The sequence below is a fragment of the Dendropsophus ebraccatus genome, chromosome 2, assembly GCF_027789765.1.
Source record: "Dendropsophus ebraccatus isolate aDenEbr1 chromosome 2, aDenEbr1.pat, whole genome shotgun sequence".
Classification (NCBI taxonomy): Eukaryota; Metazoa; Chordata; class Amphibia; order Anura; family Hylidae; genus Dendropsophus; species Dendropsophus ebraccatus.
This window is the reverse complement of record NC_091455.1, coordinates 121,570,952-121,643,040: the sequence shown is the minus strand read 5'-3', so window position 1 is coordinate 121,643,040 and position 72,089 is coordinate 121,570,952. Positions and strand designations below refer to the sequence as shown.

Below are 72,089 nucleotides of genomic sequence, written 5' to 3'. Positions count from 1 at the left end.
AACACCTCTGGATGCATCTGGGAAAGCAGGGAACACAGTTTACATGAATCGCTATTACCGGGGTTTGCGATCCTCTGCACTATAGCCGATGTCTCTCATGGTTAATATATTGAATTAATAAAACACATTTTCTGTCTAATAAAGTCCCTTTTATTGTTCAATAATTAAATGTAAACGATTCCATCATTTTGCAATTAAATATACTGTTAAAATAAATATATATATAAATAAATGTATATTTATATATATATTTATTTTTTGACAGTATATTTAATTGCACAATGATGGATTCGTTAGAATTAAATTATTGAACAAAGAAACTGTATTTATTTCAACGAAAATGTGTTTTATTAATTAAATATTAATTAGTACAGGAAGCTCTATAAGCCGTTAATTCATATGCCGGCAATAGAGCATTCTGTACTAATCATCACTTTACTTTAATGAAAACATCAAATGTTTCTTCTAATTATGTTGTGACAATAGCATTATTAGAAGACACATTTAGAATTATATGTGCGCTCAGCTGATTGGCTGTTCGGCTGAGCGCACATATAATGAGCCGGTCCGCAGCACAGTGACTTCATTGTGCTGCGGACCAGCGAAGAGGACACATCGGGGTGAGTATAGAGCTCTCCCCACCCCCTCCCCGGCACTGCACCCCTCCCAGCAAGGAAGGGGGGTCACTTAACCCCTTCCTTGCTGGGATGGGTGCAGTCTGACATCAGTCTGGCCCCCAGAGGGTTAAGGGGGATGCAATACATCCTCCCTTAACCCCTTGGGGGTCAGACTGTAAGCAGCGATCTGTAAAGATGCTGCATACTGTAAGGATCACAACACCGCTCACAATGATGGGTGTTGTGCTCCTGTTTGTGTGTTTTTTGTGTGTTTCTCCCTTTTTGTTTTTCAGATATCGGTATCCTGGGAATTACGTTGGATTCCATGGACTACGTCGATGACCAGCGGTTGTTCTTTGAATTTTTTTAATAAAATGGTCAATGAGGGGTGTGGGGGTGTTTTTATTTGAATAAAAAATATTTTAAACTTGGGTCTTGTCTTTATTTCTTTACTTTATAGACTTAGTAGTGGAAGCCGTCTAATAGACGGAATCCATTACTAAGTTGGGGCCTAGTGTTAGCCGGTATAAAATGGCTAACACTAACCCCCTATTATTACCCCAGTACCCAATGCCACCAGGGGTACTGGGAAGAGCCGGGTGCCAGTGGTCCCGGAGCGTCAATATTGGCGCTCCTGGACCGGGCGGCAGCAGGCTGGTAAGATTTAGGCTGGGGAGGGCCTAAACCAATGGCTCTTCCCACCCTGGTGTTACCAGGCTGCTGTCGTTTGGTTTTTAACCCGGCTGGTTATAAAAATAGGGGGGACCATATGCGTTTTTTTTCAATTATTTATTTATTTAAAAAAAAAAAACGCATAGGGTCCCCCCTATTTTTATAACCAGCCGGGTTAAAAACCAAACGACAGCAGCCTGGTAACACCAGGGTGGGAAGAGCCATTGGTTTAGGCCCTCCCCAGCCTAAATCTTACCAGCCTGCTGCCGCCCGGTCCAGGAGCGCCAATTTTGACGCTCCGGGACCACTGGCACCCGGCTCTTCCCAGTACCCCTGGTGGCATTGGGTACTGGGGTAATAATAGGGGGTTAGTGTTAGCCATTTTATACCGGCTAACACTAGGCCCCAACTTAGTAATGGATTCCGTCTATTAGACGGCTTCCACTACTAAGTCTATAAAGTAAAGAAATAAAGACAAGACACAAGTTTAAAATATTTTTTTATTCAAATAAAAACACCCCCACACCCCTCATTGACCATTTTATTAAAAAAATTCAAAGAACAACCGCTGGTCATCGACGTAGTCCATGGAATCCGACGTAATCCCCAGGATACCGATATCTGAAAAACAAAAAGGGAGAAACACACAAAAAACACACAAACAGGAGCACAACACCCATCATTGTGAGCGGTGTTGTGCTCCTTACAGTATGCAGCATCTTTACAGATCGCTGCTTACAGTCTGACCCCCAAGGGGTTAAGGGAGGATGTATTGCATCCCCCTTAACCCCCTGGGGGCCAGACTGATGTCAGGCTGCACCCATCCCAGCAAGGAAGGGGTTAACTGACCCCCCTTTCCTTGCTGGGAGGGGTGCAGTGACGGGGAGGGGGTGGGGAGAGCTCTATACTCACCATCCGATGTCCCGATGTTGTCTCTTCGCTGGTCCGCAGCACAATGAAGTCACTGTGCTGCGGACGGGCTCATTATATGTGCGCTCAGCCGAACAGCCAATCAGCTGAGCGCACATATAATTCTAAATGTTTCTTCTAATAATGCTATTGTCATAACATAATTAGAAGAAACATTTGATGTTTTAATTAAAGTAAAGTGATGATTAGTACAGAATGCTCTATTGCCGGGAATATGAATTAACGGCTTATAGAGCTTCCTGTACTAATTAATATTTAATGAATAAAACACATTTTCGTGGAAATAAATTCTGTTTCGTTGGTCAATAATTTAATTCTAACGAATCCATCATTGTGCAATTCAATATACTGTCAAAAAATAAATATATAGATAAATATACATTTATTTATATATCTATTTTTTTTAACAGTATATTTAATTGCAAAATGATGGATTTGTTAGAAATAAATTATTGACCAACGAAAGTGTCTTGATTACAAAGAAAATGTGTTTTAGTAATTTAATATATTAACTATTAGAGGCATCGGCATTCGGCATCATTGCCGGCTATTTTTGAAGTACTCCGTACGGACCGCCTGTCAATCCTCGGCCGCATGTTCAGCCGCAAACAATGGTCTTGTTCATTTTTTACGGGTCCGTTTACGATAGGGCTGTAGATTCAGACATAGTGTGCACTGTGCAGCCGCATATCCTATACTTCCAAGCATACACACGAACCACCAAAAATACCGCCGCACAATTACAGCTGCAAATACAGCCGCACTGTTACAACGTGTGAACCGAGCCTAAACCTGAACAGGTCCCTAAAAATATCTGATTTTGAAATTTTACTGAAAATTTGGAAATTTGCTGCTAATGTTTCCTAAGGCTTCCTATTGTCTAAAAAAAAAAATGAAAGATTGTTTATAAATGCTGCCAACATAAAGTAGACATGTTGCTAATGCTATTTAATATATAATTTATGTGGTATAACCACTTTCTGTATAAGCAAAAAAGTTTCAAAGTTGGAAAAATGCATTTTTTCACATTTTTTCCACATTATTTGGGGGTTTTTCCATAAAGATTCGTTATGAGTATCGACTCCAATTTACCAGAAATGTAAAGTACAATATGTCACGAGAAAACAATCTCAAAATCAGCCGGATAGGTAAAAGCATCCCGAAGTTATTAATGAATAAAGTGACACTGGTCAGATTCATAAAATTTGTCTCTGTCATTAAGGCCATTTCAGGCTCTGTCCTTAAGGGGTTAAGGCCATTTTAGGCCAGGTCCTTAAGAGGTTAACTGCCCCAGTACTCTGCAGTCCATTCCCTGTACTCCCTTCACAACGTCAGTCCGTATTTGATGTTTTTCTAGAAGAGAAGTAGCTTCTTTGCTTTCCCTCTTGACACCAAGTCCATAAATCCAAGATTGGTCAGCCTTGTTATAGTAATATAAGGAATAGCTGGATGCCAACCAAACAGGCCAAACCTCTGTTTGTGTAAGATCCACATAATTCCAAGTAACGGCAGTACTCCAAAATTGTGGAAAAAAACACAAGTGTTCATTGTTCCAGATGTGTCAAGAATACGTGCAAAGTTTCAACCTATCATTAATATTGATAAAAACCTTATTGATAGGTTAAAATGTATGAATCCATGGTTAATTTAGGGACAATCTTACAAACAGCTATACCCTTGTCTGTAAAGCCATTTTAAAGCAAAACATTGATGCTTGTTTGAAGTATACATTTTTAGGACATTAATTTCCCCATTATCCCCATATTAAAGCAACCAGTCTGATAATTCGATTAGCACGAGTCAGTGATATTCAGCTGCCTTATCCACATTAGCACTTTCTTCTGAGCTAATAACAAGATCACTAAAATGATGTTAGCAGGTCATTGGAATTTTGTGATTATGTTAATTTTCATGGAAAGGAACGACTTGGCAATTTATTGCGATTCATCTCTTCACTCTTCATAACATTCTAGACTGAATGCAAATTGACACCATACAAACTGAAGTAGCAACTTTCGTGAGAAACAAAAATTGTGATAATCTCAAAATCTCCGGCAACAACTGTGTAAGACATTTGTTCACTAGATTTCTGCTTTGTAGGCTTCACCTCTAGTGGAAGGGCCTGACATACATCACGCACACATAAGACATTTGTCTACATCTGGCATATCCTTAGAAAAAGCATCAGCATGGAAAACACTATAGAACATTACTGAGCAGTGTGAGCTGTGAATCCAGGACTGGGATCTAAGATCAAATAATAAAAATGTCTGCAGATTTAGTGATTCTCTCTGTTTTCTTCTGTCTCTCTTTAGCAACCCCCCCCCACACACACACACACACACACACACCTCACATCCCTATATACTTCTACGGGCAGTTTAAATCTGATACTTAAAATGATCTATCACAAGAAGGACTTGAGAAGTTCTTTCAGAGTAAATAATAACTCTAAGGGGTTAAACAGTAAATGAGCCTAAGTGAGAAAAAAAAGCATTTTACTCTTATAAGATATGTTACAAAGTTTCTATATGCATTCGCAACATTGATGTATGTAGAGTTTGTGAGAAAAATTATACAAGCATATACTATGTCTAAGTTTTTTTTTTAATCAAATAATAGTTTGTTAACAACATGCATTGTTATACTTGGGATAAAATGATAATTGTGATTGAGAGTACTGCAGTGCTTTCATGGTTTATGGGTGTCTATTCTAAATATCTCCCTTATCTTATGTATTACATATTTCTACACTGTTGAAGTGAATAAGAAACCATATGGTCACTGTTGGGGAAATCAAGGTACCCGTAGATCGTGACAGCTGTGCCTTAAGAATAAAAAGGAATGAGGTGAACAATAATGAACCAACCGAACAAATTAAATCCTTTGTTTCAAACAGACATTGTTTTAATTAGTGTCATGTGGAACTCTGTGTACGTTAGTTACTGAGCGACAACATATGTTTGCCAACAACAAAAACTACTGTTTTCAACACAACATGCCTCAAGCCTATTAAAATGGAAGTGTTTTTAATTTCTACCCTCAATCCTCAATGCATTGTACTTATCTATTCTGTTACCTTACAAGCACTTAGAGAGGAGACAGGAAGGTTTGCGTGTATATTACTGTTTTACTATAGCTAAACGGTAATTGAGATACATGTGTTTAATACCTTGGGTATTTTACAATTTGAACTTGATAAAACAAACTGCTAGCTGCGAATCCCATTACCTCACTAATGTAGGGAGGTAATCAGCATAATAATTCTAATTTTCTCCTTAGCCGAGCTGTCAGACTTTAATGACTGTCTTCAGTAGCTGTCTGAACTGCATTATTCTTCAGCCTAAGATCACCAAATCAAAATGAAAATCAAATAAATTAAAATGTTGATCCCTGCACTCAATCTAGTCATTAGTTATCCTTTGTTGTTTCCTGCCCTGCCTTTGTGGTTTTAACAGAATGCCTATATAATTATACTTTTCTGCACATGGTTTCCTCCTCACTTCTCACATGTAAGTCATTTGGAGAGCTAGTAACAATTTGGCAAACTCATACAATTATAGCATCCAGTCTGCAGTTAATGAATGTGGTAAACAAATACAGTCATTATAATTTGGAATTTTTTGATGATAAAAAAAAAACCTAAACACATCTCTAATAAGTTTCAGAAGAGGTGTGAGAGCTACATTTTTTCTGGATTTGATGCCACCAAAAATGCGCAATTTTGCACTTTGGGATTTTTTGGCGCTTACGCCATTTACCGTGCGAGATCAGGAATGTGATTAATTGATAGTTCGGGCGATTACGCACACGGCAATACCAAACATGTTTGTTTATTTAATTATTTGTTTACTTTTATTTATAACCTGGGAAAAGGGAGGTGATTCAGACTTTTATTAGGGGAAGGGGCTTTTTATTGACAACAACACTTTTTTTTTTAACTTTTACACTTATACTAGAAGCCCCCCTGGGGGACTTCTAGTATAAGTGCACTGATCTCTCATAGAGATCTCTGCAGCATAGATTTGCTGCAGAGATCCATGAGATAGGCACTCGTTTACTTCTGGCTGCTGCAGCCGTAAGTAAATGAGTGCCGAGCCGGGGGCGGCGCCATCTTGGAGCGGTCCCCGGCCGGCAGCACACACGGAGATCGCTCCTCCGGGATAACGTCCCGGGGGAGCGATCTCCGCCACTAGACACCAGGGATAAGCTGAATCCGGTAATCGGAGGCAGCTGTCATGTTTGACAGCTGCATCTGATTACTGTATTAGCGGGCACGGCGATCGGACCGTTTCCGCTGATACCGGTGGTCCCGGGCTACAAGCGGCACCCGGGACCGCCGCGGTTCAGAGCGGGGTCGCCGCGCGGCCCCGCTCTGAACGCCCGCACCCGCGCGAGGACGTACAGTTATGTCCTCGTGCGGGAAAGGGTTAAAAAGACGTCCGTTATTGCTGCAATGAAATTGACTTCAATGCAATGCATTGAAGGCAATGGAATAACAGACGTCCAAAGAAGACAGTGTATAAAATGGAGGTCGTTGTCTGCACAGACGTCAAAATAATGATCATGACAATTATTATTGGACACCTACTGCAAACAGCAAAAGTTATTTTATAGTTGTCCACACAGTTTTTCTTTTTTCACTGTCCTTTCGCCATTTTTACTATTAAATTCAATAGCTTTTCAATTAAAGACACACCCAAAGGGTAATTAGTCCACCTAAGGGCCCTATTCCACGGTACAATTATTGTTCAGATTATCGTTAAATCGTTTGAATCTAAACGATAATCGTTCGGTTGAATAGCAGTTAACAACTAACGACCGAACGAGATATCGTTGATCGTTTAATAAGACCTGGACCTATTTTTATCGTTGCTCGTTCGCAAATCGTTCTCATTGAATAAGACTTCATTCAGTCATTCTCAGTAGTGAAGAATGCAATAACAACGACAAGACGACCACAAGAACGATCATAAGTAACAATTATCTTTCCATGTAAATGGGTGAATGATTTGAGGTCTTTCGCAATAGCGGTCGTTAAGATCGTTTATCGTTAACGATTATGCGAACGATAATCATTTCCGTGGAATAGGGACCTAATGCTACGTTTACACAGAGCGATAATTCGCCCAATCGAAAAATCTTTTGAAAATTTGTAAAAAAATCGTTCTTGCGATCGTTTTTAAGATCGCTTAAACCCATCTTTTACATAGCGTAAATTGTTGAAAGACTGTTTACACAAAGCAATCTGCGAATTTTCAGTGAACAACGAATGATGATTTAAGAACATGTTGAAAGATCAAAATTAACGATTTCTCGCTCGTCGTTTGATCGTTTGCTGTGTTTACATGGAACGATTATCGCTCAAATGCGATCGTTTATGTGAAAATTCGAACAACAATCATTCCATGTAAACGCAGCATAAACTAGAAAAATGCACCAACAGCTGTCATTGCACTGACGGGTGGCCAAACAGTGAAATGACGTCCGTCATTTTAAACTCAAAATGATGGACATCATTTAACCCCTTAGTGCTGCAGCTAGTTTGGTCCTTAATGACCAGGCTCATTTTTCAAAATCTGACCTGTCTCACTTTATGCCCTTATAGCTCAGTGATGTTTTAACATATGCTAGCGATTCTGAGATTGTTTTTTCGACACATATGGTACTTTATTTTAGTGGCAAAATTTGGTCACTATTTTGTGTGGTTTTTGTGAAAAACATCAAAATATCATGAAAAATTAGAAAAATTAAAAGTTCAGAAAATGCTAAATTCTCTGCTTCTAAAAAAAGGAAGTCATAGCACATAAATTAGTTACTAAGTCACATTACCGATATGTCTTCTTCATTCTGGCATAATTTGGGACACATATTTTACTTTTTTAGGGTGTTATGGGGCTTAGAAATTTATCAGCAAATTATCAGATTTTTGTGAAAGTTTCCAAAACTGATTTTTTTTAGGGACCAGTTCTTTTTATGAATAAATTTAGGAGGCTTGTATCCTGGAAACCCCCATAAGTGACCCCATTTTGGAAACTAGACACCTTGAAGAATTAATCTAGGGGTATAAAAAGAATTTTCACCCTACAGGGGCTGGAGGAAAGTATTCACCATTAGGCCGTAAAAAAATGGAAATTTTAAATTTTCCAATAATATATCTGTTTAGATTAAAGTCTCTCATTTTGAAAAGGAACATGAGAGAAAAAGCACCCAAAAATTTGTAAAGCAGGTTCTCCTGAGTAAAAAGGTACCCCATATGTGGGCTTAAACCACTGTATGGGCACACAGCAGGGCTCAGAAGGGAAGGAGCGCCAATTAGCTTTTTCAATGCAGATTTTGCTGAAGAAGTTTCTGAGCGCCAGGTGCGTTTACAGTGCCACTGTAGTGCCAGCGGAGTGAAATGCCCCCATAAGTCACCCCATTTTGGAAAGTACACCCCTCAAAGAACTCATCTTGGGGTGTGGTGAGCATTTTGACCCCACAGGTATTAGAGGAAAGTATTCAAAACTAGAATATAAAAATGAAAAATTCGAATTTTTCCAATAATGTGTTGGTTTAGTTTGAAAGGTCTCGATTTCACAAGGAACAGGAGAAAAAATTCACCACAAAGTCTGTAACGCAAGTTCTCCTGAGTACAACGGTACCCCATATGTGGGCATAAACCACTGTATGGGCACACAGCAGGCCTCAGAAGGGAAGGAGCACCAATTAGCAATTTCAGTGCAGATTTTGCTGAAGAAGTTTCTGAGCGCCAGGTGCGTTTGCAGCGCCCCTGTAGTGTCAGCAGAGTAAAATGCCCCCATAAGTCACCCCATTTTGGAAAGTAAACACCTCAAAGAATTCATTTTAGGGGTGTGGTGAGCATTTTGACCCCACAGGTACTGGAGGAAAGTATTCAAAATTGGCCAGTAAAAATGAAAAACTAGAATTTTTCCAATAATATGTTCTTTTAATTAGAAATTTCTTAATTTCCCGAGGAACAGGAAAGAGAAAGCACCCCAAAATCTGTAACACAGGTTCTTCCGAGTACAACGGTACCCCATATGTTGGCATAAACTACTGTATAGGCACACAGCGGGGCTCAGAAGGGAAGGAGCGCCAATTTGCTGGAGCAAAACTGCAGCTAGTAACAGTTATTAGAATAGCGCATTTACTAAAATACAATAAAATAAATGAGGATACGGGTAATGTGGGCTGGTTATGGACAGTCTGGGGTGGTTACGGGCAAACTGGGGTGGTTACGAACAACCTGAGGTGGTCACGGGCAATGTGCGGTGCTTACAGACAATCTGGGGTGGTCACAGGCAATCTGCGGTGGTTATGAACAACATGGGGTGGTTGCAGACTATCTGTGGGGGTTACGGACAGTCTGGGGTGGTTACGGATAAGTATAAGGGGTGGAATGGGGGAGTGGGGGCCACGCTATCACTTTTTATCCCCTGTCACCAATGATTTATGGTGACAGGGGATAAAAAGTGCTTCCCTGCACTGGGTACAAGCGATCAGCGGTATATAGTATATACCGCTGATCGCTTGTTCTGGGACCACACAGGATGGTCCTTAATCACTGCCCCATGCTCTCCGCTACCTCCGGTGGTGGAGAGAATGGGGCTTAGATTTTTTTTTATTTTCCATCACTGTGTACAGACATAGTCTACTCACAGTGATGGGGGCGGCCATCTTGGATGTGATGGCCACCTGGGGGAGGGGAGGGTTAGTGATTCCCTACTAGCGGGGCTGATCTGGGGTCTGAGGGACACGTTTTTCATCTCCCCTTGCCATGGATTCACGGTGGGGGGAGATGAAAGCATGCGGCGGCGTTATAACGTTAATAGCAGCGATCGCCGATACAGGGGCTGGCCGGGACGGACCCCACACACTGCCCCGACCCCTCAGCTACTTCCAGTAGCTGGGGGGACTGAGTGGGGGTCTTTCCGCCACAGCTACCTTATTCTCTGCCATTGCTGTAAAAAGCTGATGGCAGCAGAATAAGGCCCATTAGTGACCACCGTAGAAAGCCGTATCGGCGGTCACTAAGGGGTTAAAGTAAAAGGTTAATAGACGGGGTCATTACGGGTGTGTCTATGCCAAATATGTGTACTTTATTTATAGGGGATCATTTATAAAGGGGGATAGGGAACGTGTATATTTATTTATTTTAATTATTTGTTTTAATTAATTATTTATGTGTGTATTTATTTGTGTGTGTTTGTTTTTTTACTTTAACTTTTTCAGTTGTATATATAATGCATTACAGCACATGAAGTGTGCTGCAATGCATTATATAGTGAATGAGCTGTCAGCTATACAGCTGACAGCTCATTCAAACGATCGGGTCCCTGCTTCAGTGCAGAGACCTGATCGTTATATACCATAGTGACCCAGACGCCCCGGGAAGCGTCTGGGTCACTATGGTAACCCCACCCGGAGTCGCGGGATTGCTACCGCGGCTCCGGGAAGGGGGGAGCGCAGCACGGGGTGGGGGGCGGTGCACGGGGACCGATCCGGGAGGGGGCGGAGCTTGTGGAGGGGGCCGGTTCGGGGGCAAGCAGAGCACGGAGAGGGGCCGGACTATGGAGGGGGCCGGATCGGATTGGGGGGGGGGGGGGCGAGCGGAGGACGGCGAGGGGCCGGATCGGAAAGGCGGAGGAGTTGAGTACGGGGAGGGGGCCGGATCATGGAGGGGAGGGGGAGCAGAGCACAGGGAGGATAACAGCAGTGGCGGCGGGAGGAGGCAACGTGCTGCAGCCTCCTCCCAACGCCGATCAGCAGGAGACATCAGATCTTCCCATAGACGCTGCGGTCGCATCGACCGCGGCGTTTATGGGGTTAACTGTCCGGGGTGGAGCACGGCTCCCCTCCGGGCAGTGGCAGCAGGAGGAGGCTGTGTGACACAGCCTCCTCCTGCTGCCCGATCTCATCTAGGGACAGTGGGGGGAGGCAGGCAAAGCATGACGTCCAGGGACGTCATGATGCGTTCTGGCACTGCTTTTCATGACGTTCCTGGACGTCATATTGGGGGAAGGGGTTAAAATAGAGAAGGAACAACGTTGTGTGGCCAGTACCTGAATTAAAAAAGGTCAGATATATCCAGTGTTTTAGATATTCTTGATTTTAAGTTTGTTACTGACCAACTGGTCATAGCAATTAGAACACTATATCGGGTCTTATAATAGGAACATTGCTACATATGAATGATATGAAATCTTTTTTTTTTAATTAATTGATAGAATTATTAAAATTAAGTTTACTCTAGCTGCTAAAAAGTTGACTGTAAAACATTAAGCATGAGTCAATGAAAAAATGTAGTATAAATATGAGCTATTGTAATTTGTGATGGTCAAGGTATGCTGATCAAGGAGGCATTTGATATTGTCACAGCAAGGATGTGTCATAATCCATTTGGTTGATGCTGGCTATATTTCGGTACAAGGTTTAAGGGGTTGCCTGGTCCTCAGCCTTAAGCTAGTTTTTTTTTGTTTTTTTAAGGTACTGCTTTTATGTGTTAATTTGGCCAGGATGCAGTAAAAAAATGTTGCATATACAGTTCTCATCTTTCCATTTTCATGTCATGTCTAGTCAAAAAGAAACATCTGCTTTGCCAATCTCTGTTAGCAGGTGTTGTCCACCTAAGCCAGTAAAAGGCGAAATGAGTAGAGATGAGCGAACCTCAAGCATGCTCAAGTCCATCCGAACCCGATCGTTCGGAATTTGATTAACGGTGGCTGCTGAAGTTGGATAAAGCTCAAAGTTGTCTGGAAAACATGGATACAACCAATAACTATATCCATGTTTTCCACATAGCCTTAGGGCATTATTCAACTTCATCAGCCCCCGCTAATCAAATGCCGAACGCTTGGGTTTAGATGAACTCGAGCATGCGAGGTTCACTCATCTCTAGAAATGACCACTTCCTTGCTTAAAAAAAATGCTGAGTACTGTTGGAATGGCTGTGTCAGGAAATCCCTGCATGTAATATAGGCCTAGCGGCATTAGTATCAGCCATAGTTGGGATGTGCAGCCGCTCCCTACTCTACATGTCGTATTTTAACATTAAGCCCTCCTACAGCTCCTAAAGTGCCCACATGGAGGTATAGACTTTGTTGCAGAGTAATCCCCAAGTTGTGGTCCCCAGAATAGCCATGGATTGTTGGCAGCAGTTCTGATACCTTAGAAGTATAGTCCAGAATCGAGTCTGGGGTCTTAAATGGCTTATATGGTCAAAACTTTTAGGCAAAAGGATGAGACTAGAGCATAGTCAGGAATAAAACCAAATGGTGAGATCAAGGTCAAAATTGGAATAACAGGTTTCAGATGAGCAATTTCTATGATGAAGCAAAAACAATAACAAGGAACAAGGTTAACCCCTAGACGACCTTATGCAGCCCTTCCCTGGTGTCTAGTGGGGTGGATCGCTCCTCCGGGACGTCCCGGAGGAGCGATCCACACGTCCGGCTCAGGCCGGGGTCTGCGCCGTAATGGTGCTGATCCCGGCTCGGCACTGGATTGCTTCCGGCTGCAGCAGCCAGAAGCAATTCAGTGCCTATCTCATTGATCTATGCTGTATAATTGATCTTTGCTGTATAATAAAAAGCCCCCTTCCCTAATAAAAGTTTGAATCACCCCCCCTTTTCCCATGTTATAAATAAAAATAAATAAATAAAAATGTTTAGTATCGCCGTGTGCATAATCGCCCGAACTATTAATTTATCACATTCCCGATCTCACACGGTAAACAGCGTAAGCGCCAAAAAATCCCAAAGTGCAAAATTGCGCATTTCTGCATCCAGAAAAATTGTAATAAAAAGCGTTTAAAAAGTCGCATATGCGCAATCAAGGTACCGATAGAAAGTAAACATCATGGCGCAAAAAGTGACACCTCACACAGCTCCATAGACCAAAGGATAAAAGCGTTATAAGCCTGGGAATAGAGCGATTTTAAGGAACATATATTTGTTAACAATGGTTTAAATTTTGTACAAGCCATCACATAATATAAAAGTTATACATGTTACATATCGTTGTAATCGTAACAACTTGTGATACTTATATAACAAGTCAGTTTTACCCCAGGGCAAACGGTGTAAAAAAATACCCTAAAAATAAATGTTTTGTTTTTTTTTCAATTTCACCACACATTGAATTTTTTCATGCTTTTGCAGTGTACTTTGTGAAAAAACTCAGCCTGTCAATGCAAAGTACAATCAGTGGCACAAAAAATAAGGGCTCATGTGGGTTTCTAGGTGAAAAAAATGCATGTGCTATGGCCTTTTAAGCACAGGGAGGAAAAATCGAAAACGCAAAAATTGAAATTGGCCATGTCCTCTAAGGGTTAAGGTAAGGATTAAGGCCAGAACCAAAAACAATGGCGCAATGACTGAGATGCAGGACAATTTACGCTTACCTTCCAGCATTTTGATCACCAAAGCTGATAGATTTTATTGTAAGTATTTTATTGTAGTATGAGACCTTTTGGTCACTGCGCCAAAGTAGTTAAACAAATGGAATTGGATTGCATTAAAAAGTATAGACAGACACAAATAAATGTATACTTTTTATTAGTTAAATATATATTTATTTCATGTAGGTCAGTGGCAGACGTATCCAGCTATTTGGGTCTATGTTTACATACATATGTGCATACTTCTAGATCTGCCTTAACCCTGTAATGATGGAGCCAGTTTTGATTTTTGGGCTTTCGTTTTTTCCTCCTTGTGTTTAAAAGGCAAAAGCGCTTGCATATTTTCACCTACAGACACCTATTTTGCGACACCAATTATACTTTACAATTAAAGACTTCATTTTTCATTTTTTGTGGGGTTTCGTGTTTACACTGTTTGCCCTATGGTAAAACTGACATGTTAGCTATGTTCCTAAAGTCAGTACGATTACAACAATATGTAAATTGCATTACTTTTTTTTTATTTGATGGCTTTTAAAAATTTTTAACTTTTTTAAAAAGAACTAAATATCTTTAAAATTGCTCTATTCCCATCCTTATAATGCTTTGATTGTTTGGTGTCATTTTTTCCACCATGATCTGTTCTTTCTTTAGGTACCCTGTTTACATATATGTAACTTTTTGATCACTTTTTATTTAATTTCTTCTGGATTTGATGTAAACCAAAATGCGCAAATCAGCATTTTGGTGGGTTTTTGTGTTTATGCCGTTTACTGTGCGAGATCAGGAACAGTATAGTTTAATAGTTTGGGCGATTACATACGCGGCGATACCAAATATGTTAATTTATTTATTTTTATTTATAAAATGGGAAAAGGGGAGTGATTTAAAATTTTATTAGGGGAGGGGATTTTTTATTTTTTTCACACATATTAATTAGAAGCCCCCTGGGGGACTTCTATATACACAGCACTGATCTCCCATTGAGATCAAAGCTGTGTATATAATAGAGCACTGATCCATCAGATCAGTGCTCTATTAGTCTGGTCTGCAATAGACCAGATACACTGATTGCCGAGCTGGGATCAGCATCATTCACACACTGAGCCCAGCCGGCTCAGTAGAAGGGATATCCCCTCCGCTGAGAACCCCCCCCCCCCCAACACCAGGGACAGGGGGCCAAGCACTATTTAAATGCAGCTGTCAGCTTTGACAGCTGCATTTAAATAGTTAATTAGCCAGGAGCATTGATCGGCCACACCGGCTAATACCCGCGGTCCCTAGCTGCACATAGCAACCGGGGACCGCAGAGAGGGCTCACGCCGGGAACCCTCTCTCTTTACCCTTAACAACGCATGACAAGTATAGGTTAAAAGAAAAAAAAAATAAAGTTGTCATGAAGTTGAATTCCTTTTTGTAGTATGCTTTTTTTCAGAAGTGTACATCTGAAAATGGGCCCAGCCATTGAGGAAAACTAACTTCACTGTCTTTCTAAAGTACCGTAGCACACAACTTTGACAGATTTTAAGCCTCTGAATGAAAACACTGAAGGTGTCCATTTACTCATAGTAAACAGACATGTCATCCTACACACAACTTCACCAGACAAAAGCTTAAACATAAGTCATAACTTTTTTTACAGCTGAATTGTTGATGTGTTTATTAATTTGAAGACCATCAGAGATGATAACTTTTAGGTTTTGGGGAACCCTGCTTCATATCTCAGCAGTTATAGGTTATACAAGGAAACAGCCAGTTGTTACTACTATGAATTACAGCCTTTTTTTTACAGTCATAAAATACTGCTGAAAACAATAGGTATAAACATTATGTTATAATTATATTTTCATAGAATAACCATACGTAATACATACATTAATTAAAATGCCAGTCTGTGTGAAAACCTCTAAACTCTACACAGATTTTTTTTTTTACTTCAATTTTTCTTAAATATTTCTTATATGGTACAATGTCTGTTTATGACTTTAAAAAGACAAAGATTTCAGTCTAAGCACATTATGACTATGTCCTGAAATGGCATTATATTTAATTATTTAAAACCTTATCTAGTTTCAATCTATGTATGTGGTTTCAAATTTTGGAACTGTGCAGAATCGCAATAAATTTTCTGTACACTTCAGCAATAATGAAGCGTCTCCAGAAAGTTATTTTTAGCTTAATAAGAGGATATGAATATATGCACATGAATTAAAGGGCTGTGATAGTTCAAGGTGTGATTTTGAAGTATCCAAAGATACTACAGTAAAAACTGCAGAAACACATCCAATTCTACAGCACCTTCACATTCTTTTTTAACTAGCATTTGACATCTGTGACATAGAAATTCCGACAGTATTCTTTAATAATTAGGTCACAGCAACCAGGGAAGGTTGATGAGTCAGGATAATGCAATAAATGTTCTTGAATATCATTTTTGATTCCCTGGTTTCCTACACTTTGACTTCACTGTTCACTTGGAAATAGCAAAAAACTATTAAATCAACAAATCAGTGCTGTAACAAGTGTATTTTTCTTTAAACTGTGGAATCTTAATTTTTGCTTGCAAATATTAATATACAAAAATAGATTGACCATTGACAGTTTATTGTTATGGGAATTTGAATATTAAATTCTTGAGCAAGAATTATCCATGTTTATCCATTAAATAATTAATTGCTATATTTTGACTTCATTCTGAAAAATAGAACTTTTCAGGATGAATTGAATTCTTAAAGGCACCTTTTTAGGGAACACACTATGGTGTAGATTTACCCTTACGGTCTAATTTGTAAAGTACAGTACATCACACTGTTTTTATAAATCTTTTGCACTATATTCACGCACAGTTTTTTGGCAGTACTAGGCCAATATTTACGACTACTAATGTTCGGTTTTATTGGTTTATCTTTTGGGAAGAGCAATTTATTTTTTTAAATTTACCCCTCTCTTTTTTTTTTTTAAATCTAACAAAATGTTTAAAATGATCAATGTCTTAATTATTTTTACATCCATACTTAATTATGGCTGATCATCAATACTGTGCACTTGTGACCATTTTCCCAATTCACTTAATTTCATGCCATTTTTTTTTTTGTTATAATTTTGCAGTGTGTGAACAGCAACAGGGTGCCTAGTTTAAGCTTAAAAGGGTACTCCGGCAGAAAAAAAAATCTTTCAAATCAACTGATGACAAAGAGTTAGAGATTTGCAATTTACTTAAAAAATCTAACCTTTCAACTGTGTAACTGATTGTGACATGACTGGTGATTTACACTTTCAGCTGCTCAACATAGATTAGAGCCACGAGTCACGTGCCAACTTGCTGCTGAAATAAAACAAAGATGCTGGGGCCAATCTGGAGATCGCCATAGGACACAGAGGTCGCACCCCTCTTGATATTTTACTTTTACCTTATCCAATGGATGGGGACAAATTACTTTAACTGGATTGCCACTTTAAGGCCCAAACTAGCTACAGCATGAAGGGGTTAAAGGGAAACTATCAGCAAGTTAGAAGCATCTAACCTTCTGATATTTTCCTGTAGCACAGGCAGTGCTTAAGATGAAGGTAAGTACCTTTTTACCTTTATTCCCAACACTGCTATTGTGTATTTTGTAGTTTAATCCATATGCCAATGAGATGGTTTGGTGCACTGGGGGCAGATTGGTGCAATGAAGGTGGTAGTCTCGCTCCAGTACACCAAACTGCCTCAAAGACCACAGTGATAAGTATAATTGTAACCTCCTCAACCATGGGTTCAGAAAATTATTATAGCACTTGAAAAAGCATGATATTGTAATCCGTATTCTTCTTCTTCCACTTCAGATTTCATTCAAACGGCACTTTGAAGCCCTCAGCGGTGACAGGTGTGCTAAGTATTTTTGGTTACATTTAAAGACCCCTTATTTTCTATAGGAAATAATGACCCATAGGAAATAATGGCTACACAGTACAGCACTAACCGCCAATCACAGCATATATACAAATAGCTGAAATATAGCAGCCAATAGAAATTCTAAGGTCTTGTAAGTCAATGTAGAAGATGGAAGATTGTTATGTTAACCTAGCAATGTTCTTTACAATTATAAAGCGGGCAGTCAGTAAAGTAGCAGAGGTAAGTCAGTGAGGAAGCAGAGGTGAGTCAGTGATGTAGTAGAGTTCAGTCAGTGAAGTAGCAGAGGTCAGTGATGTGGCAGAGTTCAGTAAGTGAAGTAGCAGAGGTGAGTCAGTGAAGTAGCAGAGGTCAGTCAGTGATATAGCAGAGGTCAGTCAGTGAATTAGCAGAGATCAGTCAGTAATGTAGTAGAGGTCAGTCATTGATGTAGCAGAGGTGATACCCGCATGATACAGCAGAGCTGAGTCAGTGATGTAGCAGAGCTGATACCCGCATGATACAGCAGAGCTGAGTCAGTCATCTAGCAGAGCTGATACCCACATGATAAAGCAGAGGTAAGTCAGTGATGTAGTAGAGGGGAGTTAGTGATGTAGCAGAGGTAAGTCATTGATGTAGCAGAGGTGAGTCAATTTAGCTCTTAGGTACCAAAATCGCTTTTAAAGGGGCGGTACCACAAAATCAATCTTAAAGTGGCAGTATCAAACTTGGTCTTAAAGGGCCAGGAACACATTCGCTTAAAAAGGGGTGGTACCAAAATCGGGTCGGTACTAGAGATGAGCGAACCTCGAGCATGCTCGAGTCGATCCGAACCCAAACTTTCGGCATTTGATTAGTGGTGGCTGCTGAACTTGGATAAAGACCTAAGGCTATGTGGAAATCATGGATATAGTCATTGGCTGTATCCATGTTTTCCAGACAACCTTAGAGCTTCATCCAAGTTTGGCAGCCCCAGCTAATCAAATACCGAACGTTCGGGTTCGGATCAACTCGAACCCGAACCCGGTTCGCTCATCTCTAGTCGGTACCAAAGTTGCTCTTAAAGGGAAGATACCAAAGTCGCTCTCTAAAGGGTGGTACCAAAGTTGCTCTTACGGGGAATGTACCAAAGTCGCTCTCAAAAAGGCGGTACCAAAGTTGCTCTTGAAGGGACATTACATAAGTCACTCTTAAAAGCACAATACCAAAGTAGCTCTTAAAAGACAGTAACAAAATCGTTCTTAAAGGGAAGGTACATAAGTCACTCCACAAGGGACGGTACATAAAACACTCTTAAAGGGACAATATTAAAGTCACTTTTACGGGACAGTATTAAAGTTGTTCTTGAAGGGCCGGGGTTAAAGTCACTCTTAAAGGGACAGTGTTAAAGTTGCTCTTCAAAGGGTAGTACCTAAGTTGCTTTTAAAGGGACAGTACATAAGCTGGTCTTATAGGGACAGTGTATAGGTCACTCCTTAAGGGTTGGCACCAAAGTCGCTCCATAAGGCAATGTACCAAAGTTGCTCTTAAAGGGACAGTACAAAAGTCAGTCATTTAACCGCAAATAATGTACCTTATTTTGAAACATCTGTTTTTTTGGGGGGTTTTTTAAAATAGCCTTAATAGGCTAAAACTTCCTTTTCTGCAGAAACATCTTAGAAACATGGTCAGCAGAAAAAGTCCACTTGATCCATCTAGTCTGCCCCTTTTTGGTAATTCTTTTCTTATTATCTTATATATATATATCCCAAACATGTTTACATGTAATTACTATAGAATTACTACCTAACACATCTGCTGAAAGTTTGTTCCAAGCATCTACTACTCTTTCAGTAAAGTAATATGTTGCGTCTGATCTTTCCCCCAACTAACCTCTTAGGCTATGTTCCCACTACGTTGTTTTTCAGAAAATAATCAACACTGATTGCAATGAAATTGTTCTTTTCTCCAGCAGCAGCATTATATTAAATTCAATGCAATGCCGTCTGCTGTGTTCCAACATCGTTATTATAATGCATGTTCTTTAGAATGGACGTTAAAATAACGAACATGCCTATTATTTCCGGACGCTGTTCACCAAACAGCAGACGGAAACAATAGCTGTTCACACAATATAAAGTACGGACGTCAGTCGCCATTTTCGTCAATGGTTAATGAACTACAGTTGACTACAATGGTTAATTGTAAAAAAATAATGCTCCTGTAGCCAATACAGCGGTATCGGCTGCAGAAATGTGCCGAATTAGCCATCCCATCCCATTATCATTGGAGGCAATATTAGGTTATGTTCACACAACGTATTTTTATCTCTCCGTTTAAAATGATGTCAGTCATTTCGAAGTTAAAATTACATAAATTTACTTTTTGGCTTCCCGTCAGTGCAGGGATGGCTATGGTACATTATTCTAGTTTAGGTGGACTCATTAGGCAGACACCTTTTTTCTTTTCTTTTTGATGTTGAGTGAACATAGCTTTATACGGCGCGATTTTACAACCAAAACCAGGAGTGAATTGAAAACACAGAATTGCTATGTTCACACACTGTTGAAATTTAGTTGCAAATAACTGGCCTTATTTACCATTTAATGGCAGACATGAATTTCAACAGTGTGTGAACATAGCCTTTCTGTGTTTTCAATTCACTCCTGGTTTTGGTTGCAAAATATTGAGCAACAATACTATGTAGGAACATAGCCTTATTCTGATTCTGAATGTACATGGGCTAATTGTGTACCTGCCATTCATCTGGATGTTTTATGGAAGCAGTTTTTAAATCTTTCTATCCAAAACTTCCTTCTGAATCCATTAGAGTTAATCTTATCAGTCTAGTAAAATGAATACTGAAAAATAGAGAGCAATTCTGCTTTTTTGTGTGTTTTTAAGGGGATAGGAAAAACATTGTTTACAAGAGAAATGCCTATCTTTGAACAGACCTTGATTGAGCTACAATACATATGTCTATTCTAATTTATTTTGTACAATATGCATGCTGTGTCTTTTGATTTCAAAGACACAGAGATCTTCACAAACAAAAACAAACATAGAAAAACAATTCTATCCCTTCATTTCTTTTTCTGTGCACTGTTCTTTGACACAATTATGTCTGAAATGATCCATCCAACTGCTTCAATCTGGATCAGATAAGACAAAGCCTGCATTGATTAAACACAATCTATGCAAGACTAATTTGTGTCTTCTATCTGGAAGACATTACTTTTCACTTTGTAAGCAGCCAAGGTGAGCAATTGAAAAAACATGACAATTAGCTGGAAAACAAATCAACATCTGAATAAAAAAAAAAATATGCAGAAGTTCTAATAGTAAAAACAATATAACATACTGCAAACATACAAAATGCATGCAAATTATATGATAAATATGGTTATATTCTCTTAATTTTTCTTTGTAGTCTTTGGTAATAATGCATATTTTTCTTTTTTTTTTAATTTACTAAGATTTACAAAGAGTGAAATTCAAGGATTATATTAGATTAAACAAAGGGTCTCTCTATTTTCCAGAAAATGACCACTTGTGTGTGTATGCAAAGTGCATAGCAAATCTCCAATTAAACCACTATGTAAAAAAGTTCTTAGGGCAGCTGACCAACACCAACAACAATGTTGATTATTAATGAAATATTGTTATATAAATCAGAGACAGTGATGCACAGACCTAAGTCTTGTCCATGTGGTGAACCGAGTCACCTCAGTGACCTGGAAACATGCACAGAATGCCAGGACTGGAACACCCATTATTATGACAGGTGTTCTGCACCTTACAGTATGGCTCACAAGGGGTTTAGTGAGGATGCATGGCATCCACACTTTAGCCTTTGTGTGAAAGACTGAACAATGTAGTCCCCAGGGGGTTAAGTGAGGATGCATATCATCCTCACTTAACCCCACAGGGGCCACATTGATGCCACAATGTACCCATCCCAGCAAGGAAGGGGGTAATTTCCCCTTTCCTTGCTGGGATGAGTGAAGTGCTGGGGGGAGAAGAGTAGCCCTATTGATACTCACCCCAACATCTTCCTGCTTCAGCAGAGCCTGGCACACTAAGCTACAAGTGTGCCAGGCTCTGCCTCTTCAAAGATGGAAAAAGTTAATCAGCAACTGCAGCAGGGACACTGCTGCAGCTGCTGACTGGCTGAGATGACGATGCTGAATTTTGTCCACCTATACCAAGCATGAAAAAAAAAGAACGGGCAAAAGGGCTGTGGGGAAATTTATTATGGCTTCATACATTACTCGAATCTGAAACAGACTCTCTGCTTTGATAAAACCAAGATTGAACTTTTTGTTCTCAATTCTAAAGGGCCTTCTACACAGGATGGTTATCTTACAAGAAATTGTCATAATGTTTAAAGTTATAGGGGTATTCCAACTTAAAACAAACTTGTCCCCAATCCACAAGACAAGTAAGAAATGACACAGGGGGTGTGTTGGACCTTTAACCCCCTGGCGATATAGGCCCCGAGCTTCTTTGTTTTAAATACAGCTGCAGGTAAGACACATGAACAGTGGCTCTCTCTGGCAGCTGCATAGAGAATGTATAAAGCCGCTGGAGAAAGCTGAGTACAGCACTGAAGCAGGTGTAGATCTTCGTTTACATCTTTCCAGGCGTAAACCTTAATATATCAGGCAACACCTCCTGACCCGCCTCCCCTTCATCCATCCAGCAGGAGTGACGGCTGACGTACAGCACTGAAGCAGGTGTAGATCTTGGTTTACATCTTTCCAGGCGTAAACCTTAATATATCAGGCAACACCTCCTGACCCGCCTCCCCTTCATCCATCCAGCAGGAGTGACGGCTGACGTACACAAGGGAGAAGGAAAGAATCTGCACCTTCTCCCTGGCGTATGCAAGGGTGCACCCTTAATAAATCTCTCCCTTAGCGTAAATGAACATCATTCAGTTGTTTGCAGGGATCTGCTCCACCAACAGTTGCCATCTAACCTGACAGACCTTAACCCTTTAAGGACAGCGGGCATACATTTACGCCTCCGCTGCCTGGGCCTTAAGGCAGGAGGCGTAAATGTACGCCCTGCCACTGTCCAGGGCTGTGGAGCGGGCTCACGAGCTGAGCCCGTCCCATAGCGGATGAGGACCGGCTGCTATCTGCAGCCAGGCCCTCACCCTCAATGGTGGGCGATCGCGCTGCGGTGTTTAAAAGTAAGTGTCCGGAGCATATCCGTTCACTTAGCAATTGGGATCCCCGCAACGTGTCTGCTGGGATCACCATCGTATGGCCTGACTGCTCCTTACCTCCGTGCAGTCTGATCTTCTGGTAGAGTCTGTCACAGGCCACAGGCAGGTTCTATCAGAAGATCACAGATAACACTGATCCCTGCTATGCTATGGCATAGCAGGGATCAGTGTTACTAATCCGATGTATGTAAGTGATAGCTCCCTAAGGGTACTATAAGGCTATGTTCCAGGTAACGGAACAGCCGGTCTGTGCCTGGATCATCGCGGCCGATACTTAAGTACCAGTATCAGCGCGCGCCCGCATCAGAGCTTCCCATAGAACACAGTGAAGCAAGCGGCCGAAGCCGTTCAATTCACTGTGTGAACTGACGGCTTTCTGCGGCCGGAATTCACTGCGGCCGGGATCCCATTGCACATAAGGCTTTGTTAAACACCGCAAAACTACGGCCGTAGTTCTGCAGCGAGAACTACGGCCGTAGTTCTACACAGTGTGAACATAGCCTAAAAGTGTAAATAAATAAATAAATAAATAAATATATGTTTAACAAAATGCCCCAAAGTCCCTCCCCCAATAAAAGTGTAAATCACCCCCCTTCCCATTTTATACATAAAACACATAAAAATAATAAAGTTAATTAGCATTTAATATACCGTAACGTGCATAATTGTCGATCTATTAAAATAAATCAAAATAATAAAAATAAAGTGGTAAAAAAACGCAGATTGCTTTTTTTAAATTACTTTTTATGTATAAAAAAATAAATAAAAAGTGATCAATACGTTTGATCTAGAAAAAAATGTTACTAGTAAAAACTAGAGATCCTGGCGCAAATAATTATGCCTCATATCACCCCGTAGGTAAAAATATAAAAGCGCTATAAGAGTCACAATAGGGCCATTTTAAATATACCTATTTGCAAAAAAAAAGCCTTACTGCTAATAAAAATATTAAAACGTTAGAAAACCTAGTAAACATGCATATCGCTGTGTTCAGACTGACCTATAGAATATAGAAAAAAATGACATTTTTACCTTAAAGTGCATTACCTAAACATGGAAGCCCACCAAAATTTGTGGAATCGCATTATTTTACCCAAATTCACCCCATAAATGATATTTTGGGGTTTCTGTCATTCATTTTATGGCAGATTGAAAGATGCCATTACAAAATACACCTGTTCCTGAAGAAAAAAAGCCCTCACATGGCCCTGTAGGTGGAAAAATATTAGCGTAATGGGTCTTAGAAGGCAAGGAGTAAAAAAAGAAAACGCAAAAGTGACAATTGTCCCGGTCCTTAAGGTCATTTCAGGCCCTGTCCTTAAGGAGTTAAAGGGGTACTCGTTATACAGATTTATAATTTACTTCTGTTAAAAAATCTCAAGTCTTCCCATACTTATTAGCTACTGCAGGAAGTGGTGTTTTCTTTTCAGTCTGACACAGTGGTCTCTACCGACATCTCTGTCCGAAACAGGAACTGTCCACAGCAGGAGAAAATCCCCAAAGAAAACTTTGTTTCCTGTTTCAGATAGGGGTGGCAGCAGAGAGCAAGATTTTTGATGAAGCACCCTTTCAAGAGAATCTGCAGAGAAGAATGGCAGAAAGTCCCCAAATCCAGGTGTGGCATCATAACCAAGAAGTCTGGAGCTGTACTTGTTGTCAAATGTTTGGGTTTAAACCCAGGGCCTTATATACAACTAAATAAGTCCAAGCATTGTTATTATTACTATTATTACTACTACTGTTTTATATGTTTTGCATATTTGTTTTTAAATTCTGACCTATCATATGTGGCGAATAGCCCTTTAGGAATAGCTGCAATAAATATTTGATCTACAGTTTCTCATATATTCTTTCTTCATGTTCTAATTTGGTATTTGTGATGCTTTTCTAAGTCAGTCTTATATTTTCACAGCGTGATTGATTGATTTTCTCATGTATGTTTTTTCTGTGTGTTGTGTAGTACTGTACTGCCTATATTGGAATGCTTGGGGGTGAAGTGTTAACAGTTACTCTCACTATGGTCTTCTTGCATTGTGGCTAAGTCTCATTATGAATTAATTTTTTTAACTTGTTTTCGTCAGGAGAATTTATTTGTATGTAAAATTGGCCACACCATTTTCTTACCCCTGTAAGGGTTATTTTACTATAGTTTGTAAATTATTTTTCTTACGCAACAACTGCAACCTAAAGGGGTTTGCCTCTTTATAGTAAAATAGGTAAGTACAAAGTATTAGTAGGTGTACTCAATGTATATACTGACAGCAGGTCCCTGTGTACCTCATAGAGCTAAAATCAGACTCCCCTTCACCAGGCTGGGCTGCCCTGCTCTGTTTTGTTTCAGTCCATAAAATGGCTGACATGGAGGAGCATGTGACCAGGCCCTGTCCACTGTGTCCTCCATAGACATATACAGGCTCAGTGGTGGACACTGGGGGGCGGGGCCTGGTCACATGCTCCTCCATGTAAGCAATCTTATGGACCAAAACACCACAGATCAGGGCAGAGCAGGGGGCTCTGATTTTAGCTCTATGAGGTACACAGGAAGCTGCTGTCAGTATATACAGTAAGTACACCTACTAATACTGTACACTGACCTATTTTACTATAAAGTGGCCAACCCCTTTAAGTAACAAGGAAACAGATAAAGTATGCGGCATACACTGTCAGTACTATCACCTGTTATGCCAGATTCAGCATTTCCAGAAGATATAAAACTGCTGCAGATTATAAACATTAAATGTTTGAAATATGGATTCTCAATACCAACCCCTTCAATCACAAATAAATGTAAATTATTTGCTCATGCTTCTCATATATAAAAAAAAACAATCCACTCACACAACACATTTAGCCATATAACACTGGTTTCACTGTTAATCATCTGTAGATATAACAGGGTAATCCTTGGTGGTCTCATTTAATGGCAGTATCCCCAGTCTGTTCAAATTATTGTAGAACTTATCATAGACTCCTCATCCATTATGGAATCATTTTTCATAATACAGAGCACTTCTCATGTCAAACAAAATAGAAGTATTGCTTAGGAAAAAATTGTGTTGAGTGCATTCTAGTTTATTTTTCCTCAGAAAAAATAAACTGTTGCCTTAACTAATAACTCCAGGGGAATATAGGCAGAGACTACTATTAGACATTTTCTGCCAAAATAAATGAATTTGCTGATCCTCTAAATGCATTCTCAGTGCCCTTGATTAACATACAATTTTTGTTACACAAAAATAATTTTTAATGGAAATACTATTTGTATAGTTGGATCTGAAGGCATGGTTTAAGCTGTAACCAAGAGTTGTATTTTTTTTTGTTACAACAGAAAATGTGCAGCAATGAATTTTATGTTATTATATTTTGTGACCTTTTGTCTTCCATGTTGCAGATTTGATCATATTAGCATATGTTTTTTTAGTTATGAATACATGATGGATCTATGCCAGTTTACATGCCTGGTGACTATATGGTTCCAAACAATTTAGCACAATGTGACAAATACTCTATGGCAGCAAAAAAAGTTAATGCATTATAAGTTAAAAATCAGGAACTGTAACATTGTTAAATAAAACACAGTCCATAGTAAGGTTAAACAGAGTTTTCTCTTGTCTTTCAGTATAGATCCAAATGTAGGCAAAAAGCACTGTTATGACTGGAGTCATGGATCCGTTTTACCACCACTAGTCATGACAAAGCCGTATCAGGGAGTGCAGTCCAAGAGGTGGGCCGGACTTGCTGCAGTAGGCTGACCCCCAGTCCCTACCCATGGCTTGGCTTGGTAGTGGCGGTGGGCGAGGTTGAGCTTGAGACATGTAGGCAGTAAGGCAGGCAGGAACACAGCAGGACTCACGGCTGGAACCAGGATAGCAGTCAAAGGTTGGAACCACAGGAAGCAGAAACCAGGAACAGCAGACACAGGGCAGGAACCAAGAGCAGGAATCACAGGAGAGTTGAGACCACACACTATGGGAAGTATCCAGAGGCTCCAACACTAGGGTCAGGGCAGCATTTATAGGGAGGTGTTTAATGCACAATTAGGGATGTACTGTCCCTTTTAATTTCACGCCGGCAAGAGGGAGAGCAAGCAGGAGCACTGTGAGGTAAGTCGCCCTGCATGGCTAAAGGGGAAACGCTGTTCGGCACGAATGTGTAGGCTACAACATCAGGGACAGCGGGGGAGCCAGGAGTGTCCAGGAAGAGGGTATGGCGGCGGCCCAGAGCACAGGACAGTAATCCTTGCACAAATCCGTAGTCCAAGTGAATGTAAGAAATCTTGTTATTTATTTTGTCTGCTCATAAAACGCTCAAGTTGGATCATCTCACTGAAATATCAGGGTACAGCTGCCCAATGACGTCTATGAAGGGTGTAAAGGGAGAACGAGGAGTAGCTGAGGGAGACAGAAGCAGACAGAGACATTATGGATAGGCTGTAGAAACTGGTAATGAGTGTTATATATCAGCTCAACACTGGATTCAGACTGCTTAGTACTAATCTATAGTGATCATGATAGAATCATGATTTACATGCCCCATGCCATAAATCCAGCATGGGAAGGGGGCTTTATGTTAAAATGACGTACATGTACGCTGGTCTTGATAAGTTCCCTCCCTTTTAAAAGGTTGCTTTTAAAAAGTTGATGAATTTTATGGTATTATGTCATAAAAAAGAAAGTAGTATTTTCTATTGGGATGAAAAAACTCAGATGTGGCTCGCAAAGGGCTTATTTGCTATACTGGTGATATACATATACTATGTATATCACTATGGGGGACATTTATCAAACTAATTGCGCCTGTTTTTAGTCTAATATATCTAGTTTGCGCTCAAAATAAATGTAATATGAATTTATGAAGCTTTTTTAGACAAGACTATCCAAATTAGATGCGACTTTTTGAATTAGATTTTTTGTTGTTAATTAGATCAAAAGTGCGCCAGAATTCTTTTTTAGCTAAATTTTTTACCTGCACAATTTTTTTTAAAAAAGTCGCATATATTGGCGCATCGCTACGTCTGCTCTGAACCAGGTAAATTTATTAGACTAATTAGAAGACCATTATTTTTAAGACACATTTACTATGCTATGAGACAATTTACATAAATTTGACTAAACACATTAGATTGGAAATTATGCCAAAACATCTTTGACAAAATCGTGTTTTTAGATTTGTTAGTAAATATCCCCCAATGTATCAGTACTATGTTTATAAGCTGGAAGAGATGATATATTATAACTATATACACACCAGCCAGACCACTGCTTTTAGAGTAGAGTGTTGGTCTATAACCTGGACAATGAGATGTCAACAATAGAAGGGAAAGAGCGGGTATATCAGGAGAAGCAAGCAAGTTTGCTAAATGAATTTTTCAAAAATCTTATCTTAGCAAGCCCTGCGAGATTACCTATATTACTGTATTTGCAATGAGAATGCCTCTTTAAATTGGTTTGATATTGCACATACAATGGTGCCTTGGATTACGAGCATAATTCGTTCTGGGACCGTGCTTGTAATCCAAATCCACTCTTAAACCAAAGCAAATTTTCCCATAAGAAATCACTGATATGCAGACAATTGGTTCTACACCCCAAAAATAATGATTTATTATTCTGAATAACATGTAAAACAAATGAAACAAACATTCAGAAACATCAGCATATGTGATATTATAGGTTACTTTACAGTAATGGAGAGGATGGGAAACACAAGGGCTGACAGAGACTGCAGGGAGTATGAAGGAATGAGCAGGACATACTGTATGTAAGCACATACTTGCAGCACTCTCTGTCTGAGTACAGAAGGGTTACAGCTATGGAGAGATTACCTCCACAGTCCTGTCCCCTGATGTAAGCCCCAGCCTGAAGTGGATCTGCTATGATTTGGAAGGTGAGGGAGACTTCCTGGATCAGAATACATTGCTGTAGACCATGCTATGCAGACCATGCCCCTCCCCCACTCGCACTCCCACCCAGTACAGGAAGCTCTTAAACCAAAGCAATGCTCTTAAACCAAGTCACAATTTTGAAAAACTGTGAGTTCTTAAACCAAAATGCTCCTAAACCAAGTTACTCTTAAACCAAGGTACCGCTGTATCTATAAAATGCTAGTGTAGTAAATGATTCAAAACTTCTGAAAGAGAACTGGTTTAACCCCTTCGCGTCCTATGATGTACCTGAAAGCCATTATTTTACAAGCTATAATATTTATTGTTTTTTTTCTGGGATACAAATGCCTTTTTTTTTTTTTCATTTTTTGGACTGATAGGTTAGGCTGGGTTCACACTGCGTTTTTGCAATCCATTTTTTCATCCAAAAATGTATGAAAAAACTTATGCATTTGTGTGCATTTGTTTTTCCATTTACTTCTATTATTTTAAAAAAAACGGATCACAATGGATTTGTTTGTTTTTCAAAGGACACAAAAATGAGGTTGACTACGTTTTTCTGAAGGTTAAAAAAAAAAAAAAAAGCAGTGTGAACCTAGTGGCATTACCACTATGTTCTCTGGCATTCTACTGAGCTGTCAAACTGTGACTGGGAGTACCAGTGCATGTGTGGCAATGCGTGTCCCTGAGTCTCTTACGTCTTGGTTAAGAGAGCCATCAGTTACTGCATAGGAACGACCTGTGCTGATATCGCACAGCATTGGTTGTAGTCAATAAAAACAGGGTTTCAACGGCCAAATGGCAGGAGAAATTGCGGGGGGTCTGCCCGGGTGATCGCTAGATCGTCCGGGCAGCCCATAAGGGACAGCGGCCTATTCCATGGAGCGACGGAAGCAGATCATTGCTATCTAAGTCATTTGTCTTTCAACATGTTGAAAGACAAGCAACTGCAACGATTAGTGGACATCGTTCATGTCAGCTGATTGTTGTTTTCTATTACACGGGACGACTATCATTCTGTGTAATAGGGCCTTTAGGCAACTAAACACATACACAGTCTGGCTGAGTTATACCTGATCTGTTGCAGTAAGGTGTCAGCAGTATGCTACAACTTACTTCAATGGGATCTTGGAAACAACAAACCAGCTGTGCCATACATTTATGATGCATGAGAGGAAGGGGTTAAAACATTTTAACATAACAAATCTAAAAAAAAATAAAAAAAAAAAAAAAAAAATGTTTGTTTACAGCAAAAAAAAAAAATAAAAAAAATAAAAAAAATGGTAAAGAAACAAGAAATTAACGTAATATATTTGGTGGATTGGCCAGCACCTGGATTAGCTTCATTGTAAGACAACACAATCTTGAACAATAAATAGTGGTTACAGTGTTGTAGAGTTATCCTTTTATGTACAGGCTTGAGATGCATTATGGTGGAAATCCATAATAAAACTATACTGCCGTCTGCCTTTATTCTGACACTTGGTTTCCAGCTTTCTATATCCATCAGCTTTTGGAGCATAGAATAAGGGAGAATTCAGAATCCTGTAGCTAACTTTTTTTATGATCTTTGCATGAGCAGGTCTATTTAATTTATCAAGCTCTGAATGTTTTACAGGGCAGAAATGCATGACCTCACCGAATGTTATATTTAGTAATGATACAATATTTTCCAAATGAGCATGTAATGAAGTGAAATGTATCTTTTATCGATGTTATTGGCGTTGTATGTGGGTGAAATTCTAATAAACACTTTTCATTAGCAATTAAATGTTAATCCTGCTTTCCATTGTAGTTAGTGGAGAGAGAATACATGCAGACAGCACCTTTTGTGCTTAGATGAAATATTTAATTCAAGTGTTGCCTCATAATTTTAAATCAGTTTCCCTCTGGGCATCCATCTCAACACAGATTTATCATCAGCAACAAACTGACAGTTTGATGCTTGCATCTGAAAACATACCGCAACTGAGGCTTTTTAATCCATTGACTTTCAAAACAGCTATGTCTCTTGCATGAAATCATGATAAGGGAAGTTTTCCAATGAAAAATTTGTTAGCCGGACATCTGATAGAAAATGCTTTCTTTCCGGGGAAAATTGTGGGCATCATCAGTTTACATCAGATTGCCATTATCTAGGAGAAAAAGGGCAGAAAAACATAAAAGTTTATTATTTTAGGAGCCCTGGTACATTTAGGATGTTTTTGACATCTCCTGTAAATATGGAATTTGTCTGGGACTTAAATCACTCATGCAATAAACAATAATGTTAATTGTTTGTTGAAAGTAAAGTTTTCTTCAATGGGTCTTCTACTTTAGTGATGTCATTGTGGCCCCAGGCTTATTTGTTTTTGCATGTTCTGTTTAGTTTCACATGCTCATATTTTAATGACATATGCTAAACTAAACAGCCAGGCATTACCAACTTCAACAAACTAATTCCCATTCTGATCATGGTTGCACAGAATATATTGTTTGTTACATTCAAGAAAGGACTTTTCCGTCCTTTTTCTTTTACCAGCTGTGCAACAATTACAGAGTTTTTAACTGTTAATCTGACAAAAAAAATTAATTTGTTACAACTGGAAACACTAGGCAAGCTTCCATGTCGTGAGAAGATTAAAATTATCACATAGAGAATATGTGACTTGTGATTTACAATTTGACTGGAGCCACTTCATCCTGTTTCTGCATGGAAATTTTCATAAGTGGCTTGGCAGGAACCTTAAAATATCTGTGGTATTTGGCAGAAAGCATGACACAGAATTCAGAACTGCTGTTTCTATTTTACATTTCAGCAGAGGGTCTCACTCAAGTGATTTGTACCAATTCTACAGAAAACAGGGACAGAAGTCATTATAAACAGGTTGCAAAAACTGAAGACATGTGGCTTAACCACAAAAAATGTCTTCGTTTGAAGGCATTGGGTATCTGCCTTGTAACATTTGTTCTATATAAATGTGTAATTATGGCCTTATTTACTTTATCTAGTCTATTTCTTGGTGTCTTTTTTTTCTAACACAATTATGATTACATTCTGTTATAGAAACTCATTATTACTAAAGGGGTATTCCATGAAAGGAGTATTTAAATGAAACTTACTGATATAATGTAATCAATAATAGTACTGACCTTAACATGCTCACCACTGAAATTAATTTAAAAATAGAAGGGCTACATAATCTGTGTTGCCTCCAGCTCTCTGGCTTTTTCCCCTCTCCGAAGATGATTTTTTTTGCATACTATACTTCATTTTATAATCCCCCCCACACACACAAAAAAATAAATAAATAAAAAAATAAATAAAAAATAAATAAATAAATATGTATATTTTATATGCATCTTCTCTTAACCCCTTGGGTGCCACATTGTAAGCATCTATCTGTATAGATGCTGTGCTGCATACTGTGAGGAACAGAACAGCTGTTAAAATGACAGGTGTTCTGTGTCTGCCTTTTTTTGTGTGTCTTTCCTTTTTGTTTTTCAAATGTCGGTATCCTGAGGATTATGTCAGATTCGGTAGACTAGGTAGATGACACAGCAATTATTTTTAATAAATAAATGTTTAATAAAATGGTCAGCAAGGGGTGTAGGGATGTTTTCCTTTGAATAAAAAATATTATTCCCTTGTGTCTTGTCTTTTTTTTAAGCCGGGGATTAGTGTTAGCCAGCAAAATGTCTGACATTATCCCTCCTCTCTCCATTTTTTCCTCAGTACCCACAACTACTAGGGTACTGGAAAGTGCCAGGAACCAGAAGTTCCAAACAGGGAATGGTTGTAGTACCATTATTTTGGTCTTCCCTAGCCCAATAACAGCCTGCTACCATCTAGTCCAGGAGCGCCAGGATGCTCCAGGACTTCTGGTACCCAGCTCTTTCCAGTACCCCTGTGGGTGATAATGTGGGGTTAGTGTTAGCCATTTTACTGGCTAACACTAAGCCTATGCTTAGTAATAAATGCTGTCTTTCAGACGGCTTCCTCTACTAAGCCTGTAAAGTAAAAAAATAAATACCCAAATAAAAAATATTTTTTGTTCAAATAAAAACACCCCCACACCCCTCATTTACCATTTTTTTTTTAATAAAAAAATCTGCTGGTCATCAAAGTAGTGCACCAACTCCAACATAATCCTCAGGATAATGATATCTGAAAAACAAAAAGGAGAGACAATAAAAAGGCAGTAGCAGAGCACTCATCATTTTGACAGGTGTTCTGCTTCTTACAGTATGCAGCATCTGCCAGACTGAACTGAACTATCTGGGCCCCAGGGTGTTAAGTGAGCATGTATATGTATGTGAATCATCTCCAATTTACCACTTGAAGGCGGACTCAACAGAGCAGTTTGGCCTCACTGGGGTTGAGTGGGGATGCATGCCATCTGCACTTAACCCCCGGAAGCCAGACAGTGCTCTGTTGGTGTGTGTGTGTGTGTGTGGGGGGGGGCTATACTCACATTCCTTCAGCTTTTAGTGACCCAGCACACGCAGAGCTTCCTTTGTGCCCAACAGCATCTTGTAATCTTATTTACCCAGTGATTGGCTGACTGGGCTTTCACTCTCTAGTCAAGAGTGACAGCCTGTTTAGCCAATCACTGGCTGCAGCGCTGTCCTGTCTCAGTCAGTCACTGATTGGCTGAGCAGGCTGTCACTATTGTCTGGAGATTGAATGCAGGCTCAGCAAATCACTGGCTGTGTGACTGTCCCGTCTCAGTCAGTAATTGGCTGAGAAGCTGGAGGCACGAGGAGACACAAGAGGACCTCAGGGGAGTGCAGACAGGTAAATTGTGCTTCCAAACTGCACTTAAAGCGACTCTGTACCCACAATCTGCTTACCCCAAACCGCTTGTACCTTCAGATAGCAGCTTTTAATCCAAGATCTGTCCCGGGGTCCATTCGGCAGGTGATGCAGTTATTGTCCTAAAAAACAACTTTTAAACTTGCAGCCCTGTGCCAAACTGGTGTGGCCTAGAGTATCTGTGCCCTTACTTTGCACACCCCTCCGTCCCTCCTCCCCACCCTCTTCATCATTAGGAATGCCACTGACAGGATTTTTCCTATTCCTATGAACAATGCACAGGTGCCTTAATGATCCAGCCCATGTGCCGTGTTCTCACAGCTGATGAATATGAGAATACCTGCCTTGGGCATTCCTAATGAGTAAGAGGGTGGGGAGGGGGGATGGAGGGGTGGTGCAAAGTTAGGGCACAGATACTCTAGGCCACGCCAGTTTGGCACAGGGCTGCAAGTTTAAAAGTTGCTTTTAGGACAATATCTGCATCACCTGCCGAACGGACCCCAGGATAGATCTTGGATTAAAAGCAGCTATCCGAAGGTACAAGTGGCTTGGGGGGGACAGATTGTGGGTACAGAGTCGCAATTGTTTAGCTTTTTTAATGCAGTTTTGGTGTACAACTTACCTGTCCTGACTCCCCCAATGTCCTTTAACTGTTTTAGTGCAGTTGGTAAAGGTTTGGTTGGCAAATTGACAAAAATTTGTGAACTGCCATGTGCTGATCAATGCCACAAAAGGAGTAAGGCAGAAGGTGCTACAACCTCAATGTGAAATAGTCTGCAGTGTGGGAGGGGAGTAGGCAGGGTGGGAGGCCTATGATGGAGAGCTTAGGTAAAGCAATGCATTCTGGAAATTGTAATACCAAGCAACTGCCCAACCTGAAAGAACTGAGACCCCAAAAACAGATATATTGTTGATTATTTCAGAACTGACATAGACAGGTAAACAATGCTAGATGCTTCTGCAGAATGTTTTTTTTTTTTTAACCTGATTTTGGAGAACCCATTTAACCTCTAAATTACTGAGAAAATTTTCATTTTTGCACCTTTGTTTTTTCCTCATTTTATTTATAAGGACATACCTCTTTTCCTTTTTTTCAAATAAAAATTGAAAGCAAAAAAAAAAAGCTCTTTTATAGATCTGATGTGTATGTTTAGGTTTTCTTGTTATCTATCTTCCTCAAGTCAGTGTAATAATAGCAAAAGCCAATTCATACAGTATAACTTTATTACAAGAAACGTTATAAACTTCAAAAATCGGCAATTTTGGACTTTGGTTGTTTTTTTATTGCACCTATGCTATTTAACATGTGAGATCAGAAATGTGATTATTTAATTATTAAATACTTAATATGTTTATAATTATTTTTTGTTTATATTTATTCCAAAAAAAACTTTATTTTTTTACACTTATTTGTAGCTCCCATAAGGGACTTCTATGAGCAATATTGTGATTGTTCATAGAGATCAATGCAGTACATAGGTGGACGCTTTGAGGAATTCATTGCTACAGGCTGCTGGATGCAGCAATCACTGAACCACAACAGCATCCCAGTAGGGACCTTGGGCTATTTTTATAACAGATTCTCCTACTGGACCACTAATAAAGGCATTTTAACAACATTTATATGCTGCTGTCAGTCCTTACAGCAGCATCTAAATGGTTAAATAGCCAGCATGGATGATCGGTCTGACAGCAAAAAGTCCCATCCAGTACAGAGTGTCACGGTTCAATGTATGCATTAATCAAATGACTATTTTTTCTGTAAGCGCTCCTGTTTTAAGTCTCTTTTTTTTGACCAGCACAAGACTAAAAAGCTGCCTTCAGTAGACTGGACCTGGGTTTCAAGTAAGTATAGCTTTGTTTTGAAGCATGCTAATTAAAAAAAACTATAATAATAAAAAATTATGAATGTAAATTGCAAACATCCCCTGTTCATTAAGATCTTGAGAGTTGTAACAGTGACACTTTATATCTAAGTGTACACCTTTTAGACTACTGCAGATACAATTTTAATAATAATAATTCTATGATACTGGTGTTAACAGCCATTTCTTTTGTGCTTTTAAGTAACATTCTATGATCATCCTTTTGGGAAAAAGAAATCCCTGTGCAGATTAGGTGCCAAATATTTAGTAGTTAAGCTATCGGATAGGGTGAAATCTGTTAGGTCATCACAATCACTGAATATCTGTACAGATGCAGATGACACTTGAAAAAGAAACCAGAGTGGTTTAAAAACGCGTTGTGTCGCATTTTAATTGTTTTTACAATAAATCATTTATTTACACATCGTTTTGCGCCCTACAGTACCTCGTGGTGAAGTGGAGTTTTTTTCTGACTATATTGATCCCGCTGTGGGAGATTTCGAGGAGTGGCTGCGGTTCACCTTACATGCTTTTTGAGTGTTGTGCCTTTTAGATCGCTCAACACGACCAGGTGAGAGCATTTTCACTATCGCTCCCACCTGATGTATGGTCTGTATTATGCCATGGAGCGCTGTTTCTTTCTCTTTTGGACATTTTTCATGTCATTGTCTTACCATAAATAGGAACGTGTCAGGTCCCTAGTGCTCCCGACACTGGGCACAGTATCTGACAGATGTTTTAAACAGCTTAGTGACATAGTTTTATTGCTTTATTCTGAAACCCATTACATTTTTTATTCAAATTTTTGTATGTTTTATTTAAACATCCCTTCAAAGGATTACATATACAAAAATTTGAATGAAAAAAATGTAATAGGTTAACCAGGCACCTTCCCCTCTGCCGAGCAGGGGGCCCCTGGTTTGATGCTCAAGTCTCCCATTGATTTCAATGCGGATTGTTACTCAAGTCGAGTGCTTGAGCATTAAAGAATGCTTGACTTGAGTAACAAGCACTTGAGCAAAACTAATAAACATGTAAAAGGCCAGAAAGCAGTTGAAAAAAAAAAATAAACAAAAGGTTAGAAAGCTGTTCACAAAAACTATTGGTTATTTCTTTCTTTTTCCTTTAACCCTTTGAGGACCAGGCCCAAAATGACCCAGTGGACCGCGCAAATTTTGATCTTACTGTTTCCGTTTTTCCCTCATCCCCTTCTAAGAGCTCTAGCACTTTCAGTTTTTTATCTACAAGGCCATGTAAGGGCTTATTTGTTACAGGAATAGTTGTACTTTGTAATGGCGTCATTCATTTTACCATAACATGTATGATGGAATTCCAAATATATTATTTATGCAGATATAAATTGGTGAAATCGCAAAAAAGAATGCAATATGGTAACGTTTGGGGGGTTCCTGTGTCTACGTAACGCACTATATGGTAAAAGCAATATGCTACAATTATTCTATAGGTCAGCCCGAACACAACCATATGCAGGTTACACAGATTCTCTAATGTTATATATTTTTTTAAAATGAAATCCTTTTTTTTGGCAATTAATTATAAATAAAATGGGACTATTGTGACGCTTATAACGGTTTTATTTTTTCACCTACGGGGCTGTATGGGGTGTCATTTTTTCCGCCATGATCTCTAGTTTTTATTAATACCATTTTGTGAAGATCGGACGTTTTGATCACTTTTTATTAATTTTTTTTTTATATATAATGTAACATAAAATCGGTAATCCGCGCACTTTTTTCCCTCTCTTGTTACCTCATTATATGTTTATTTGTTTATTTATTTTTATATGTTTTATTTATATAATGGGAAAGGGGGGTGATTTCAACTTTTATTGGGGGAGGGGTTTTGGGGTAGTGTAATAGTGTTTTTAACTTTTTTTTTTTACACATTTGAAGTCCCTTTGGGGGACTTTTACATACACTACTTTGATTTGTACACTGATCATTGCTATGCCATAGGCATAGCATTGATCAGTGTTATCGGCGATCTGCTCATTGAGCCTGCCTGTGCAGGCTCAGTGTAGCAGATCGCTGATCGGACCGCACGGAGGCAGGTAAGAGACCTCCGGCAGTCCGTTTTACCGATCGGGACCCCCGCAGTGTCCCGATCGGTAAGTGACAGGGGACTCCCCCTGTCACTTACACTTAAACGCCGCGGTCGCGATCGCGGCGTTTAAGGAGTTAATGACACCAGGTGCAGCGTGTTATTACCGGTGAGGTCCCGGCTGCTGAGTGCAGCCGGCCCCCACCTGCTATGAAGCGCGCTCCGCTCCGGAGCACGCTTCATAGCGGGAGAAACACCCAGGGCGTACAGTTATGCCCTAGGTCATCTGGGGACAGACTTCCATGGCGTAACTATACGCCCTGGGTCGTCTAAGGGTTAAAGGGAAACTGTAAGCAGGTTAGACAAATCTAAACTGTTGATAGGCCCCCAATAGCACCGGAGCGCTCAATTGGAAGGTATGTGTCTTACCTTTCTCCTCGGCGCCAGTCCTGCGCTGTTAGTTGGGGTTAACTCCACTCTGGAGCACCGTTAAGGGCATTGCAGCATCATCTGACCCATCCCGTCTAATGATAATCAATGGAGGAGGCGGTCAGGTGCGGCAGTTCTCCTAAGGGTGCTCCATAGTGGAGTTTGCTCTGATTAAACAGTGCAGGATTGAGGAGAAAGGTAAGACACATACCTTCCTCCTCAGCGTCCCCAGCGCTATAGGGGGCTAACAACAGGTTAGATTTGTCAAATTTGTAACCAATTACTAAACATTCCAATGTCTTAATTTTTTAATGCACTTGTACCCTTATATCTAGACTATTTAGATGATCACATATATATTATATGTAAAACTTATAGCCACAATATATTCTAAAATTTGACATAATTGTCACACTGTAAATTTGCTGCAGGGCTCCAGAGTCTCCACCAGAGCCGCCATCACAACCTGGCTGCTGGACTGGCTGCTGTGTCTGGGACGGGACACCGCTGCATTGGCTGGATGGACTGTTCATCAACTGGGGCAGGCATTCTCCCCTGAGTTATGACATCATTCATCACAACTCGAGGGAAAATACCTTTCAGCGATGGTCGCTCATGCTGCTCATTGCGGGCACTGGGGAGGTAAGCAAAGGTTGCTTATTTTCTCCCCTGTCCCTGCCGTCTGTGAGTTTTTTCCTTTTTCCTTCTCCTTTAATGCATTTTTTTTTTATATTTTTATCATCATCATTTATTGTATCCATGGTAGGTAAATTCCACTGGTATGTTGTAAAAGTAAAGTATAATTACTGCAAGATAATAGAACATCTATTGATAACATAGTTCCTTGTATTGTACAAGAATTTGCCTTGAAGCTTTTCATGACAGATTTTATCCTCACTTTACAATGACAATATATAACAAAGAAAGTAAAGTTGGAATTATATATATATATAAAAAAATTAAGACATGACATCAATATGCAAAGTACCTAGTTTGCACAAAGTTGTTTCTTGATATGAATTTGAAACTACTTGAACCTTCTTAATCCCCAGAACAGAGTCGGTGTTGATTAATGCTTCAATGTTTTCAAATCTTCATGTTCAAAGTGATGGTCTATTGAAAGGAATGCTTCTAACAGCTCCATAAAAGCAAGATTTAAAAGTGTTGCATAAAGTTAGAGGTCACATTTTTGTTTGGTAATTTCAAGTAAAATGCACATAGTCTTTTAAAGGATGAGGGGAAGTTACCTTTATTGGGACAAAGAGCTATCCCTATACGTGACTTTAAATGGACTCCATGGTATGTATTGGTTAAAATGAGGATGAGACAGTGTGTTGTCAACAGTGATGAAACTATTGTAATCTGCTAATCCTTAGAAGAGGAAAGCAGTTGCCCAGAGAGAGGATACATCCCCTATTACCTACATTAGGTGGAATATAAATTATAATATATATTATAGTAAGCATCTAGTGGGATACATTGCTAACGGGCCCCAAGTGGGAAAAAAACGTGCAGTATGCATTTTAGGTCATATTCACACAACGTACAATTTTAAAAAAAATAACGACCACTGTTTTCAATTAAATAAATTGAAGTCATTGCAACGCCGCCCGTTCTATACACACGCTGCACCGACAGCAGCTGTGCAAAAGAATGGTCATGTCACAAACAGCGCCGTAGTTAAGTTTCATGCACACATCGATGCAGTCTGTTCATTTGTGGTGTGTATGGAAATCTGTGCTAAATTGATTTTCATACAAACCCTGAATGGGCCAGATTGAAATAAATGTGCTTGCGGTTGTCACAGCTCTGACAGCCACAGGAATATGCAAACACCTGCCGGTGTTCGGCCAGTATAAACAACGGCTGTTGCTAAGAAAATAGCTAATTTACCAAGGGATCTTTTTTTATGGTATGATCTCTGTCAGGTTAAAGGACCCCTATGGAAAGATTTGTCATATACAGTATGCCAGGAGTTTTTATACACTAAAAACATGATACAAACATTATGTAACCATAGCCTAATTTTAAAACAATTTGATGATGTAAAGAATTTGGCTCTGGGATGCTCAGTTTAATGATTATTTTTTCCTGATCTAAAAAGTATGTGTTGATCTTCACAGCAGCGTGCTTGGGGTTGTAAAATTTAAATTGAATTATTATTTTTACCTAGTGAATTTTTCAAGTGTCAATGTGTTCTCATTGGGTAGAGACATCTTTGGCAGGGGCCTAGCAAACGTGATAATAGAAGATTGTATGTTGAAATCAAATATGCCCAATTGTTCTTTCCTTGCACATCTTGTAGAGGAGAGTTTGCACATCTGCAGAGGAGATTGGCATGCAAAAAATATAATTGGCTGAATATAATACTGCCACACACTGTTTCCCTAAATAAAATATTATCATACACTATTCCTTGAATATAATACTGCCACTCGTTGTGCCCCTGAATATCATACTTCCAAAAAATGTGCCTCTCATGCCAATACTGTCATGCACTGTGCCCTTATATATAATATTGTCACACTGTGCCCCTAAATATAAGACTTCCAAATAATATGCCCCTGAATGGAATACTGCTATGCATTGTACTGCTGAATATGACACTGTCACATACTGTATCCCCTAAATATATAACATGCACATGTTGTGCCCTTAAATATATTTTCACACACTGTGTCCTTGAATATAATACTGCCGCACACTGAACCCTCTAAATATACTACTGTCACACAATGAACCCTGTAAAAACTGCAGCTTTCCACACTGTGATGCCTGAATGTAATATTGCTATACACTAAAAAAAATCAGGGGGAATGGCTCAGAAGTCCTGCTCTTTTCCAGTTTGGCAAAAGAATGCTAAGACAATCAGTAGAAAAGAAGAAACACAATAAAATCCTCTGTGAGTGATCACATTTTTCTGTGATGGAGTGAGAACACTAGTCATTTAATGATGGGAGGAGCTGAAACAGTAGGCAGGAAAAAAGGGGTGCTGCTGCAAGACCAACGCACAGTCACTGACAATAAAGACAAAGACAAGGGATGACAGCAGGCTAAAGTGTATCAAATGGAGAAGAACTACAGAAAGTCTGCCACCCATACAGGAGCTAGAAAAGAGTAATGACCCAACTTTAACTATCTGGCACCATTTCATTTCAAAATAATGTTTATTCTCTGGAATACTCATATAAAGAAAATGCACAATATTATGTCATTCTTCTGATAAACAGCTCACCAAAATGAGAAAAATAAAACAACCTTGTAGGTTATATTTATAGATGTTTTTATTTTATTTTTTTATTTACTTATTTGGTAAACACTAACCCTTTTCATTTTTTGATTCATATTTTTTGTAACAATAAATAATAATAATAATAATCTACAATTACACCAAAGCGTCAAACAATATTGTATCTATATTTGCTCTTCACTTCATAAGAGCTAATGGCATAGGTAAAAATGATTAATGTGATAATACATAATACAGGATGTTTGGTAAAGGGATATGAATAAATTCAAAGAAAATTCTATTTTAGTTAAGCCGTTTAATAACTAATTTGTCTTGTACACTAACCTATTCATTTCTCTTCTGTCTCTTTGTGTCCTGCAAAAAGGGATTATGAAGAATGCCATGCAGCAACAAACTCATCACTTGACCCTCCCACATGCTTTTTTCTTTAAATAAAATATTTATGTAACCTTTAGTAGAAATCTCTATACCAGGCGTCCCTCAGTGTTTAGAACTAGGTTGTTTTCTTTTTATTTTACAGATCTAAAACTTGCTCACGTTCAAGTAGCAGGAAAAATTCCTGCTGCTAATGTTATTTCACAAATATAGTAAGAGGTCACAAGAGCCTGGGGCAATACATAAATTAATACATCTACTTTTAGGATCAACCTATCATGGTCTTTCAAACATTTGTAGAGCCATTGTCCTTTAAAACACTTTCAGGGTTATGTGAGGTTCACTTCATATTTAATTAACTAGTGTTGGTGTAACCCTTTACTTTAAGGTAGGTTTTATTACAGATGGTCAGACGTTCATCGCTAAGCATAGGGTGTTTGCAAACAGCGTGTTCCATACTAATTATCTAACATATTACATTTGTTTTATTTCATGCGACTAATTTTTAAAATTCTTGCCACTCCATCCATAGAATGAATAAATTGCAGTCAGATGTTTAAACAGATTAAACAATGGTGAGTCATACACTTTATAAATATATTACTGAATAACTGAAAACATACCTTATAAGCTGATATGGTAACTTGGACAGGATTCATTTTCTTTTCATGTCTGATCCTTGAAATCAGTTATAATGACATCACAGCTGCAAATTAAAACAAAACCATTTAACTGTTTCCTAAGTTGCTCTGTTATTCCCTTTTAAATGTAAAGCCATGAACAATGAAGCTGATTTCCTAACAATCCGTCAATTTTAACTCGTTATGCTGTCAGTTGTGTCTGTTTTTTTGCATCAAATCTGGAGTTTTTTTTTAAGGAGAAAACTAAAACCCAACCATTCCGCCACTCTAGAAAATGACGGTTTGTTTAGTAAATTTCCAATTGTGATGGGTTTTAAAGGACACACCCAAGACTTACCCATGGCACGCCCACTTGGCCAGTTTTTTGACAAAAATGACAGGTTTGTCAGGTTTTTGGAAAATTGTCACACACCTTTAGTGAATATGCCAGAACACCAAACTGACAGGAAAATAGACAAAAAACCTGACAGGAACACATTAATAAATCAACCCCAATATGTGTGAATTGTTATGCATTAACTTTATTTGTATACTGTAGATTTAAACTTCCATCAAAGAGTACATGAACAAATAAAAACATGAACATATATTTCTACAGTTGTCTTAATATATTTTCCAGGTTGTTAAGGGCCCTATTACACCGGACGATTATCGTTCAGATTATCGTTAAAGCGTTCGAATCTAAACGATAATCGTTCGGTTGAAATGCAGTTAACGATTAACAACCGAACGAGAGATCGCTTTATAAGACCTGGACCTATTTTTATCGTTTCTTGTTTGCAAAACGTTCGCAAATCGTTCGTATTGAATAAGACGTCGGTCGTTCGCAATAGATACGAATGCAATAGTGAATAAATAGCGAAGAAAAACGATCGCAATTACTATCATAAGTAACGATTATCGTTCCATGGAAATGAGTGAACGTTTTCAGGTCTTTCGCAATAGCGGTCGTTTGAGATCGTTAATCGTTAACGATTATGCAAACGATAATCGTCCGGTGGAATAGGGCCCTAAGCCATATAGAGGTAGACTCATCAATAAGAACCCTTTTGGGGTCTTTGTTCTAACACAATGGAAAGCAGCCACAACCAAACCAGGCATTTTACATATGTAGCAATAGAAAGATAACCACACACCAATCTTAAATTGCCACAATATACAAGCAAATAAGTAGAGTTCTGAAAAGATATTTCTTCCAGCAGTAGATAAGTGAATCCAATAATGCTTTATTTAACCCTGTGATGACCAGGACCATTTTTATTTTTGCACTTTCATTTTTTCCTCCTCGTCTTTAAAAGGGCATAGTGTTTACATTTTTTTTTACCTATAGATCCTTGTGATCCCTTATTTTTTTGCAATACCAATTGTACTTCGCAATGACGTACCTAAAATATGTATGTAAAACTGGCAAAAAAATTTTTTTATTTGTTTCATTTTGGGGGGTTTCGTGTCCACGACGTTCACCCTATGGTAAAACTGGCATGTTATTTATGTTCCTCAAGTCAGTGCCACAATATGCAACTTATAAAATGCTTGTTTTATTTCACTGCTTTTAAAAAATTAAAACCTTTTTAAAAAAAATACATGTATGTAAAATAGCTCTATTACTATGCTTATAATGTTATACTATAAGGTGTCAGGAGGAGAAGCACTGCTAGGTAATGTATGCTGCTTCTCAAATCGTTGGTCGCCCGCCGTGCACCGCTATTCCACGAATCGATGCGCAATGGGTGACCGATGATTTTAGGTTTGGGCCTAAATAAACGATCAGCCAATGACACGATCATCGGCTGATCGTTTTCTCTATTCCACCGAGCTATAATCGGCTGAATTGGGCCGATTCGGTGGATTATCGCTCCATGGAATAGGCCCCTTAGTCATAGTGTCATTACCCCAACTACCAAACTTGATATATTCCAAAATGCCTCACTGAATGCATGCTTCCTTTTGTTAAAGTGTTAAAAAGTGCCACAAGCAAAAAGCAAAGAGGAACAGTTTGTAATGCAATTTTGAGATGCACCAGTTACCCTAATATTGTTGCAGACAAAGTAAACCCACCCTTTTATGGCAGTAGTGCTATCTATTGGCCGTGGTAATGGTCTCTGTTACTCTGACAACATTCATGGGCACGCCCCAAAAAGTCAAGTTGTTGATTTGGTTTTCAAATTCCTCAGATCTCTAAGCACCGTTGTATATGCCGGAAAAATAAGTCCAATCCATGAAGGTCACACTTCACAACCTACAGATCTACTGGTAACATCTTGGTGCCAGGCACTGCGGAACACTTTCAGAGCTCTTGTTGAATCAATACCTTGACAGGTTAGAGCAAGAATGATTGCATGGGGTACTGACACAATTTTAGGCAGATAGTTTTAATTTTATGGCTGGGTACATCACTTTATTGTTTGTTCATATTGTTCCTATGTACATAGACTATGATTCTATGTTATCAATTAAACACAGCGAGACTCTTGTTAATTCTGGTCAAACACGTGTATTTTTCTGTTTTCATTCCCATGAAAATTCATCAAGATGGTCGCCAGCCAGAGTAATTTTTAACTGAATGTATATAGTTTCCTTGTTGAAGTAAAGATAGCGAATGTTTAGGTCATTAGATCTAGACTAAACAAATCTTTATGTCTATAGGAACCTTGTATTCACAGAAACACAAGAATATGGAACGCATAATGAATTTGCATGTCATGCTTCCATATGGGCCATGCTAATCTTTTCTGTATCGACCCAATTTTAGCAATACGCGCTGTTTAGTCAAGTGAAGAAGAATTGTAAAGCATTTCTATTAGTCAAAATTAATGATTTGTCACAATAGATTTAAATAATGTGCTTGTGTTTTGGACAAAATACTCTTATCAGTCATGCACTGTTTGCAGTGGGCAGCTTTAGGCAGGTATTAATGACTGTTAGGGAATAAAAGCTGAGAATGGTAAAGTGGTTTTCATTTTCATTGAAGGATTGGCATGAGAAATAGATGAGTGATGTAATCTGTGTCACTCCTGATTCTCATTATCCACATATAACTTGCACTGTAGAGAGAAACTACAATAATAACATAGTCAAATAGTTGATAAGGTTGTGAAAAGACACAGGTCCATCAGGTTCGACCTATGAGTAAGTTGTCAAATGCTTTATAAAAATGAGAAAAAAAAGTATCCCTATTTAAAAAAGAGGATCAAAAATAGAATAGAAAATCATTCAATAGAAAAATCAGTTAATCAAATTTCATGATTTCTTTTTCATTTCTTTGTGTTAAACTATACAATTTAGTAATCAGTAAGTTGTCAACAGAAATTAGGGGAATTTCCCATTCAAAAAGAGGCTCTAAAATGAAATTGAAAAATGGAGAGTAAAAAAAGTATGGGGAAGGGGAACGGGAACTATTAGCAGTTTACTAGCTCCCTAATGGGTACAGGGCACAGAAGATGAAGGTATGTCTGTTACCATCATTCTCTGTGCCATTCCCAAGCTGTTAGCTAAGAAATCATCTGCCTAGTAAGATGTTAGGAGCACTAGCTGCCCCTCCCCCCAGTGATAATGATCGGGGGGGTGGGCTGGTCAGGGAAGGAATTGCTGCATGGGGCGAGGCTACAGCTACAGCTACTGGCCTTGTCCTACCCCCCCCCCCCCATTTCTGTGTGGTTAGCTACAAAATTCAATAATGTGTGACTCTCACGGTAACTAGTGGCAGCACCCTTCTACAAACGTACCAGAGTGTTGTACATAGTGTTGAGTGCTTTCAATTGGAACCTATTCACACTACACATTTGTTGAAAAATATTACACGAGGAAGTCCCCTTTACATTTTCTTATAGATTGTCACGATTGTCAGCCTAAAATTTTATATGATTCTAAAACCTGGTAAGGAAAATTGAGCATAATTATTGAATTCTCAGAGCACGCTAGGGTTCATCCGACCCTAAACATGCAGCATTAGTGGCTGAAGAAGTTGCATGCAGCCCTAAGACTGCCAGGAAAAATGGATACAGCCAAAGGCCACATTCTCACTACGTATTTTTACAATAAATAACGACGGTTGTTGCACATTGCAACAACGGCCACTGTTAATTGACAATGTAGCATTTAGATTAGGTTGTATAGAACGACGACCATATTGTATACACACTGTAAACACTATGGCCATTGCTCTATGCGGCCGCACAAAATAACTGACAAGTCTATTTTGTGCGTCTGCTATTCAGTGCACAGCAGCCGTACAAGATAGCCTGGGCCTACAATGTACAGCTCACGGACATACTTAACATTGTGCTCTATATGTCATCATAGGAAGATATTTATCAAAGGGGTGTAAAGTAGAACTGGCTTAGTTGCCCCTAGCAACCAATCAGATTCCCAGCCCAATGATGATTAACAATATTTCTCCCTATCACTACATAGAGATAAACCAGTTGTGCACATGGGGTATAAAATATATACTCATAGGGTGAGATTTATCAAAGGGGGTGTAAAATAGAACTGGCTCAGTTGCCCCTAGCAACCAATCAGATTCAACTTTCCATCCTTCACAGCTTACTTACTTACGAAAGTTGTAATCTGATTGGTTGCTAGGGGCAACTGGGCCAATTCTACTTTACACCAGTTTGATAAATCTCTCCCATAGATTGTTAGCCCTCGTGGGTAGGGCCCTCTCTCCTCATGTACCAGTCAGCCATTTATCTTTTTCATGTAATGTGTTTTTGATTTAGTAATGTTCCTGTTTGTTAACCCCTATCGCTTCTATAGCGCTCTGAAATCAAGAGTGCTTTAAAAATAAATACATTAATAATAATGAAAATAATAATGCTCCCTTCCAGGTAAAAAGACAAAGTACCATGGTTTGTAAGGCTGAAAAATACATGTCTATCTAGTTTCTCCTAATATCCTGTAGTGTTGATCCACAGAATGGCTAAAAACCCATGACAATTGTAGGACTCCAAGTCCCTGGATCAACAACCCTTCTCCAGAATCTAGTACTTATAACTGACAATATTATTTTCATTATATTAAGTAAATAATCTTAGTATTAAATTTCCCATGCCCATTTGCAAAGCCTTACATTTACTAGTGTTTTAAACCTTATTTGTCACTGCATATACCAAACCTCCTCAGGATCTCTGAATTAATTGTGAATGATACATTACTGTTCAATTCCTTTACAAAGTGATCTAGCTATCTATCTATCTAGGTTCAGTATATAAGTGGCACTACACGTCGTAGTGAAGCGGGTGCTAGCAGACATAATTCTGACCATAAACCTCAGTCAATAGGGAAGGCGAATATCCACGGCACACAAGGTAAGTAAAAAAGCGTAGTGGTTTATTTCAAAATCAACACATTCACAGAGTGCAACAAAGCAAAGCACGACGTTTCGGCGGTACAGCTGCCATTTTCAAGTGCAATATAGTGAACTCAATTGCTCATTTAAATATTCACACATCATAACAAAAATCACAAGTGATTGGTGCACAAATCTGCCATTGGAAGTAAGGGACCAATCAGTCCAGCATAGTGATAATAAATTACAGGTGAATTACATGTCCAAATATCTTGAATACAATGGGGGACATGTATCAAGGCAAAACTGCGTACTTTTTTGCGGAAAGGGACGATTTGTGAATATTTTATTCGCAAATGGGCATTTTGCGAATAAAATATTTGCAAATCGCCCCTTTCCCCTGAGTACGTCGGGGGGGGGGGGGGGGGGGGGGGGGGGGGGCAGGGAGGGGGCGGAACGGGGGGCGCGGACTCAGAGTCCACTCAATTTATTATTTTTAACACTAAAAGATACGCCGAAAACCTACTCCACCTTTCAGGTGGCATAGGTTTTCGGCTGTGCGCACCGACGCTCACGGGATTTATGTAGAGGCAGTCCAAAGTGTTTAATATACAGAGTAATGTTGGTAAGAACTTAAAACAAAACTTCATGTATAATGTAGGTAATGAGAGCAAGCTGACTCACCGAGTTTAATGAGAGACGCCAATGTTATGTATTATTAGCACAAATAGGCTATGTTCACACAACGTCAAAAATATTAAAAAGGCGGCCGATTTTCCTATTTAAAATAACGTCAGTTTTTGCCGAGGTTTAACTGACTGCAATGCAATGCACTGAAGTCAATGGGAAGAAGGACGTCCAATGCACACAGCGTATTGAATAACGGACATTTTTGCCGTGGGCGTCAAAATAATGAACATGATCATTATTTTCGGGCGTCTTTTGCAAACAGCGGACGTTTTTTATTGTTCACACACAGTTTTCCTTTTGTCACCATTCTGTCTCCGTTTTTACTATTAAATTCAATGGACTTTTTAATTAAGCCATATCCAAAGTCCAATTAGTAACCCAAACTAGAATAATGTACAAACACCCGTCAGGGGAGGTCAGGCTGCTAAATAACGTCCGTTATTAATGTCCGCCTCAAAATAACATCCGACTCAAAATAACGGACGTAATTTTAAACGGAGCTGAAAAAACGTTGTGTGAACATAGCCATAAGGAGTAAAATGCAATCAAAGTCACAGACTCTATGTGGAAGAGACGTTCTCCATTCATAGAAGATTCTAACCGTAAAAGAGTAATTAAAGACGTCATTGTAAACCCAGATGGACTGAGCAGTAGTTGGAGGCACCGTTGATCCTCCTCCCTAGGGACGAGTGGTAAGCAGGTAGGAAACTGAGACCCAGCAGCCACACGGGAACCGCACATGTTTTGTGAACCGGTTCCAATCCTCCACCAATGTGAGAAATTCTTTAAACTGTATATTCATTTTGTTATTTGGGAGCTTTTTGTGTGATTACCATATTTATAAATTAATTCAAAAACGTAATAATAAAAAAAACGGACATCACTGTACCTAGGGAGGCTAACAAATACTACATTTACAAGGTTATCCAGTATTCTCACTTTATACCTGGTAATTGTACTTTACTTTAGTTAGAAGCAGCTTTGGTAAAACCTGTGCATATTGCTTGTAAATACTGTATAATTTAAAATAAGCATGTAATATCAGAGTAAATACTCACTGCTAACACATGTATATATAAAGAATTACACAATTCGCTATAGAAAATCATAGGTGTCCGTTTTTTTAAACGAAAGTCAAGAAAATTCAATCAAGAATCACTGTGAGTATAACTAGGACTTTCAGTCTATTTTCTGGAACTAACTGCATTTTCTTTCTTTCATTTGCAGGATTTAGAAGTCTTTGCTTTTAAATATAAACACTCTATACAGTAAGATCATTATGGTAACTAAACATGATAGGTGGTCCTGCAAGCTCCACTAATCTGCTCAAATCGCATAGCAGGAAATTACTAACTCTCGATGATTAGGGCTCAATTCAGTCTAATTCAATAATACTTGGAATCAGGCAGCAACTGCAGCACAATAGAGTTAAAATTTATCTCTGCTTTATAATAATCCTGTAAATGCATATAATATGTTCTCCAGCCGTTTTACATAGTCGTTTCGACAACAAAACGTTAAACATATTAGTGTATTCTGCACTTACAGTAAATACAAGGTCATGTCCAAAAGAATATTGTAGGTTATGTTCACTATATAATTCTTTTCTATGACCTTCTTAGAACAACTATAAAATCATTTATATGTAATTAAATAGTAAGCAATACATGCCGTTTGAATTAGCAATGAAAGAAGAACATTTTTCAACATAGCAATTGTGTGTCACAGTCTATTACGCCTTTTAATTAGAACAGCACTATTCCCAGTTGTGTGAGTGTTTCTATTATAAACTTCTATTTGCCGAGGTTTATGTGATTCAACCATAACAATTCACAGCAGGGTAAAACGTGGAATAGAAAGTATCGACCTAAAGGTAATTTTTTAACCAATTCAGAGAGAGGATAAAGGTGAATTGGATGGCTTAGCTCTTTTTTGTGATACTTTTTTTTTTATTATTGACGTTAACAAAAGACACTGGAAAAACACAATCCTATTGGGAAATCCCCAAGAGATACATATTTCAATAGAAGTACTGTTCAGAGATCCACGGACAGCTGTACAATTCGCTCACTGTCTTGCTAGGCTGAAAGTACAATAGTATATAGAAATGACAATATAAATCTATGTTTCAAGGGCGACTCATCTACAATGATATTTGGGCAAACCCAACAAAGCTGCTTTAACATTTAGACAGCGCTAAGGACACTCTATTTAATCTAATGGTTAAATGTGATAATGTCTGGTATAGTGTCTAACAGTAGCTAAAATGTATTAGACTTGTTAATAATAGACAGAGTATGCTGAGCACCTTTTGAGGAAGTACTTTCATGTACCAAAACATTTGTATTCAATTCAACTGGAAATATAAAACTAAGCAAACATTTACAAATTTACACCTGATCCCACCTACACCTATTTCTAGGCGTAACCCTTGATACATTAGCTGCAGGAGGAGGCCATATCTCATCCCAGCCTTGCCGCGCCGCCCCTGCCTGCCCATTTGGTGAGGGGTGGAGTTACACCAGGAGTACATCAGGGAGAAGGTAACAATCTGCACCTTCTCTGTGGCGTATGTAAGTGGTGCAATAATGATGAATCTCACCCATGGTGCTGCTGCCTTTGCATAGATGAATAGTTAAAGCAAATAAAAGAAACTCTGTAATATATCTTATCAGATAAAAAAAAAATGCTTCCTGTTATCAAGTATCTCCCTTCTACCCTCTTTCTGCTATACTGTCATTCACTCTCAAAATCACATTAGCAATAACTTTTGTTTACTAGTTATAATTTGAAGCTAGATCAGGAATCAGATTAAAAGTGTATTAAGGAGGGGGTACAGAGAAAGACAGCTAGAAGGCTATCTGCATAGCAAACATTTTCTGAAAGTGGCATATACAAAATTAACCTCTTAATTCATTATGACATTAAACTACGTCTTAGTACCATTAAATGGGTACAGAAAAGGCTCATGACATGAGCCCCCACTTACAGCAGCTATTAGCTGGCATGCTAAATCTATCATACCTACCATTCAGGGCTTCAGTGATGTTCAAAAGCTGTCCCAGACTCAGCGATTGCTTTGGGCTCCCTTCAGAAGAATAAAGCAATCAGAAACAGAAAACAAAGATCAATGTAGGTACTGCATTGATCTCTATGAGCAATCATGGTATTTTACATAAATAATAAATTATTTCCCATATTTAAAGTTTAAAAGGGATTATCCAGCAAAAATATTTTCCTTTCAAATCAACTGGTTTTAGAAAATTATATAGATCTGTAATTTAAAATTCTCAAGTCTTCCCATACTTATCAGCTGCTTTATGTCCTGCAGTAAGTGGTGTTTTCATTATGACACAGTCCTCTTGGCTGACATCTCGGCCCGAGACAGGAACTGTCCAGAGTACTAGCAAATTCCCATAGAAAACCTCTCCTGCTCTAGACTGTTCCTGTCTCTGACAGAGATGTCAGCAGGCATCTATGTAACTTTCTGAGACCAGTTGAAAGAAAAAGATTTTTTATGGATAACCCATTTGAATCTTTGCCTCCTGAGCAGGTGTAGATTTGTTGTGCAATGCCTCTGCCAGGCTGAGGCCCAGATGGATTTACTAGGAGGCTAATTCCTGGAAATTGGGGGCGGTGTCTTTTTGATGCTCAAGTGCTTGATTAAAGTAACACTATTTTAACCCCTTCAAGACTGAGCCTATTTGGGCCTTAATAACCAGGCTCGTTTTTCAAAATCTGACCTATGTCACTTTATGTGCTTATTGCTTAGTGATGCTTTAACGTATGCAAGCGATTTTCATAGTTTTTTTTATAACATATGGTACTTTATGATAGTGGCAAAATTTGGTCACTGTCTTGTGTATTTTTTGTGAAAAACATCAAAATATCATAAAAAATTGAAAAATTTGCACTTTACAAACTTTGAAATTCTCTGCTTCTAAAAAAAGAAAGTCATATCACATAAATTAGTTACAAAGTTACATTATCAATATTTCCTCTTTATTGTGATTTCATTTCAGAAACATATTTAACTTTTTTCGGGTGCTACGTATCAGCAAATTATCAAATTTTCATGAAATATCCAAAACAGATTTTTATTTAGGGACCAGTTCTTTTTTTAAATGGATTTAGGAGGCTTTTATTCTGAAAACCCCCTTAAATGACCCAATTTTGGAAACTACACACCTTAAAGAATTAATCTATGGGTATACTGAGCTTTTTGACCCTACAGGGGCTTGGGGAAGGTATTCACAATTAGGCCGGAAAAAAAATGGAAAATAGAAATTTTCTAATAATATATTTGTTTATATTAAATTATCTAATTTTGACAAGCAATATGAGAGAAAATGCACCCCACAATTTATAACACAAGTTCTACTGAGTACAATGGTACCCCATATGTGGGCATAAACCACTGTATGAGCACACAGCCGGGCTCAGAAGGGAAGGAGCGCCATTTCAAGTTCAGATTTTGCTGAAGTGCCAGGTGCGTTTGCAATGCCCCTGTAGTGTCAGCAGAATAGAAACTTCCCCAAAAGTCCTCCCATTTTGGAAAGTACACCCTTCAAAGAATACATATTGGGGTGTGGTGAGCATTTTGACACCACAGGTAATAGTAAAAGTATTCAAAATTAGACAGTAAGAATGAAAAAAATAGAAGTTTTCCAATATTGTTTGTTTAGTTGGAAATTTCTCAATTTCACGAAGAAAAGGAGAGAAAAAGCACCCCAAAATTTTCAACGCAGGTTCTCCTGAGTACAAAGGTACCCCATATATGGGCATAAACCACTGTATGGGCACATAGCAGGGTTCAGAAAGGAAGGAGGGTCATTTTGCTGGACCAAAAACGCAGCTAGTATTGGTTATTAGAATAACGCAGTTACTAAAAAAATAATAATTTGAGATTACAGGTAATCTGGAGGTGTTTACGGGCAATCTGGGGGTATTTACTGGCTATCTGTGGGTGTTTACTGGCTATCTGGGGTGGTTACGGGCAATCTGGGGTGGTGGCGGGCAGTCTGTGGCAATCTTGGGTGGTTACGGGCAATCTGGGGGGATTACAGGCAATCTGGGGGTGTTTACTGGCTATCTGGGATGGTGATGGACAATCGAGGGGGTTATGGGCAGTCTGTGGCAATCTGGGGTGGTTACGGTTAATCTGAGATGGTTACGGGTAAACTGGTGTGGTTATGAGTAATCTGGAGTGGTTACAGGTAATGTGCAGTGGTTACAGGTAATCCAGGGTGGTTACAGGGGATCCAGGGTGGTTACAGGTGATCTGAGATGGTTATAGGTAATCTGAGGTGGTTACAGGAAATCCGAGGTGGTTACAGGTGATCCGGGTTGGTAACACGTAATCCGGGGTGCTTACAGGTAATCTGGGGAATCTGACTTTTTATTCTGTCACCAATGATTTAGTCGACGGGATAAAAAGTGCCGGGAGCATTTGGAACAAGTGATCAGTGGTATATAGTATATACCACTGATTGCTTGTACCAGGACCACACCGGGTGGTCTACAATCATTGTCCCATGTTCTCTGCCACCTCCGGTGGTGGAGAGAATGGGGCTTTGATCATGTTTAGGAATCCATCACTGTGAATAAACAGTCTGTTCACAGTAATGGCGGCTATCTTCCTAACAAAAACCCACAAAATCTGTTGCCACATTGCAAGATCCATAGCGTTCTTATCTTTTGCTAGAACTGGTTTTGGGCTCATTTTTGGAGGGAAGATGTGTATTTTGTATTGATACAAAGTTTTACATATATATGATTTTTTGATCTCTTTTATGACATATTTTCTAAAGTGGATTGAAAAATACAGCTATTCTTGTACTGTTTTTTCTTTTAAAAAAATTGCAGCGTGTATCGTGCAATATATTTAATGCTTTAGTTTTATAGATTGGGTTGTTACGGACGTGGTGGTACAAAACATGTATAGGTTTTGTGTTTTTGATCTGTTTTATGTAACGGTTGATATTGTATAGGGAATAAAATGCATTTTTATTATTAGGAGGGGGCTGGGGGGATGTTTTGTGTTTTGGTGCACTTTTTTTTTTTTTTACTTTTACACTAGTGTACATTAAATAGGGGGAAGAGAGGCACCCACAGACCATCGGACATTGAGGTATATATACTCAGTTGCACTCGGCACTTTGCTTTGTTTGCACTAATTCTGGAAGCTGATTGTCCCACATGGTGACAGGCTCCGAAGTGGTACTCCATGTCAGGGAGATTATATTAGATAGGATTGCAGCACTTGCACTTTATTTATTTATATGCTCCCCTCTGATGCTTATGTGCTTCCCTTATAATTGTTCTGTCCAGGTGGGATCTGTGGTGTACCCATACCATCTCTGCATTTCTGATAATACATTTAATATATGTTTTTAATCATGTTGCTTTGAAATAGGCTCAATACAGGATTTGTGATTTAAGTTTTGAACATTTCTCACTGGTGCCTTTTTTTGTAGGATTTTTTTGTGATACACAGGTATCTACGTCATATAATATTGGTCTATATAGGATTTATAGTGTACATTACTGTACACTAGTGTAATACTGTAAAGTGATATTTGATCACTGATACAATACGCTGCACTATTACTGTAGTGCAGTGTATTGTATTATGCATCATGCTGACAGGCAATCTGCATAGCCATGCCTGTCAGCATGATAGCATCTCCATTGTAATCCTGGGGGTCTTCATTAGGCCCCCTGGAATACCATGGAGACCATTGGGGGACCGGACGGAGCCACGGGACCTCCAATCACGTAAGTATGCCTGCGGCGGTCACCGGAGCCAGTTACATTGCAGTGTCATGATATGACAGCAGCATTTAATGGGTTAAACTTCCCGGAGCAGAGGATGCTCCGCTCCAGGTAGTTTCAGGGGGAGATCAGCTGTCACCATAACTCAGAGAGGCCTCAAATTCTCTAAAAAACCATAACGTCACGAAACAGGTGTAATTTCTATGGAGTGTCCAACAGGGTGCGCACTATATGTAGAAGTCTATGGCACTGTATTGTCCAGTCAATGTAATGTAATCTACTGTAATATACACTATGCTTTATTGATGCAGTACGTTTATGGAATAATTTGGGGAGCAAGGACACCTGCTCCCCAAATAAAGGGCACTGAGCAGGGAGAGAGAGAGGTGCCGTTGGATGCAACTATCTCCCCCCTCCCTGCTCGGTGCAGTGGGACAGATACACACTACTACTCCTCCCATCATCTGCTCATACTTTGAGCAAATTATGGGGAGTAGTACCAAGGAGATCCCCATCACCAAGACTCCCCCAGCCGAAATCCCACATCTCTCAACCAGACCCCCGAACTCCCCCTACCGCTGCCGCCACTGTGATATGGGGGGGGGGCATACTGCATCTAAGAGAAATAATGCTATATGTGCATTTCCCATAATTCATGTACAATAGGAATTTGTCTAACTTTCCCTAAGTAAAAAATATAAAAAAAATACGTTTTGGCTGGAGTTGAGGAAAAAGTTAGAAAATACTGTTACCAAGGCTTTTACTTGTAAAGAAACCAAAGAGGAAAGAAGGAAAGAAGAAAAATTTGGTGCAAGTGTGATGGCCCTCCTTATAATGGGGGGGGGGGGGGGGGGGGGGGGGGGGGGGCGGGGGGGGGAATCTGGTGCTGACCCCCATTAAAATTGTGGGCTAGAGCCTGTTGTGACCCACCTAATAATTGTGGGTAAGATCCTGTTATGATCCTCATTATAATTGAGAGTAAGAGCCTGTTGTGACCCTGTTAAAAATTGTGTATGAGAGCCTGTTATGACCTTCACAATAGTTGTGGATATTTGTTACCCTCATTATAATTGTAGATAAGTGCCGGTTGTGACCCTCATTGTATATGTAGATAAGAGCCTGTTCTTACCCTTTAAACAGTTGTGGGCAAGGGGGAGGGTGCAAGGGGGAAGGCAGTGGTATGACTCACAGGTGCCTTCATCTCAGCTATTTGGGTGATTTCATACCATGCTGATCTTTGTACGGCACAGTTTGCAAAAGACAAATAGTTTGTCTTTGGGCCATCTGTCACAATTAGAGATGAGCGAATCAGTCAAAAATTTGATTCACAATATTCACAAATATTCAGTTGGATTCGCAAATATTCACAAATCTCATGCAAACAAATTACAGTAAAACACCCAAACCATTGTAGCTACAATGGTGGGACTATTACAGAGTAATGTTTTTTCAACGGCTATTGTGACAATGCCAACAATGGGATATAACAGTGGATGTTAATAGATCAGCAGCATAAAATTTATTTTCACTCAGGTCAACAGGGGATAATGGTGGATCAGCAGTGGACATTGGTGGATCAACTTTGCATCAACCGCACCCACAGACTTGGTTGACTGGACACTGGCTAAACTTTTCTAACAAAAAACCAAAGAGAAGGTCTGCACAACCTAAAATAGGTGGGTGCTTCAACATATACCGACACTAATTATGGACTAACACAAAGAAAAAGAAAAGGTATGTATAATTATGAAGCACGCCAAAACCACAAAATAATCATAAATAGATTCAATTCTTTATTATTACAGTCAATCAAAAAACATGAAAAAGATATTAAATCCCTCCACCTAAATTAAAAACACTTAGGTTCCCTTGGACCCTCAATTACAATATATACTCATCCCTGTACAATCATAAATCATATAGATAACAAATTCTAAAACACAATACACACTATATATTTGGGGGCCTGAATAAAGTGCTGCAGTGCTATAAGAAAAACTATACTTTCAAAAAGTATCACAAAATGAATATCAAATATGTGTATAAAAAAGAGTGATAAATAGATAAAGTCATCCAAACCCCTAAAGAGATGTACAGGGTAAGAGTATGAGGGTCCAACCATATACAAATTAATTAATCAGTTAAATTAGGTTTTGTCTCACTGCGTAACCTACGGAAGCGTGCAATTACGTAGTTTAGCGCAAGCGCCATGCATACTTGTGGGAATGCCCATGCTTAAGATGGAATCCAATATGCTAGAGACGATGTACGCATGCGCAGGTATCCACTGAATAACTCATAAGTGAAAGTTGATCATTTCACATCATCACAAATTCTCATAACAATCTAAATATCCCCGGTGATTTGCATGCATAGAACTTGTTTGTGCAAAGGTATTTATCACCACGTGTCTAAGAAAATATTAATTATTATTACAAAAAGCCTCGCCACGATACTTATTAATTAGAGATATACTTCCGATTTCCATTGTCCCTTGCAAAATAATATTAGTTCAAAAAAGGGACAATACTATAAAAAAAAGGAAGAAAAAAATTAGTCCACTGCAGGGTTATCGCAAATGCTTAACAATATACTATCCAATATTGCAGAATCCCTAGTGTGCACCAAACGGATATAGGTAACCAAAGTCACTAAAAATATCCATAGTATTGCACCTGAGCACAGCCCAATATAATGTTTATAATGTTTATTTACAAGCGAGGAAAAGGGAGGGAGGAGAACATCAATCATTAGTAACCTTCAGTTGTTAAACTTTTCCCACACACTGGGATACCAATGGGTTAACCATCCACAGCACTTGCAGACTGGGTTCCCTGGACACTGGCTTCACTTCTCTCACACAATGACATAGCTTCACTCAAAGCACCCACAGACACCCACCCAAAATGGACTGTCCTATCCTTTCCTCTGTATATATCTTTCTTTCTCTCCCTTCTACCTGCCCTTCACTAAATGCCTGCTGAGATTCCTCTCCCCTCTACACACAGCCGACTGCCTGATTAGGAAGTGAATTACACTATGTAGAGAGTGAGGGGGATGTGGTGACATCAAAGTGGGACTTGCAGGTGATAGGATGGCATCAAAGGGATTATGAATAATCCCTTGCACCAGCCAAGTGACAGTACTGTAACAAAACATGTGTGTCCGCCATTGCGGCCGCCATGTTTAGCAAATTTGATTGCATAGAGTTCGCTTTGCTAATCTTAATTCAAAATAATTTCAGAAGACCTGCTTCTCCGTGACCAAGTGCTCCAGGGAACACTTGTGGGACCACTTTACATTGACTGGCTTCTACCTCTGGCCACACCACTGCCTCTTGCAGCAGGTGCTGATGATCTCTCCCTCTCAGAAACATCGGCTAATCCACCCTCTCTTCACTACCTGGAAGTTCAACACGTGAGGGATCGGTGGACATGATCTTTGGTGCCTCCTGAACTGTTATCTCAGAGTACGTGGTGGTGAACTGACTGGCCACGTTATCGGCCATCCACTTCATGACCTGGTCACACTGCAAATGCGCTGTATTCAGTAGTGGTGAATTGAATACCCCTGCTAACAGGGAGCGTTGGCCAGAGATCCTGCAAAGGCTGGGATGATGTTGTGCCTCAGCAGCAGGCTCTGATTCCCATGGCTTGTGCCTGTTGTGCTCTAATTAGTATGCCCATGTCCTGGCCCACATCCTCGTCCCTTTGCACTATTGTTTCCCATATTTTGCTTTAGTGTGAAGCTACAAGTAGTATGCAAAGTCAAAATCACAGATGCACCACCTCGTATGGGCGTGTAATAACCACGGTCCAAATACGTGTAAATTATATTTAATTTCCCAGAATCACGTATAAAATCTAACTTTTATTAGATATGCATTAAAAGTAAAAAATGTATTAAAACAATTGTTCTACACATATGAAATAGGCACTTTACAATAGATCTAGGGTGTTGACCCTCTGATAGACTGGTATACTTAGGGATAGATTAGCTCAAATTTATAAAGATGAAACCAGACTTCAGAAAAAATTGGAGTGTTGGTAACACATGGTGTGTTACTGTGTGTGAACTCGGCCTAAGATAGATCCAGGTGCTTAAATTCATATAGCTAGTTCAATAAAGGGCTATGTGACTCCACCTAAACCTCCAACATGTATTGCTCAGCTTCTTCTATGAGATCATGTGGACTTTAGGCACACAACATTTTTTCAGCTCTGTTTAAAATGACGTCCGTTATTTTGAGTCTAAAATTAGCATTTAGCAGTCTGGCCTCCCTTTAGTGCAATGACTAGTGTTTGTACATTATTATAGTTTGGGTTTACTTATTGGCCTTTGGTGTGGCTTAATTGAAAAGTCCATTGAATTCAATAGTAAAGACGGAGAAAGAACGGTGAAAAAAAGAAAAACTTTGTGTGAACAACTAATAAATGGAAATGGAAGTTATAGGTGTTATATGTTGTACTCTTGTGAGGTTTTCACCCTCATTACAAACAAAGAATTGTGGTATTTTTGAAACTTGTAGGTGAATTAACTAATTAAAAAGTCAGCTGTTTGCCAGAGACATCTGAAAATAATGTTCATGTTCATTATCTTGACGTCCACTGTAATAACGTCTGTTATCCAATACGTTGTGTGTATTGGGTGTCCGTCTTTCCATTGACTTTAACGTCATTTTAAATTCCAAAATAGGCTGCCTTTTCTCTATTATTGACGTGTGAACATAGCCATATAATGTATGATGAATCAAAGGTAATGCATGTACCCAGAGGCAACTCACACAAACACTGTAAGAGGTTCATCTTCTCATTTCGGAATGCAATGTGATTCTGGGCAAAATAAAATGTGGGGCCCCAAATATTGCAATATTGTACCAAGTACTAACAGTAATACCACTATATAAGGCTTAATGAGTCCCTGCGACACTGACCATATACCATATACCAGGTGTACACATGCACTCTGTACACTACAGTGCAGTTAAATCCAGTGACTTATTTTCTCCATCCGGAGCACCATCTTTCAGACCACTGTGATGACTTATTCTAGCCACAACTCCTCTTTGTTGAATTTGTAGCATCTTTCGTGCCTCACTTTCCAGCATCTTCACCTTCTACACAAACTTCATAGTCCTTTTAGACAAAGCGAGTTGTAACGATTAACGACAAACAATCGCAAAATAGATCGTTTATTGTTAACCTTAAATCGTTTAACATATTACACAGAATGATAGCTGTTAGTAACAATTGTTATAACGATCATTACTACGATCATTTACTCCCTCTGATCTCAGCAAAAGCATGTCTACTAGCAGAAGTGTCTACTAGCAAATATAGCCCTGGTTACAACAAAAACATTTTCTAAACTACAGAGGCTGAAACATTATGTTTAGTTGCCATGGAAGAGCTTCACCATGAGGTTAAACACTAGAAGGTCAAAAAGTTCTTATATGTGCAAAGTCATCCCCTGCCAAGCTAAAAAAGAGATTTCTAGGGAAAATGTCAAAACAATTGAACAAGAACAGAAAAGATCTAAAAGGTGCCACTTCAAAATACATTTTATCACATTTCTAAATTAGTTATGTACACAGTGAAATAATTCACTACAGAAAGTAGTCACAATTATTACTTCCAGATGAATTACAAGGCTCTAAGCTATTTCCATAGCATATAGAACTTCATTACTTAATTTTCTCTAAAATCCCAACAGTTGGTTTAGGTTACACAGAGCTTTGCTAAAAAATTAAATATTTGAAAGGAAGGCTTCAAAATCTGTGTTTTTGACGTTTCTACAGGGGAATATTACATATTTAATTATTAAAGGCTGCCATTTAGTATAAAATTAATAAAAATATACACTTTTTTGCTCTAACAATATTATGTATAATAAGAATTAGGTAACAAAACTTTTGCATCACTCGTCTCCAGTTCAGGTGTGGTTTGCAATTAAAGGGGTTATCTAACGCTACAAAAACATGGCCACTTTCTTCCAGAGACAGCCCCAATATTGTCTCCAGCTTAAGCAGGGTTTTGCTACTCAGTTCTGTTGAAGTGAATGGAGCTTAATTGCAAACCGCACCTGAACTAGAGACAAGAGTCTTGTTGTCAGTGAAAGAAAGTGACCATGTTTTTGTAGCACTGGATAACCCCTTTAAGCTCCATTTACTTAAATGGAACCAAGTTTCAAAACCCCACCCAAAACTGGAGACAAGAGAGGTGTAAAAGTGGCCATGTTTTTGTAGCACTGGATAACCCCTTTAGAGAAGACCTGCAGTCAAACCCCCCCCAAAAATTGTGCTCATTAGAGATGAGCGCAACTCTTAAACATTCTTAAGTCTGATCTTTCGGCATTTGATTGAATAATGGTAGCTGAAGAAGATAGATGCAGCCCTAGGAAGTTTGGGAAAACTTCAGCCACTAGTCTTTAAACCTTAAGAAGTTAGACTCGAGCATGCGTGAGATCACTAACCTCTGGAAACATCAAATTTGTTTGGTTTGACTACAGGTCTTCTTAAGGCTATGTTCACACAACATAATATTCCAGTAAAGAATGGACACTGATTGCAATGGAATTAGTGAAAAGAATGGCCGTTGTTAACAAAATTAATACATTGTGAGAACATGGCCTTAAACTGAATATGTCAGATTCCATGGCCTTAAACTGAATCTGTTAGATTCCAACTGCTGATACTGTTGGATAGCTGTAAGATCAAAGAGACATATAATAATAATAATAATAATAATAATAATAATAATTATTATTATTATTATTATTATTATTATTATTATTATTATTATTATTTGTTTGGCTATGTTCACACAACGTTTTTTCAGCTCCGTTTAAAATGACGTCCGTTATTTTGAGTCTAAAATAACAGACGTTATTTAGCAGCCTGGCCTCCCCTTAGTGCAATGAATGGTGTTTGCATATTATTTTAGTTTGGGATTACTAATTGGCCTTTGGATGTGGCTTAATTGAAAAGTCCATTGAATTTAATAGTAAAAACAGGGAAAGAATGGTGACAAAAGAAAAACTGTGTGTGAACAACTGATAAAAAACGCCCGCTGTTTGCAAAAGACATCCCAAAATAATGATCATGTTCATTATTTTGTGGTCCATAGTAAAAACGTCCAATATTCAATGCATTGTGTGCATTGGATGTCCGTTTTACCATTGACTTCAATGAATTGCCATTGCAATCAGTTAAATTGCTTTAGTTAAAACAAACATTTTTTTAAATATCAAAATCGGCACCCTTTTCATTATTTTTGACCCTGTGTGAACATAGGAGGAGATTTATCAAAGGGTGTAAAATTTAGACTGGTGCAAACTGGCCACAGCAACCAATCACAGCTCCTCTTTCTTTTCACCAGAGCTGGAAGTTGAGCTGTGATTGGTTGCTGTGGGCAGTTTGCACCAGTCTACATTTTACACCCTTTGATAAATCTCCCACATAGCCTTTAGCCCTAACAGATTCTGCAGAACTCCCCCCCCCCCCCCCCCCCCCGCACACTACAAAAGGAGTGAGACATGCTTCAAAGACCTTACAGACTAGGAAGACTGAGGATGACAAAGGAAGGCAGTACGTGTTTTTTGCTAACTGTCCAGCCATTGAACATAGAATCGAAAAGTGCCTATGTGTTGGGTGTGCCCGTACGGGTAATCGGCCATACCACTGCTTTTGTAGAGGTTTTTAATAATGTAGACAATTAGCTGTCCACATTGGGTGGGAAAGGGCAACATATCAGGAGAAGGAGGCAAGTTTGCTAAATTTATGTATCTTCAAAAAGTGATGAGCCCTACAAGCATAACTATATTTGTTGAAATGGGAATACCCCTTTAACAATAAACATACGTTTTTTAATTTCAAGTGAAAAATCTGCTTCTAATATCTGCCCAAGGAAAAACGAAACCTAAACAGCCTTACCTTTTTATCACATTCTTTCATGCGATGCTATATATCCGCTATACTCACATTTCAAGGTATATTAGCAACTTCTATAAACATTTCAGTGTTAAACAGTTTCAGCAAAAATATTGTTCCCAAGATACAAAGAGCTCACATTGCTTTCACCAAGTATATCAAGAAAAGGTCTCATGAGGATCAAACAGCATGCTTGCAACATTTCATTTGTTTTATTTCTCTTTCTTTTATTATTCTTTGTTGTTGGTTTAAATTAAACCTTACTGAAGATTGAATGGCTTCTTAATATAACAACGCCTGTCAGGAGTTCTTTATTGTGCATGATGAAATGTAAAATCTTTGATTAACTGTATTGGGTTAAGATGAGATACCACAAAATATCCATAGAAAATACCAGAATACTAGACAGAGACTTCAGGATTTTATTGGAATAATAATTTTAGCTTAATAATAATTATTTATACACAAATACCTCAGATTGTAAGCAGGTCTATACTTATTGTAGAGGTTCCCAAAAAATTGGAATCCCTCCCCTTACCCTCCTCTGATACAGCTGCTAAGAAATTGAACTAGTAAACAAGTATGGAAAAGGTAAGAGCCACATCTGTTTGGCACATTGTGATTTAGGCATCTGTCCCTTGCTTGCTGCTGTGAGGCCAACTGAGTTTGGCGTACTATTATCTACTACATCTTTGGCTTGCTCTCTGATGAGAGAACTTTGGGGTCTCTTTGTTAGTGTGAGCAGATGCCGTGCTGCTCACCTCAATCATCCATAGTGTGAACATGAGTGGATTTTGTCCTGGTCTAATTGATCACATTCTGGTTAATGCTCTGCATTTTCTGGAGTGAATTCTACCAGCACCTTAACCCCTTACCTTGTGAGTGATTGACAGCTCTATCCTCCTGTCTTGTTCTTGTCCGTCTGCCCCAATCACCTCTGAGACTGGGACCTGGTTTCCTTCATAACTGAGTCACTGCTATATGCCTGCTATAGCATATACCTTGTGAGCCTATAATTGCTTCTACACTGTGCTAGCTATAGAAAAAAAGTTCATCCAGCTCACTTGGTGGGTGCTCAACCTGAGGGGCTCCAAGTCCGCAATAACGAACAGAAGGAGTAGGTCGGCACTTCCAAGAGTTAAACTTCTGAGTCTATTCAAAATCCATTAAAATCTATATCACACCTCCACAAGCATACATGATGTAGATCGTGCATCTGCTCATTTATCCTCTCTTGGAATTGATAACTTACTCCTTTTGTTCATTAGGAATTCACCTCGAACAATTTCTCCTATTCATCACATGTGTGAACACTGCACATGAGCTGGACCGTCAAGGCACTTGTGTAGTGTACAGACAGGTGATGAATAGGAAAAATTCCTAATGATGAAGAGGGCAGTGAGAAGGGACAGAGGGGCGTTGCAGGCCTAGGGCATAGACACTCTAGGCAACGCCAATTTGACACAGGGCTGCAATTTTAAAAGTTGTTTTTTAGGACAATAACTGCATCACCTGCTGAACGGATCCCTGGATAGATCTTGGATTAAAAGCAGATATCCGAAGGTAAAAGTGTTTTTTGTGAGGGGAGGGGGGGGGGTCACATTGTGGCTACAGAGTTGCTTTAAGACACGTTGAGGTAAGTAGGCAGGGACAGTGGGCTTGGGACAGCGTCATGGCTGCACTTGTCTCTGCGTCACCTGTGTGTACCCTGACCTGTCCTGACATTTAGATTGTTATGAAGTTATGAATAGCCTCATAAAAAGATATACAATAGATCAAAATAGCATTTTCTAGAATCAGGCTAAGCATGAAGTAGCTAAATGGTTAAAAAAGAGCATGGCATAGTTGCCAACATCTCCTGGGGAAATTATTTTATAGAGAGAACACATACCTTATATTCGTGGTGTAAAGAGTGCATAATACCTTTATGTCATCATAAGAACACTGTAAAGTACCTAGTTTTAGTAATCTAGAAATGTAAAGAGCGTTCTTTCCTAAGGTCTGGTGGTGGGGGGGACTTTAGTGAAAAATGACTATGGTGCAGCGATGTGCCTGGTAGTCATTTCTATAATGTACATCTACATTTCCCCCCTCTCCCCAGCACATACACATATATATATGACTATAAGAGATGAGTGGACTTCTAGTACATTCAGGTCCAGATACAAACTCTCTGCATTTGTTTACCAGTGGCTGAAGAAGTTGGATGAAGCCCTAAGGCTGCCCGGAAGACATTTAGGCATATGGGTGTATCCATGTTTTCTAGGACTTTTTAGGACTGCATCCAAATTCTTTAGCCACCAGTAATCAAATGCAGAGAAATTGTAGTTGGACACACCTGTATGTACTAAAAGTCCACTTATCTGCATAGTACTGCACAATAGCCATTAAAAAAAAAAGAAAGAAAGAAAGAAAAGAAATCCTGGTATTTTTTGCTGGGTTTTGTGCCTGTTCTGTGGCACACACAAAAAATTGTGCCAAAAAAAAAAATCCAAAATCAGACATTTCCCTGGTGTAATCCAAATATTTGACAAAATTGTATTATCTAAGGATTTTTTTTGTTACAGAAATAAGCACCCTGTAACTGCTGAACACAGGGATATTGGTGCAAGAAATAGATTTACAGTGTGCCAAATAAACGGCAGTAAGTGTCACTTAAAAATAAATCAAGCTGCTAGGAACATCAAAATAAACAACTTTACCAGACTTTTCATTTCTTCCCCCACTGTGTTTGACGCCATTTGATTGTTTTCTAAAGAAGTTTGAGTGTATTTTTCAGAAATATTTGTATATTTCTGTAATGTACATCTAGTTTTAATCTGGCCCTGGAATAGGGTTCGGAGTTCTGTCCTCCTGGTTCCTGTATACAGGAGAAACAGGAAGTTGTTGTCATTGCAGGCTGATATACACACTTGATCTGCAGCCCAGGCAATGATTACTAATCTTTTAGCTCACATGCATTCTTCCTCTCTCCTTCCCTCATCATTGTTAGAACTGTGAACACACTCCTCTCACACCTTTATGTCACAAAGGCAAAGAAGCAAAAGGATGCTGTAATTTATCTCCTCCTTCTCTGCCCCTTGTTGAAATTAATTGGTTGCGCAGACAGAAACTAAATGAAGCTAATAAACAACACCTAAACTCATGTTTTAATTTTGGAGACTCGAATTAACATATTAAAGTCCACGTCCAAAGAGGTTTCTAGGCGTCTCACTGTAGATATACCTTACTTCAATCAATCTTGTAGCATTTACTGAAATGTATGTGGTTTATACAAAAATAAATAAAAACATAAATATATAAATACTTTTATTATTAATGTCCAAACACCAAATATTTTATCTAATATTTTGTCTATCCATCAATCTGTGTATTATAAGTATTTAATCTTAAAATTTATTTATATATATATATATATATATATATATATTTATTTATATTAATAGTATATCTAATGCAAACAAATAACTCACCATTGTGTCTGCAAAACTGTTATCCCATATTTCCTTTCCTGAGTAACATAGCCTGCTATGCACTGAAGAAAATGGGAATAAGCATCTTTCGACCACAAACAGATGTGCTTGATAAAGAAAATGTCAGCAAAAATACTAAAGCAATGTGTCACAGCAGCTTTCTGACAGATAGATGGAAAAGGTAAAATATGTTCTATCATGTCCGACAAGGTGTTCTTTTTGAGATTTAAAGATCACTGTGCAACTTTAAACATGTTTGTCACTTTGGCTCTGACTGGAACTATCTGGAGCTTCACAAGAACTTTATCAGCTAAGTGTAAAAGGAAAAAAAAGAAGCCCATTCCTATTTATCTCAGCCAGGTTCCCTTCAAAGCCAACAAATAAATTACAGTGTACATTTGATACAAATTGATTTCTTAACTCAAATAACAATGTTGTCCTCCCAGTCAGACCATGTGTCACTCATTCGCTAGGCTGAGTGAAAGGCTCAATCTGCCTGTGTGACAGAAATAGGCCTGACGCATCTCACCAAGGAATGCTAATAATCCAGGTCTGGCCTAGGCCTTTGTGGACAGGCCGTGATAAGAAAAATCAGTCCACCCTGTCAAACACAGTGAAGCCCTGATCAGTGTTTGTTGCAATGAGCTATATGGGTCTTGGAGTTGCCATCCTATTTTTCACAGCAAATGAGAGGAAAATAAGATCCGACCACTGCAGTTAAGATGCCAGAAACTATGATGAAACTGAAGTGAAACCCATTGAATATCTTGAAGTGATCTTATCAGCTAGTAGAGAAATGAGATATTGGCAGGGGCTGTTCAGTTTCTCACAGCTGAGCAGGTTAATAGGGTTGGGAGACAGGCCACAGGCTAATTTGATTTACTTTGTCTTGATAAACAGTGGCAGTCATCTCGCAGGAAAAATACACATATACAATGTGTCTTGCCTTTGTTTTCTTTTAAGCATCAGGGAGAATGTACTGTCCTGAAAGCTCAATGCGATGTCACATTTTTGCTTTGCTGAAGTAGTTATAAGGGATGGATAAGCAGTTGACGTCTAATACATTTACTTACGTTTTAAAAGATGAGTTTTAGAAGTTTTCGGACATAAAGTAGTAGTCAACCATAGAGCACTCTTACATTGCAAATTTTCATGGATCTACTGCCAGAAGGATAACAAATTCAAATATAGTGAGCAAAATCTTCTCTTCTAAGGTTCTTCATCAGGCTGACTACATAAAGGATGGTTTAACAACAAAAAGCAACAAAAAATTGTTGTAGATAGATTTGTCAGCACCCATCAGACATAGGCAATGTTCACACAATGTCAAAAATAGAGAAAAGGCGGCTGCTTTCGCTGTTTAAAAAAATGTCAGTTTTTGCCGCAATTTAACTGACTGCAATGGCAATGCATAAAAGTCAATGGGAAGACGGACGTCCAATGCACACAAAGTATTGAATAATGGACGTTTTCACTGTGGACGTTAAAATAATGAACATGATCATTATTTTTAGACGTCTTTTGCAAACAGCAGACATTTTTTATTAGTTGTTCAAACACAGTTATTCTTTTGTCACCGTTCTTTCTCCATTTTTACTACTAAATTAAAAGGAACTTTTCAACTAAGCCAAACCCAAAGGCCAGTTAGTAAACCCAATATAGAATAATGTACCAACAGCCGTCATTGCACTAGGGTGAGGCCAGGCTGCTAAATGATGTCCATTATTTAAGCCTCAAAATGACAGATGTAATTTTAAACGGATTGGAAAAAAACGTTGTGTGAACATAGCCATATTAGGGCCAGTTCACACTGAGGGTTAGTTCACACTGAGCAAAAGAAGTGGTATTTCTTGCGCGCCTCTGCTATCCGTCCAAAGAATTGACATGTCAATTCTTTGGGTGGAGAATGAAGGTGCAGGAGAAATCCCATTAAAACAATGTGACAGGCAGAATTTCAAGCTTGAAATTTGCTCAGTGTGAGCGGGCCGACCTCCTATGCTCAGTGTGAAAGGGCCATTACAATGAGAACTGGCAAGGGGGAGGATCTATTGGGCGGCAAGTGAACAGTCAGTTCCTAGCCCCTACCCTCAACATGACATACAGTTATGCCATGGTGTTTGTAAGATGAAAAAGGGTTCAGGAGCCTAGTTCTCAGTACACTTGGCGGCTTCCAGCTGCTATCAGCAGGCAAGGGCTTTGGGTAATAGCCGGCATAGAACACTCTTATTTGGTATCACCACATGCAAAATTTCCTAAATTATTACATTTTCACATTCCTAATCCTGCATGGTCAATGGTATAACCACCAAAAATTTCCAAGAAATATGGCACTGTCAATGGCAGTGGCATCCTCTTTACAAAAGTTGTTAATAGTTTGAGATAATCCATTAAAATTCCCCCTAGCAATTTACAGGACCTAAAGGGATCACTCAGGCTTACAAAAACATGGCCACTTTTTTCCAGAAACAGCACCACCTTTGTCCTTGGTTTGTGCAGTTTTGCAGCTCATTTCTACTGAACAGAATGGAACAGAATTGTAATACCGCACTCAACCTGTAGCTAAGAGTGGCACTGTTTTTGGGAGAAAAAAAAAAAGATTTTTCCCCCTCTAATCCTGGATAACCCCTTTAAAGCATCTGCTGCTAACATCTTTGTGTCACCTACCACAGGACAACTCCAGAGGTCTTTAGTTTCAGAGCTGTTTTAACAACATAGGAGGCAGGCAATTTAACGCACGTGGATTATATGAGTTTGAACATAAAATGCTTCTACAGTATATCCACAATAAATTATAATTGAAAGTCTAAACACATGTGTGGCTACATTTGAAATTGAAAAGGATCCAACTATTTGGACCCCCGTTTGATCATTCCTGGATATGACATATTTATAACTATATTATACATTTAAAATTTAAAGTTGGAAAACTGAACTTTACAATCAACAGATTAATAAATGGGCATGGACAGAAATACAGGCACAATTTTCTTTTTTCTATAAAGCTACTGAAGCACACATTTTAGCCATACTTTCTTTTGTGTTTACGCTTTTATTACCATCAGTTGCTCTTGAAAGATGATGATGATCTATTAGAATGTAATTACTGGCCAGAAAACAGTGCATGTGACGGAGAGGACAAGTATATACCAATTAGTTCTCTAGTTTGTGTAACTGTCACATTCCCAGTTGATAACTGGGAAAATCTGAAAAAATTAGACTTTAAACATTTTGCTGACATGGTTAACAACTGCATGTCTTATATTTTAATTGAAAAAATATACCTACAGATGTGTTGCCATTATTTTTAATTTGTAAAGAAATAATGTAAATTTTGAACTAGTATTCCCTACTTAATCAAAATACCAGATGAAATTTGAACATTATATCCAATTCTTACATGCCTTAGGGCTGTTTTATTCTGGGAAGCAATTGTTAAAGGTCAGAGGAATAAGCAGTCCAAGCAAGAATATATACAAAAAGAAATGAGTAGGCTGGTGGCAAAGACAGGTTTGAAAAGGAAGGATACAGTGGAATTGTTAAGCTCCTTGTTATGACCTCAGAAAATGTACCATGGTGTATGCCATGTCAGAACCATGACAACCTTGGGTATATGTGAATGTATTTGTATGCCTTAATTGGCTCCAAGGCTAAATATGGTCTAAAGCCAAGAAAATTATTATATAAATAACATCATTAGTGACATCATAAATTACATCACAATGAACACTGAAATCATAACTGATATCACACAGCATCAATTACATCAGCAATCATTTCACTTAACCTTTTAGGGATGGGTCTATTTTGGATATTCGGGACTGAGCATTTTTTTTTTCCGTACTGCCATTGCAGTATATATATATATATATATATATATATATATATGACATGGTGAGACAGGAGCGGCTGCACATCCCACCTATGGCTGATACTAATGCCACTAGACTATTTTTTAAAACCAACACCGGGATGTTGGTATATAATTTGATCAAACCATATTTCCCTGTGAACCACGTGCAGGTCCCCTGGTCCACACGGGTCCCTACGCTAACTCCACACTGTGTTGGTCAGTGACCGCTAACCCCGCAAAGCGTGCACATGCAGGGAAGGGAGCCCATGGAATGGCCCTGCAACCCCAATGTCACAGGACCAAACCCAGAATGCCCCACCAAAACCCAGCCGACACTACCCCCAAGGCTGCCCCCAAACAACGCAAGTATGAATACCACTGCTGCAGACAGAATGGGAAAAACAAGGTACCGACATGTGAGCACAGGTATATCCTGCCAATTTGGGTCATGTGGGTCTTATGAAGGGGAGTGCCAGCTGCTCAGAAAAGAGATAACTAAAAAATACGACATGGAGAGAGGAGCGGCTGCACATCCCACCTATGGCTAATACTAGGCTATTTTTGCCACTAGGCTATTTTTAAAAACCCAACGCCAGGATGTTGGTATATAATTTGATCAAACCATATTGCCCTGTGTACCATACACATCACTACCAGATTCCTCGTCTGCCTGGCACTGATCTCACTGATTGGTGGCCAGGAGGTTAAGGGAAAGGACACAGTTCACCCAGCAGTCGGGCACAGCACTGAATCAGCACTTTGCCTTACCAAAACGGAAAAAGTCAGGGCAGTCTGACATTGTTGGGCTGTGCAGTGTGGCAAAAAATAAGACTTTATTTTATTTTATTCTTTATTTAAAGGGAACCTTTTAGGCCAGGGCAGAGCCCGCCCGATTCCCCGGTGGAGCCCCATATACTTACCCCTTTCATGAAATCCCACTCCTGGATCCGTTCCCGGGGTGGAAAAATGGCTGTCGGAAGCCCTGCTCGCGTTCTGCTAATTACCAGAGATGAATGCGACGTCCATAGAAAATGACTGCTGCTTTTCTGTAAAAGGTTTTATTTTTTTAAAAGTCATCAAATAAAATAAAAGTTATGCAACTTGCATATCGTTTTAATCGTACCCACTTGAGGTACCCACTTAACATATATAACATGTCAGTTTTACCATAGGACGAACGGTGTAAAAACAAAGCCCCCCAAATAAAAAGAATTGCGTTGTTTTCACCACGCATATAATTTTTTTTGGTTTCACAGCGTATTTTATGCAAAAATTAAGTCTGCCATTGCAAAGTAAAATTAGTGGTGCAAAAAATAAGGGCTCATGTAGGTCTGTAGGGGAAAAAATACAAGTGCTATGACCTTTTAAAGACGAGGAGGAAAAAATGAAACCGCAAAAACGAAAATTTGCTCTGTCTTTAAGAGGTTAAATGCTTAATCTGAAAATATTGGAAAAGGTGTTTGGTTTGTAAGCGTGATAATAGGTTTATATCTGCAAAGAATTTTAGTTTACCATTATCCTAAAAATTAGCCAAGGAAGTGCAGCCAGCGTATATCCAAGTTAGGATATCTAGGTTTGGCATAATGCACTGCAGCAACTGGATGGGAATTGATTCTTTTGGAACATTTAGATGGACCACATACTGGTCCCAAAGCTTTATAGCTTTATAGCTTTATCCGACAGGGATTGCAACTAAAAAGATGGTAAAGAAACCTCCAGATATGATGCTAAAAATTGGTTCCGAGACAAAAAAATGAAGATCACGTGATCTTCCAGTTCAGATTGAGGCTCGGTTCACACGTTGTAAGAGTGCGGCTGTAATTGTGCGGCGGTATTTTTGATGGTTCGTGTGTATGCTGGGAAGTATAGGATATGCGGCTGCACAGTGCACACTATCTCTGAATCTACGGCCCTATCGTAAACGGACCCGTAAAAAATGAACAAGACCATTGTTTGCGGCTGGACATGCGGCCGAGGATTTACAGGTGGTCCGTACGGAGTACTTCAAAAATAGCCGGCAATGATGCCGAATGCCGATGCCTCTAATAGTTAATATATTAAATTAATCAAAGACATTTTATT

The 72,089-nt window shown here is 39.0% G+C and overlaps 1 non-coding gene across 1 annotated transcript; it reads right to left on the bottom strand.

Annotated features, from left to right (window-relative positions):
• Positions 1 to 44,672: 44,672 nt before the first annotated feature.
• On the bottom strand, positions 44,673 to 44,775 carry LOC138785032 (U6 spliceosomal RNA). Its single transcript, XR_011362016.1, has one exon. It is a non-coding gene; the product is annotated as a U6 spliceosomal RNA (small nuclear RNA).
• Between the last annotated feature and the right edge of the window lie 27,314 nt (positions 44,776 to 72,089).